Consider the following 72,089-nt stretch of genomic DNA (forward strand, 5'->3'; position numbering starts at 1 on the left):
GGAATGTTACTCAGCCATTAAAAGGAACGAAATTGAGTCATTAGTTGAGACGTGGATGGTTCTAGAGACGGTCACACAGAGTGAACTTAGCGAGAAAGAGAAAAACAAATGTCGTACCTTAATGCATGTATGTGGCACCTAGAGAAATGGTACAGACGAACGGGTTTGCAGGGCAGAAGTTGAGACAGAGATGTAGAGGACCAACGGATAGACACCAAAGGGGGGAGAACGACAGTGGGGTGGGGATGGTGGTGTGCTGAATTGGGCAATGGGTTTGATAGTTATACACTGATGTGTCTAAAACTGATGACTGCTTTTAAGAAATTAAAACTAAAAATAAAATGAAAGTTAAGAATATAGAGAAATGAAAACAATATGGAAGAAATGGATATGTTACACTTTGCTGGAGGGAATGTAGAATATGGCAAAGAGTTTGCAAAACCTCTTATCTTTCCTTCAACATTTACAGAGGTAGTTACCTCACGACCCCATAATTCCACTAGTGGGTATAACACAAGTGTTTTCATCTGGGTTCCACGGAGAAACAGAACCCACTAGCTGCCTGGGGGTGGGAGGGGAGGGAAGGGAGCAAGAGAGAGAGAGAGAGAGAGAGAGAGAGAGAGAGATTGAGATTGAGAGATTTTCTTGAATTGGCTTAACGTATGGTGAGGACTGGGAAGTCAAAATATTCAGGGCAGTCTGACAGACTGGAGACCGAGGACACCGCTGTTCATGCAGAATAGCGTTTTTCCTTGAAAGAGCAGTCTTTTCTCTTGAGGACTTGCGGACTGATCAAAAGATAAAGCCTCATCCCACATTATGCAGGGCACGTGTATTTGCCAGGGCTGCCAGGAGAAAGTACCTAGGATTACATGTCTTAACAGGAATTAGGACATTGATATATACAGAGAGAGTAACACGACAAACATAGCCATCTACAATCCAAGGACACCATTCGGACTGAATTAGGGCAAGACCTGATGGCCTCATTTTCACTTGATTCCTGTCCTAAAGACCCTATCTCCAAAGACTGTGGCGTATATTTGCAACTTGTTGGTATTGAAGGAACAAAGTTCAGTCCAAATTACTCACTCCTGTGACCGCCCAAAATTCATCCTCTTTTTTGCACGAAAAATGCATTCACTTCATGCAATCCCTTCGTAAACCTCATTCTAGCGGCAACTGTTAAGTCCCAACTTTTATTGAAATAGCTTCTGAAACGGTTAAACTCTGAAGCCAGACAACTTGGTTGCTTTCAAACTACAACGGTGGAAAGAAGAAGTACAGCTGTCACTGTTTTCAGGGGGCACGATGCTATACGTAGAGAATCCTAAAGAGGCTACCAGAAAACTACTAGAGCCAAGCAGTGAATTTGGTAAAGTAGCAGGATACAAAATTAATGCACAGAAATCGCTGGCATTCCTATACGCTAATGATGAAAAATCTGAAAGTGAAATAAAGGAAACACTCCTAGGTACCATTGCAACACAACGAATTAAATGTCTAGGACTCAAAATACCTAAGGCGACAAAAGACCTGTATGCAGAACATTATAAGACACTGATGAACTACATTAGAAATGATACACACAGATGGAGAGGTATATCATGTTCTTCGATTGGAAGAATCACTATTGTGAAAATGACTCTACTCGCCAAAGCCACCTAGAGATTTAATGCGATCCCCATCAAACTACCACTGGCATTTTTTACAGAACTCCAACCAAACATTTCACAGTTTGTATGCAAACACAGAAGACCCCGAATAGCCAAAGCAATCTTGAAAGCGAAAAATGGAGCTGGAGGAATCGGGCTCCCTGACTTCAGACGATACTGCAAAGCTACAGAAATCAAGACAGTATGGTAGTGGCACAAAAACTGACATAAATCCATGGAACAGGCTAGAAACCCAGAGACAAACACACGCACATATGGTCCCCTTATCTTTGATAAAGGAGGCAAGAATATAGAGTGGAGAAAAGCCAGCCTCTTCAGTAAGTGGTGTTGGGAAAACTGGACAGGTACATGTACAAGGATGAAAGGAGAAGACTCCCTAACACCATCCACAAAAATAAACTCCAAATGGGTTAAAGACCCAAATGTAAGGCCAGACACTCCCAAACGCTTAGAGGAAAGCATAAGCAGAACACTCTATGACAGAAATCACAGCAAGATCCTTTTTGACCCACATGCTAGAAAAATGGAAATAAAAACAGAAATAAACAAACAGGACCGAAGGGAACTTAAAATCTTTTGCACGGCAAAGGGAACCAAGACGAAACAAGACGAAAAGACAACCCTTAGAATGGGAGACAATATTTACAAAGGAAGCACCTGACAAAGGAGTCATCTCCAAAACTTACAAGCACCTCATGCAGCTCAATATCAAAAAGACAAACAACCCAACCCAAAACTGGGCAGAAGACCTGGAGAGACAGTCCTCCAAAGAAAAAATCCAGACTGCCCATAAACGCACGAAAGAATGCTCAACCTCATTTACCATTAGAGAAATGCAAATGAAAAGTACAATGTCATATCATCTCACACCAGTCAGAGTGGCCCTCATCAAAGAAGTCTAGAAACAATCAATGCTGGAGCGGGGGTGGAGAAAAGGGAACACTCTTGCGCTGTTGGTGGGAAGGTAAATTGATACAGCCACTATGGAGAACTGTACGGAGGGTCCTTCAAAAACTAAGACTAGAACTGCCATAGGACGCAGGAATCCCACTACAGGGCATATACTCAGAGAACACCGTAATTCCAAAAGACACATGCACCCCAATATTCATTTCAGCACTATTTACAATAGCCAGGTCATGGAAGCAAGCCACGTGCCCATCGACAGACGAATGGATAAAGAAGTTGTGGTACATATATACAATGGAATGTTACTCAGCCATTAAAAGGAACGAAATTGAGTCATTAGTTGAGACGTGGATGGTTTTAGAGACGGTCACACAGAGTGAACTTAGCGAGAAAGAGAAAAACAAATGTCGTACCTTAATGCATGTATGTGGCACCTAGAGAAATGGTACAGACGAACGGGTTTGCAGGGCAGAAGTTGAGACAGAGATGTAGAGGACCAACGGATAGACACCGAAGGGGGGAGAACCACAGTGGGGTGGGGATGGTGGTGTGCTGAATTGGGCAATGGGTTTGATATTTATACACTGATGTGTCTAAAACTGATGACTGCTTTTAAGAAATTAAAACTAAAAATAAAATGAAAGTTAAGAATATAGAGAAATGAAAACAATATGGAAGAAATGGATATGTTACACTTTGCTGGAGGGAATGTAGAATATGGCAAAGAGTTTGCAAAACCTCTTATCTTTCCTTCAACATTTACAGAGGTAGTTACCTCACGACCCCATAATTCCACTAGTGGGTATAACACAAGTGTTTTCATCTGGGTTCCACGGAGAAACAGAACCCACTAGCTGCCTGGGGGTGGGAGGGGAGGGAAGGGAGCAAGAGAGAGAGAGAGAGAGAGAGAGAGAGAGAGAGAGAGAGAGATTGAGATTGAGAGATTTTCTTGAATTGGCTTAACGTATGGTGAGGACTGGGAAGTCAAAATATTCAGGGCAGTCTGACAGACTGGAGACCGAGGACACCGCTGTTCATGCAGAATAGCGTTTTTCCTTGAAAGAGCAGTCTTTTCTCTTGAGGACTTGCGGACTGATCAAAAGATAAAGCCTCATCCCACATTATGCAGGGCGCGTGTTTTTGCCAGGGCTGCCAGGAGAAAGTACCAAGGATTACATGTCTTAACAGGAATTAGGACATTGATATATACAGAGAGAGTAACACGACAAACATAACCATCTACAATCCAAGGACACCATTCGGACTGAATTAGGGCAAGACCTGATGGCCTCATTTTCACTTGATTCCTGTCCTAAAGACCCTATCTCCAAAGACTGTGGAGTATAAATGCAACTTGTTGGTATTGAAGGAACAAAGTTCAGTCCAAATTACTCACTCCTGTAACCGCCCAAAATTCATCCTCTTTTTTGCACGAAAAATGCATTCACTTCATGCAATCCCTTCGTAAACCTCATTCTAGCGGCAACTGTTAAGTCCCAACTTTTATTGAAATAGCTTCTGAAACGGTTAAACTCTGAAGCCAGACAACTTGGTTGCTTTCAAACTACAACGGTGGAAAGAAGAAGTACAGCTGTCACTGTTTTCAGGGGGCACGATGCTATACGTAGAGAATCCTAAAGAGGCTACCAGAAAACTACTAGAGCCAAGCAGTGAATTTGGTAAAGTAGCAGGATACAAAATTAATGCACAGAAATCGCTGGCATTCCTATACGCTAATGATGAAAAATCTGAAAGTGAAATAAAGGAAACACTCCTAGGTACCATTGCAACACAACGAATTAAATGTCTAGGACTCAAAATACCTAAGGCGACAAAAGATCTGTATGCAGAACATTATAAGACACTGATGAACTACATTAGAAATGATACACACAGATGGAGAGGTATATCATGTTCTTCGATTGGAAGAATCACTATTGTGAAAATGACTCTACTCGCCAAAGCCACCTAGAGATTTAATGCGATCCCCATCAAACTACCACTGGCATTTTTTACAGAACTCCAACCAAACATTTCACAATTTGTATGCAAACACAGAAGACCCCGAATAGCCAAAGCAATCTTGAAAGCGAAAAATGGAGCTGGAGGAATCGGGCTCCCTGACTTCAGACGATACTGCAAAGCTACAGAAATCAAGACAGTATGGTAGTGGCACAAAAACTGACATAAATCCATGGAACAGGCTAGAAACCCAGAGACAAACACACGCACATATGGTCCCCTTATCTTTGATAAAGGAGGCAAGAATATAGAGTGGAGAAAAGCCAGCCTCTTCAGTAAGTGGTGTTGGGAAAACTGGACAGGTACATGTACAAGGATGAAAGGAGAAGACCCCCTAACACCATCCACAAAAATAAACTCCAAATGGGTTAAAGACCCAAATGTAAGGCCAGACACTCCCAAACGCTTAGAGGAAAGCATAAGCAGAACACTCTATGACAGAAATCACAGCAAGATCCTTTTTGACCCACATGCTAGAAAAATGGAAATAAAAACAGAAATAAACAAACAGGACGGAAGGGAACTTAAAATCTTTTGCACGGCAAAGGGAACCAAGACGAAACAAGACGAAAAGACAACCCTTAGAATGGGAGACAATATTTACAAAGGAAGCAGCTGACAAAGGAGTCATCTCCAAAACTTACAAGCACCTCATGCAGCTCAATATCAAAAAGACAAACAACCCAACCCAAAACTGGGCAGAAGACCTGGAGAGACAGTCCTCCAAAGAAAAAATCCAGACTGCCCATAAACGCACGAAAGAATGCTCAACCTCATTTACCATTAGAGAAATGCAAATGAAAAGTACAATGACATATCATCTCACACCGGTCAGAGTGGCCCTCATCAAAGAAGTCTAGAAACAATCAATGCTGGAGCGGGGGTGGAGAAAAGGGAACACTCTTGCGCTGTTGGTGGGAAGGTAAATTGATACAGCCACTATGGAGAACTGTACGGAGGGTCCTTCAAAAACTAAGACTAGAACTGCCATAGGACGCAGGAATCCCACTACAGGGCATATACCCAGAGAACACCGTAATTCCAAAAGACACATGCACCCCAATATTCATTTCAGCACTATTTACAATAGCCAGGTCATGGAAGCAAGCCACGTGCCCATCGACAGACGAATGGATAAAGAAGTTGTGGTACATATATACAATGGAATGTTACTCAGCCATTAAAAGGAACGAAATTGAGTCATTAGTTGAGACGTGGATGGTTCTAGAGACGGTCACACAGAGTGAACTTAGCGAGAAAGAGAAAAACAAATGTCGTACCTTAATGCATGTATGTGGCACCTAGAGAAATGGTACAGACGAACTGGTTTGCAGGGCAGAAGTTGAGACAGAGATGTAGAGGACCAACGGATAGACACCGAGGGGGGAGAACCACAGTGGGGTGGGGATGGTGGTGTGCTGAATTGGGCAATGGGTTTGATATTTATACACTGATGTGTCTAAAACTGATGACTGCTTTTAAGAAATTAAAACTAAAAATAAAATGAAAGTTAAGAATATAGAGAAATGAAAACAATATGGAAGAAATGGATATGTTACACTTTGCTGGAGGGAATGTAGAATATGGCAAAGAGTTTGCAAAACCTCTTATCTTTCCTTCAACATTTACAGAGGTAGTTACCTCACGACCCCATAATTCCACTAGTGGGTATAACACAAGTGTTTTCATCTGGGTTCCACGGAGAAACAGAACCCACTAGCTGCCTGGGGGTGGGAGGGGAGGGAAGGGAGCAAGAGAGAGAGAGAGAGAGAGAGAGAGAGAGAGATTGAGATTGAGAGATTTTCTTGAATTGGCTTAACGTATGGTGAGGACTGGGAAGTCAAAATATTCAGGGCAGTCTGACAGACTGGAGACCGAGGACACCGCTGTTCATGCAGAATCGCGTTTTTCCTTGAAAGAGCAGTCTTTTCTCTTGAGGACTTGCGGACTGACCAAAAGATAAAGCCTCATCCCACATTATGCAGGGTGCATGTATTTGCCAGGGCTGCCAGGAGAAAGTACCAAGGATTACATGTCTTAACAGGAATTAGGACATTGATATATACAGAGAGAGTAACACGACAAACATAGCCATGTACAATCCAAGGACACCATTCGGACTGAATTAGGGCAAGACCTGATGGCCTCATTTTCACTTGATTCCTGTCCGAAAGACCCTATCTCCAAAGACTGTGGAGTATATTGGCAACTTTTTGGTATTGAAGGAACAAAGTTCAGTCCAAATTACTCACTCCTGTAACCGCCCAAAATTCATCCTCTTTTTTGCACGAAAAATGCATTCACTTCATGCAATCCCTTCGTAAACCTCATTCTAGCGGCAACTGTTAAGTCCCAACTTTTATTGAAATAGCTTCTGAAACGGTTAAACTCTGAAGCCAGACAACTTGGTTGCTTTCAAACTACAACGGTGGAAAGAAGAAGTACAGCTGTCACTGTTTTCAGGGGGCACGATGCTATACGTAGAGAATCCTAAAGAGGCTACCAGAAAACTACTAGAGCCAAGCAGTGAATTTGGTAAAGTAGCAGGATACAAAATTAATGCACAGAAATCGCTGGCATTCCTATACGCTAATGATGAAAAATCTGAAAGTGAAATAAAGGAAACACTCCTAGGTACCATTGCAACACAACGAATTAAATGTCTAGGACTCAAAATACCTAAGGCGACAAAAGACCTGTATGCAGAACTTTATAAGACACTGATGAACTACATTAGAAATGATACACACAGATGGAGAGGTATATCATGTTCTTCGATTGGAAGAATCACTATTGTGAAAATGACTCTACTCGCCAAAGCCACCTAGAGATTTAATGCGATCCCCATCAAACTACCACTGGCATTTTTTACAGAACTCCAACCAAACATTTCACAATTTGTGTGCAAACACAGAAGACCCCGAATAGCCAAAGCAATCTTGAAAGCGAAAAATGGAGCTGGAGGAATCGGGCTCCCTGACTTCAGACGATACTGCAAAGCTACAGAAATCAAGACAGTATGGTAGTGGCACAAAAACTGACATAAATCCATGGAACAGGCTAGAAACCCAGAGACAAACACACGCACATATGGTCCCCTTATCTTTGATAAAGGAGGCAAGAATATAGAGTGGAGAAAAGTCAGCCTCTTCAGTAAGTGGTGTTGGGAAAACTGGACAGGTACATGTACAAGGATGAAAGGAGAAGACCCCCTAACACCATCCACAAAAATAAACTCCAAATGGGTTAAAGACCCAAATGTAAGGCCAGACACTCCCAAACGCTTAGAGGAAAGCATAAGCAGAACACTCTATGACAGAAATCACAGCAAGATCCTTTTTGACCCACATGCTAGAAAAATGGAAATAAAAACAGAAATAAACAAACAGGACGGAAGGGAACTTAAAATCTTTTGCACGGCAAAGGCAACCAAGAAGAAACAAGACGAAAAGACAACCCTTAGAATGGGAGACAATATTTACAAAGGAAGCAGCTGACAAAGGATTCATCTCCAAAACTTACAAGCACCTCATGCAGCTCAATATCAAAAAGACAAACAACCCAACCCAAAACTGGGCAGAAGACCTGGAGAGACAGTCCTCCAAAGAAAAAATCCAGACTGCCCATAAACGCACGAAAGAATGCTCAACCTCATTTACCATTAGAGAAATGCAAATGAAAAGTACAATGACATATCATCTCACACCGGTCAGAGTGGCCCTCATCAAAGAAGTCTAGAAACAATCAATGCTGGAGCGGGGGTGGAGAAAAGGGAACACTCTTGCGCTGTTGGTGGGAAGGTAAATTGATACAGCCACTATGGAGAACTGTACGGAGGGTCCTTCAAAAACTAAGACTAGAACTGCCATAGGACGCAGGAATCCCACTACAGGGCATATACCCAGAGAACACCGTAATTCCAAAAGACACATGCACCCCAATATTCATTTCAGCACTATTTACAATAGCCAGGTCATGGAAGCAAGCCACGTGCCCATCGACAGACGAATGGATAAAGAAGTTGTGGTACATATATACAATGGAATGTTACTCAGCCATTAAAAGGAACGAAATTGAGTCATTAGTTGAGACGTGGATGGTTCTAGAGACGGTCACACAGAGTGAACTTAGCGAGAAAGAGAAAAACAAATGTCGTACCTTAATGCATGTATGTGGCACCTAGAGAAATGGTACAGACGAACGGGTTTGCAGGGCAGAAGTTGAGACAGAGATGTAGAGGACCAATGGATAGACACCGAGGGGGGAGAACCACAGTGGGGTGGGGATGGTGGTGTGCTGAATTGGGCAATGGGTTTGATATTTATACACTGATGTGTCTAAAACTGATGACTGCTTTTAAGAAATTAAAACTAAAAATAAAATGAAAGTTAAGAATATAGAGAAATGAAAACAATATGGAAGAAATGGATATGTTACACTTTGCTGGAGGGAATGTAGAATATGGCAAAGAGTTTGCAAAGCCTCTTATCTTTCCTTCAACATTTACAGAGGTAGTTACCTCACGACCCCATAATTCCACTAGTGGGTATAACACAAGTGTTTTCATCTGGGTTCCACGGAGAAACAGAACCCACTAGCTGCCTGGGGGTGGGAGGGGAGGGAAGGGAGCAAGAGAGAGAGAGAGAGAGAGAGAGAGAGAGATTGAGATTGAGAGATTTTCTTGAATTGGCTTAACGTATGGTGAGGACTGGGAAGTCAAAATATTCAGGGCAGTCTGACAGACTGGAGACCGAGGACACCGCTGTTCATGCAGAATCGCGTTTTTCCTTGAAAGAGCAGTCTTTTCTCTTGAGGACTTGCGGACTGACCAAAAGATAAAGCCTCATCCCACATTATGCAGGGTGCATGTATTTGCCAGGGCTGCCAGGAGAAAGTACCAAGGATTACATGTCTTAACAGGAATTAGGACATTGATATATACAGAGAGAGTAACACGACAAACATAGCCATGTACAATCCAAGGACACCATTCGGACTGAATTAGGGCAAGACCTGATGGCCTCATTTTCACTTGATTCCTGTCCTAAAGACCCTATCTCCAAAGACTGTGGAGTATATTTGCAACTTGTTGGTATTGAAGGAACAAAGTTCAGTCCAAATTACTCACTCCTGTAACCGCCCAAAATTCATCCTCTGTTTTGCACGAAAAATGCATTCACTTCATGCAATCCCTTCGTAAACCTCATTCTAGCGGCAACTGTTAAGTCCCAACTTTTATTGAAATAGCTTCTGAAATGGTTAAACTCTGAAGCCAGACAACTTGGTTGCTTTCAAACTACAACGGTGGAAAGAAGAAGTACAGCTGTCACTGTTTTCAGGGGGCACGATGCTATACGTAGAGAATCCTAAAGAGGCTACCAGAAAACTACTAGAGCCAAGCAGTGAATTTGGTAAAGTAGCAGGATACAAAATTAATGCACAGAAATCGCTGGCATTCCTATACGCTAATGATGAAAAATCTGAAAGTGAAATAAAGGAAACACTCCTAGGTACCATTGCAACACAACGAATTAAATGTCTAGGACTCAAAATACCTAAGGCGACAAAAGACCTGTATGCAGAACATTATAAGACACTGATGAACTACATTAGAAATGATACACACAGATGGAGAGGTATATCATGTTCTTCGATTGGAAGAATCACTATTGTGAAAATGACTCTACTCGCCAAAGCCACCTAGAGATTTAATGCGATCCCCATCAAACTACCACTGGCATTTTTTACAGAACTCCAACCAAACATTTCACAATTTGTATGCAAACACAGAAGACCCCGAATAGCCAAAGCAATCTTGAAAGCGAAAAATGGAGCTGGAGGAATCGGGCTCCCTGACTTCAGACGATACTGCAAAGCTACAGAAATCAAGACAGTATGGTAGTGGCACAAAAACTGACATAAATCCATGGAACAGGCTAGAAACCCAGAGACAAACACACGCACATATGGTCCCCTTATCTTTGATAAAGGAGGCAAGAATATAGAGTGGAGAAAAGTCAGCCTCTTCAGTAAGTGGTGTTGGGAAAACTGGACAGGTACATGTACAAGGATGAAAGGAGAAGACTCCCTAACACCATCCACAAAAATAAACTCCAAATGGGTTAAAGACCCAAATGTAAGGCCAGACACTCCCAAACGCTTAGAGGAAAGCATAAGCAGAACACTCTATGACAGAAATCACAGCAAGATCCTTTTTGACCCACATGCTAGAAAAATGGAAATAAAAACAGAAATAAACAAACAGGACGGAAGGGAACTTAAAATCTTTTGCACGGCAAAGGGAACCAAGACGAAACAAGACGAAAAGACAACCCTTAGAATGGGAGACAATATTTACAAAGGAAGCACCTGACAAAGGAGTCATCTCCAAAACTTACAAGCACCTCATGCAGCTCAATATCAAAAAGACAAACAACCCAACCCAAAACTGGGCAGAAGACCTGGAGAGACAGTCCTCCAAAGAAAAAATCCAGACTGCCCATAAACGCACGAAAGAATGCTCAACCTCATTTACCATTAGAGAAATGCAAATGAAAAGTACAATGACATATCATCTCACACCGGTCAGAGTGGCCCTCATCAAAGAAGTCTAGAAACAATCAATGCTGGAGCGGGGGTGGAGAAAAGGGAACACTCTTGCGCTGTTGGTGGGAAGGTAAATTGATACAGCCACTATGGAGAACTGTACGGAGGGTCCTTCAAAAACTAAGACTAGAACTGCCATAGGACGCAGGAATCCCACTACAGGGCATATACCCAGAGAACACCGTAATTCCAAAAGACACATGCACCCCAATATTCATTTCAGCACTATTTACAATAGCCAGGTCATGGAAGCAAGCCACGTGCCCATCGACAGACGAATGGATAAAGAAGTTGTGGTACATATATACAATGGAATGTTACTCAGCCATTAAAAGGAACGAAATTGAGTCATTAGTTGAGACGTGGATGGTTCTAGAGACGGTCACACAGAGTGAACTTAGCGAGAAAGAGAAAAACAAATGTCGTACCTTAATGCATGTATGTGGCACCTAGAGAAATGGTACAGACGAACTGGTTTGCAGGGCAGAAGTTGAGACAGAGATGTAGAGGACCAACGGATAGACACCGAGGGGGGAGAACCACAGTGGGGTGGGGATGGTGGTGTGCTGAATTGGGCAATGGGTTTGATATTTATACACTGATGTGTCTAAAACTGATGACTGCTTTTAAGAAATTAAAACTAAAAATAAAATGAAAGTTAAGAATATAGAGAAATGAAAACAATATGGAAGAAATGGATATGTTACACTTTGCTGGAGGGAATGTAGAATATGGCAAAGAGTTTGCAAAGCCTCTTATCTTTCCTTCAACATTTACAGAGGTAGTTACCTCACGACCCCATAATTCCACTAGTGGGTATAACACAAGTGTTTTCATCTGGGTTCCACGGAGAAACAGAACCCACTAGCTGCCTGGGGGTGGGAGGGGAGGGAAGGGAGCAAGAGAGAGAGAGAGAGAGAGAGAGAGAGATTGAGATTGAGAGATTTTCTTGAATTGGCTTAACGTATGGTGAGGACTGGGAAGTCAAAATATTCAGGGCAGTCTGACAGACTGGAGACCGAGGACACCGCTGTTCATGCAGAATCGCGTTTTTCCTTGAAAGAGCAGTCTTTTCTCTTGAGGACTTGCGGACTGACCAAAAGATAAAGCCTCATCCCACATTATGCAGGGTGCATGTATTTGCCAGGGCTGCCAGGAGAAAGTACCAAGGATTACATGTCTTAACAGGAATTAGGACATTGATATATACAGAGAGAGTAACACGACAAACATAGCCATCTACAATCCAAGGACACCATTCGGACTGAATTAGGGCAAGACCTGATGGCCTCATTTTCACTTGATTCCTGTCCTAAAGACCCTATCTCCAAAGACTGTGGAGTATATTTGCAACTTGTTGGTATTGAAGGAACAAAGTTCAGTCCAAATTACTCATTCCTGTAACCGCCCAAAATTCATCCTCTTTTTTGCACGAAAAATGCATTCACTTCATGCAATCCCTTCGTAAACCTCATTCTAGCGGCAACTGTTAAGTCCCAACATTTATTGAAATAGCTTCTGAAACGGTTAAACTCTGAAGCCAGACAACTTGGTTGCTTTCAAACTACAACGGTGGAAAGAAGAAGTACAGCTGTCACTGTTTTCAGGGGGCACGATGCTATACGTAGAGAATCCTAAAGAGGCTACCAGAAAACTACTAGAGCCAAGCAGCGAATTTGGTAAAGTAGCAGGATACAAAATTAATGCACAGAAATCGCTGGCATTCCTATACGCTAATGATGAAAAATCTGAAAGTGAAATAAAGGAAACACTCCTAGGTACCATTGCAACACAACGAATTAAATGTCTAGGACTCAAAATACCTAAGGTGACAAAAGACCTGTATGCAGAACATTATAAGACACTGATGAACTACATTAGAAATGATACACACAGATGGAGAGGTATATCATGTTCTTCGATTGGAAGAATCACTGTTGTGAAAATGACTCTACTCGCCAAAGACACCTAGAGATTTAATGCGATCCCCATCAAACTACCACTGGCATTTTTTACAGAACTCCAACCAAACATTTCACAATTTGTATGCAAACACAGAAGACCCCGAATAGCCAAAGCAATCTTGAAAGCGAAAAATGGAGCTGGAGGAATCGGGCTCCTTGACTTCAGACGATACTGCAAAGCTACAGAAATCAAGACAGTATGGTAGTGGCACAAAAACTGACATAAATCCATGGAACAGGCTAGAAACCCAGAGACAAACACACGCACATATGGTCCCCTTATCTTTGATAAAGGAGGCAAGAATATAGAGTGGAGAAAAGTCAGCCTCTTCAGTAAGTGGTGTTGGGAAAACTGGACAGGTACATGTACAAGGATGAAAGGAGAAGACCCCCTAACACCATCCACAAAAATAAACTCCAAATGGGTTAAAGACCCAAATGTAAGGCCAGACACTCCCAAACGCTTAGAGGAAAGCATAAGCAGAACACTCTATGACAGAAATCACAGCAAGATCCTTTTTGACCCACATGCTAGAAAAATGGAAATAAAAACAGAAATAAACAAACAGGACGGAAGGGAACTTAAAATCTTTTGCACGGCAAAGGGAACCAAGATGAAACAAGACGAAAAGACAACCCTTAGAATGGGAGACAATATTTACAAAGGAAGCAGCTGACAAAGGAGTCATCTCCAAAACTTACAAGCACCTCATGCAGCTCAATATCAAAAAGACAAACAACCCAACCCAAAACTGGGCAGAAGACCTGGAGAGACAGTCCTCCAAAGAAAAAATCCAGACTGCCCATAAATGCACGAAAGAATGCTCAACCTCATTTACCATTAGAGAAATGCAAATGAAAAGTACAATGACATATCATCTCACACCGGTCAGAGTGGCCCTCATCAAAGAAGTCTAGAAACAATCAATGCTGGAGCGGGGTGGAGAAAAGGGAACACTCTTGCGCTGTTGGTGGGAAGGTAAATTGATACAGCCACTATGGAGAACTGTACGGAGGGTCCTTCAAAAACTAAGACTAGAACTGCCATAGGACGCAGGAATCCCACTACAGGGCATATACCCAGAGAACACCGTAATTCCAAAAGACACATGCACCCCAATATTCATTTCAGCACTATTTACAATAGCCAGGTCATGGAAGCAAGCCACGTGCCCATCGACAGACGAATGGATAAAGAAGTTGTGGTACATATATACAATGGAATGTTACTCAGCCATTAAAAGGAACGAAATTGAGTCATTAGTTGAGACGTGGATGGTTCTAGAGACGGTCACACAGAGTGAACTTAGCGAGAAAGAGAAAAACAAATGTCGTACCTTAATGCATGTATGTGGCACCTAGAGAAATGGTACAGACGAACGGGTTTGCAGGGCAGAAGTTGAGACAGAGATGTAGAGGACCAACGGATAGACACCGAAGGGGGGAGAACCACAGTGGGGTGGGGATGGTGGTGTGCTGAATTGGGCAATGGGTTTGATATTTATACACTGATGTGTCTAAAACTGATGACTGCTTTTAAGAAATTAAAACTAAAAATAAAATGAAAGTTAAGAATATAGAGAAATGAAAACAATATGGAAGAAATGGATATGTTACACTTTGCTGGAGGGAATGTAGAATATGGCAAAGAGTTTGCAAAACCTCTTATCTTTCCTTCAACATTTACAGAGGTAGTTACCTCACGACCCCATAATTCCACTAGTGGGTATAACACAAGTGTTTTCATCTGGGTTCCACGCAGAAACAGAACCCACTAGCTGCCTGGGGGTGGGAGGGGAGGGAAGGGAGCAAGAGAGAGAGAGAGAGAGAGAGAGAGAGAGAGAGAGAGATTGAGATTGAGAGATTTTCTTGAATTGGCTTAACGTATGGTGAGGACTGGGAAGTCAAAATATTCAGGGCAGTCTGACAGACTGGAGACCGAGGACACCGCTGTTCATGCAGAATCGCGTTTTTCCTTGAAAGAGCAGTCTTTTCTCTTGAGGACTTGCGGACTGATCAAAAGATAAAGCCTCATCCCACATTATGCAGGGCGCGTGTATTTGCCAGGGCTGCCAGGAGAAAGTACCAAGGATTACATGTCTTAACAGGAATTAGGACATTGATATATACAGAGAGAGTAACACGACAAACATAGCCATCTACAATCCAAGGACACCATTCGGACTGAATTAGGGCAAGACCTGATGGCCTCATTTTCACTTGATTCCTGTCCTAAAGACCCTATCTCCAAAGACTGTGGAGTATATTTGCAACTTGTCTGTATTGACGGAACAAAGTTCAGTCCAAATTACTCACTCCTGTGACCGCCCAAAATTCATCCTCTTTTTTGCACGAAAAATGCATTCACTTCATGCAATCCCTTCGTAAACCTCATTCTAGCGGCAACTGTTAAGTCCCAACTTTTATTGAAATAGCTTCTGAAACGGTTAAACTCTGAAGCCAGACAACTTGGTTGCTTTCAAACTACAACGGTGGAAAGAAGAAGTACAGCTGTCACTGTTTTCAGGGGGCACGATGCTATACGTAGAGAATCCTAAAGAGGCTACCAGAAAACTACTAGAGCCAAGCAGTGAATTTGGTAAAGTAGCAGGATACAAAATTAATGCACAGAAATCGCTGGCATTCCTATACGCTAATGATGAAAAATCTGAAAGTGAAATAAAGGAAACACTCCTAGGTACCATTGCAACACAACGAATTAAATGTCTAGGACTCAAAATACCTAAGGCGACAAAAGACCTGTATGCAGAACATTATAAGACACTGATGAACTACATTAGAAATGATACACACAGATGGAGAGGTATATCATGTTCTTCGATTGGAAGAATCACTATTGTGAAAATGACTCTACTCGCCAAAGCCACCTAGAGATTTAATGCGATCCCCATCAAACTACCACTGGCATTTTTTACAGAACTCCAACCAAACATTTCACAATTTGTATGCAAACACAGAAGACCCCGAATAGCCAAAGCAATCTTGAAAGCGAAAAATGGAGCTGGAGGAATCGGGCTCCCTGACTTCAGACGATACTGCAAAGCTACAGAAATCAAGACAGTATGGTAGTGGCACAAAAACTGACATAAATCCATGGAACAGGCTAGAAACCCAGAGACAAACACACGCACATATGGTCCCCTTATCTTTGATAAAGGAGGCAAGAATATAGAGTGGAGAAAAGCCAGCCTCTTCAGTAAGTGGTGTTGGGAAAACTGGACAGGTACATGTACAAGGATGAAAGGAGAAGACCCCCTAACACCATCCACAAAAATAAACTCCAAATGGGTTAAAGACCCAAATGTAAGGCCAGACACTCCCAAACGCTTAGAGGAAAGCATAAGCAGAACACTCTATGACAGAAATCACAGCAAGATCCTTTTTGACCCACATGCTAGAAAAATGGAAATAAAAACAGAAATAAACAAACAGGACCGAAGGGAACTTAAAATCTTTTGCACGGCAAAGGGAACCAAGACGAAACAAGACGAAAAGACAACCCTTAGAATGGGAGACAATATTTACAAAGGAAGCACCTGACAAAGGAGTCATCTCCAAAACTTACAAGCACCTCATGCAGCTCAATATCAAAAAGACAAACAACCCAACCCAAAACTGGGCAGAAGACCTGGAGAGACAGTCCTCCAAAGAAAAAATCCAGACTGCCCATAAACGCACGAAAGAATGCTCAACCTAATTTACCATTAGAGAAATGCAAATGAAAAGTACAATGACATATCATCTCACACCGGTCAGAGTGGCCCTCATCAAAGAAGTCTAGAAACAATCAATGCTGGAGCGGGGGTGGAGAAAAGGGAACACTCTTGCGCTGTTGGTGGGAAGGTAAATTGATACAGCCACTGTGGAGAACTGTACGGAGGGTCCTTCAAAAACTAAGACTAGAACTGCCATAGGACGCAGGAATCCCACTACTGGGCATATACCCAGAGAACACTGTAATTCCAAAAGACACATGCACCCCAATATTCATTTCAGCACTATTTACAATAGCCAGGTCATGGAAGCAAGCCACGTGCCCATCGACAGACGAATGGATAAAGAAGTTGTGGTACATATATACAATGGAATGTTACTCAGCCATTAAAGGAACGAAATTGAGTCATTAGTTGAGACGTGGATGGTTCTAGAGACGGTCACACAGAGTGAACTTAGCGAGAAAGAGAAAAACAAATGTCGTACCTTAATGCATGTATGTGGCACCTAGAGAAATGGTACAGACGAACGGGTTTGCAGGGCAGAAGTTGAGACAGAGATGTAGAGGACCAACGGATAGACACCGAGGGGGGAGAACCACAGTGGGGTGGGGATGGTGGTGTGCTGAATTGGGCAATGGGTTTGATATTTATACACTGATGTGTCTAAAACTGATGACTGCTTTTAAGAAATTAAAACTAAAAATAAAATGAAAGTTAAGAATATAGAGAAATGAAAACAATATGGAAGAAATGGATATGTTACACTTTGCTGGAGGGAATGTAGAATATGGCAAAGAGTTTGCAAAACCTCTTATCTTTCCTTCAACATTTACAGAGGTAGTTACCTCACGACACCATAATTCCACTAGTGGGTATAACACAAGTGTTTTCATCTGGGTTCCACGCAGAAACAGAACCCACTAGCTGCCTGGGGGTGGGAGGGGAGGGAAGGGAGCAAGAGAGAGAGAGAGAGAGAGAGAGATTGAGATTGAGAGATTTTCTTGAATTGGCTTAACGTATGGTGAGGACTGGGAAGTCAAAATATTCAGGGCAGTCTGACAGCCTGGAGACCGAGGACACCGCTGTTCATGCAGAATCGCGTTTTTCCTTGAAAGAGCAGTCTTTTCTCTTGAGGACTTGCGGACTGACCAAAAGATAAAGCCTCATCCCACATTATGCAGGGTGCGTGTATTTGCCAGGGCTGCCAGGAGAAAGTACCAAGGATTACATGTCTTAACAGGAATTAGGACATTGATATATACAGAGAGAGTAACACGACAAACATAGCCATCTACAATCCAAGGACACCATTCGGACTGAATTAGGGCAAGACCTGATGGCCTCATTTTCACTTGATTCCTGTCCTAAAGACCCTATCTCCAAAGACTGTGGAGTATATTTGCAACTTGTTGGTATTGAAGGAACAAAGTTCAGTCCAAATTACTCACTCCTGTAACCGCCCAAAATTCATCCTCTTTTTTGCACGAAAAATGCATTCACTTCATGCAATCCCTTCGTAAACCTCATTCTAGCGGCAACTGTTAAGTCCCAACATTTATTGAAATAGCTTCTGAAACGGTTAAACTCTGAAGCCAGACAACTTGGTTGCTTTCAAACTACAACGGTGGAAAGAAGAAGTACAGCTGTCACTGTTTTCAGGGGGCACGATGCTATACGTAGAGAATCCTAAAGAGGCTACCAGAAAACTACTAGAGCCAAGCAGCGAATTTGGTAAAGTAGCAGGATACAAAATTAATGCACAGAAATCGCTGGCATTCCTATACGCTAATGATGAAAAATCTGAAAGTGAAATAAAGGAAACACTCCTAGGTACCATTGCAACACAACGAATTAAATGTCTAGGACTCAAAATACCTAAGGTGACAAAAGACCTGTATGCAGAACATTATAAGACACTGATGAACTACATTAGAAATGATACACACAGATGGAGAGGTATATCATGTTCTTCGATGGGAAGAATCACTGTTGTGAAAATGACTCTACTCGCCAAAGCCACCTAGAGATTTAATGCGATCCCCATCAAACTACCACTGGCATTTTTTACAGAACTCCAACCAAACATTTCACAATTTGTATGCAAACACAGAAGACCCTGAATAGCCAAAGCAATCTTGAAAGCGAAAAATGGAGCTGGAGGAATCGGGCTCCCTGACTTCAGACGATACTGCAAAGCTACAGAAATCAAGACAGTATGGTAGTGGCACAAAAACTGACATAAATCCATGGAACAGGCTAGAAACCCAGAGACAAACACACGCACATATGGTCCCCTTATCTTTGATAAAGGAGGCAAGAATATAGAGTGGAGAAAAGTCAGCCTCTTCAGTAAGTGGTGTTGGGAAAACTGGACAGGTACATGTACAAGGATGAAAGGAGAAGACCCCCTAACACCATCCACAAAAATAAACTCCAAATGGGTTAAAGACCCAAATGTAAGGCCAGACACTCCCAAACGCTTAGAGGAAAGCATAAGCAGAACACTCTATGACAGAAATCACAGCAAGATCCTTTTTGACCCACATGCTAGAAAAATGGAAATAAAAACAGAAATAAACAAACAGGACGGAAGGGAACTTAAAATCTTTTGCACGGCAAAGGGAACCAAGACGAAACAAGACGAAAAGACAACCCTTAGAATGGGAGACAATATTTACAAAGGAAGCAGCTGACAAAGGAGTCATCTCCAAAACTTACAAGCACCTCATGCAGCTCAATATCAAAAAGACAAACAACCCAACCCAAAACTGGGCAGAAGACCTGGAGAGACAGTCCTCCAAAGAAAAAATCCAGACTGCCCATAAACGCACGAAAGAATGCTCAACCTCATTTACCATTAGAGAAATGCAAATGAAAAGTACAATGACATATCATCTCACACCGGTCAGAGTGGCCCTCATCAAAGAAGTCTAGAAACAATCAATGCTGGAGCGGGGTGGAGAAAAGGGAACACTCTTGCGCTGTTGGTGGGAAGGTAAATTGATACAGCCACTATGGAGAACTGTACGGAGGGTCCTTCAAAAACTAAGACTAGAACTGCCATAGGACGCAGGAATCCCACTACAGGGCATATACCCAGAGAACACCGTAATTCCAAAAGACACATGCACCCCAATATTCATTTCAGCACTATTTACAACAGCCAGGTCATGGAAGCAAGCCACGTGCCCATCGACAGACGAATGGATAAAGAAGTTGTGGTACATATATACAATGGAATGTTACTCAGCCATTAAAAGGAACGAAATTGAGTCATTAGTTGAGACATGGATGGTTCTAGAGACGGTCACACAGAGTGAACTTAGCGAGAAAGAGAAAAACAAATGTCGTACCTTAATGCATGTATGTGGCACCTAGAGAAATGGTACAGACGAACGGGTTTGCAGGGCAGAAGTTGAGACAGAGATGTAGAGGACCAACGGATAGACACCGAAGGGGGGAGAACCACAGTGGGGTGGGGATGGTGGTGTGCTGAATTGGGCAATGGGTTTGATATTTATACACTGATGTGTCTAAAACTGATGACTGCTTTTAAGAAATTAAAACTAAAAATAAAATGAAAGTTAAGAATATAGAGAAATGAAAACAATATGGAAGAAATGGATATGTTACACTTTGCTGGAGGGAATGTAGAATATGGCAAAGAGTTTGCAAAACCTCTTATCTTTCCTTCAACATTTACAGAGGTAGTTACCTCACGACCCCATAATTCCACTAGTGGGTATAACACAAGTGTTTTCATCTGGGTTCCACGGAGAAACAGAACCCACTAGCTGCCTGGGGGTGGGAGGGGAGGGAAGGGAGCAAGAGAGAGAGAGAGAGAGAGAGAGAGAGAGAGAGAGAGATTGAGATTGAGAGATTTTCTTGAATTGGCTTAACGTATGGTGAGGACTGGGAAGTCAAAATATTCAGGGCAGTCTGACAGACTGGAGACCGAGGACACCGCTGTTCATGCAGAATCGCGTTTTTCCTTGAAAGAGCAGTCTTTTCTCTTGAGGACTTGCGGACTGATCAAAAGATAAAGCCTCATCCCACATTATGCAGGGCGCGTGTATTTGCCAGGGCTGCCAGGAGAAAGTACCAAGGATTACATGTCTTAACAGGAATTAGGACATTGATATATACAGAGAGAGTAACACGACAAACATAGCCATCTACAATCCAAGGACACCATTCGGACTGAATTAGGGCAAGACCTGATGGCCTCATTTTCACTTGATTCCTGTCCTAAAGACCCTATCTCCAAAGACTGTGGAGTATATTTGCAACTTGTTTGTATTGAAGGAACAAAGTTCAGTCCAAATTACTCACTCCTGTGACCGCCCAAAATTCATCCTCTTTTTTGCACGAAAAATGCATTCACTTCATGCAATCCCTTCGTAAACCTCATTCTAGTGGCAACTGTTAAGTCCCAACTTTTATTGAAATAGCTTCTGAAACGGTTAAACTCTGAAGCCAGACAACTTGGTTGCTTTCAAACTACAACGGTGGAAAGAAGAAATACAGCTGGCACTGTTTTCAGGGGGCACGATGCTATACGTAGAGAATCCGAAAGAGGCTACCAGAAAACTACTAGAGCCAAGCAGTGAATTTGGTAAAGTAGCAGGATACAAAATTAATGCACAGAAATCGCTGGCATTCCTATACGCTAATGATGAAAAATCTGAAAGTGAAATAAAGGAAACACTCCTAGGTACCATTGCAACACAACGAATTAAATGTCTAGGACTCAAAATACCTAAGGCGACAAAAGACCTGTATGCAGAACATTATAAGACACTGATGAACTACATTAGAAATGATACACACAGATGGAGAGGTATATCATGTTCTTCGATTGGAAGAATCACTATTGTGAAAATGACTCTACTCGCCAAAGCCACCTAGAGATTTAATGCGATCCCCATCAAACTACCACTGGCATTTTTTACAGAACTCCAACCAAACATTTCACAATTTGTATGCAAACACAGAAGACCCCGAATAGCCAAAGCAATCTTGAAAGCGAAAAATGGAGCTGGAGGAATCGGGCTCCCTGACTTCAGACGATACTGCAAAGCTACAGAAATCAAGACAGTATGGTAGTGGCACAAAAACTGACATAAATCCATGGAACAGGCTAGAAACCCAGAGACAAACACACGCACATATGGTCCCCTTATCTTTGATAAAGGAGGCAAGAATATAGAGTGGAGAAAAGCCAGCCTCTTCAGTAAGTGGTGTTGGGAAAACTGGACAGGTACATGTACAAGGATGAAAGGAGAAGACCCCCTAACACCATCCACAAAAATAAACTCCAAATGGGTTAAAGACCCAAATGTAAGGCCAGACACTCCCAAACGCTTAGAGGAAAGCATAAGCAGAACACTCTATGACAGAAATCACAGCAAGATCCTTTTTGACCCACATGCTAGAAAAATGGAAATAAAAACAGAAATAAACAAACAGGACCGAAGGGAACTTAAAATCTTTTGCACGGCAAAGGGAACCAAGACGAAACAAGACGAAAAGACAACCCTTAGAATGGGAGACAATATTTACAAAGGAAGCACCTGACAAAGGAGTCATCTCCAAAACTTACAAGCACCTCATGCAGCTCAATATCAAAAAGACAAACAACCCAACCCAAAACTGGGCAGAAGACCTGGAGAGACAGTCCTCCAAAGAAAAAATCCAGACTGCCCATAAACGCACGAAAGAATGCTCAACCTAATTTACCATTAGAGAAATGCAAATGAAAAGTACAATGACATATCATCTCACACCGGTCAGAGTGGCCCTCATCAAAGAAGTCTAGAAACAATCAATGCTGGAGCGGGGGTGGAGAAAAGGGAACACTCTTGCGCTGTTGGTGGGAAGGTAAATTGATACAGCCACTGTGGAGAACTGTACGGAGGGTCCTTCAAAAACTAAGACTAGAACTGCCATAGGACGCAGGAATCCCACTACTGGGCATATACCCAGAGAACACTGTAATTCCAAAAGACACATGCACCCCAATATTCATTTCAGCACTATTTACAATAGCCAGGTCATGGAAGCAAGCCACGTGCCCATCGACAGACGAATGGATAAAGAAGTTGTGGTACATATATACAATGGAATGTTACTCAGCCATTAAAGGAACGAAATTGAGTCATTAGTTGAGACGTGGATGGTTCTAGAGACGGTCACACAGAGTGAACTTAGCGAGAAAGAGAAAAACAAATGTCGTACCTTAATGCATGTATGTGGCACCTAGAGAAATGGTACAGACGAACGGGTTTGCAGGGCAGAAGTTGAGACAGAGATGTAGAGGACCAACGGATAGACACCGAGGGGGGAGAACCACAGTGGGGTGGGGATGGTGGTGTGCTGAATTGGGCAATGGGTTTGATATTTATACACTGATGTGTCTAAAACTGATGACTGCTTTTAAGAAATTAAAACTAAAAATAAAATGAAAGTTAAGAATATAGAGAAATGAAAACAATATGGAAGAAATGGATATGTTACACTTTGCTGGAGGGAATGTAGAATATGGCAAAGAGTTTGCAAAACCTCTTATCTTTCCTTCAACATTTACAGAGGTAGTTACCTCACGACACCATAATTCCACTAGTGGGTATAACACAAGTGTTTTCATCTGGGTTCCACGCAGAAACAGAACCCACTAGCTGCCTGGGGGTGGGAGGGGAGGGAAGGGAGCAAGAGAGAGAGAGAGAGAGAGAGAGATTGAGATTGAGAGATTTTCTTGAATTGGCTTAACGTATGGTGAGGACTGGGAAGTCAAAATATTCAGGGCAGTCTGACAGCCTGGAGACCGAGGACACCGCTGTTCATGCAGAATCGCGTTTTTCCTTGAAAGAGCAGTCTTTTCTCTTGAGGACTTGCGGACTGACCAAAAGATAAAGCCTCATCCCACATTATGCAGGGTGCGTGTATTTGCCAGGGCTGCCAGGAGAAAGTACCAAGGATTACATGTCTTAACAGGAATTAGGACATTGATATATACAGAGAGAGTAACACGACAAACATAGCCATCTACAATCCAAGGACACCATTCGGACTGAATTAGGGCAAGACCTGATGGCCTCATTTTCACTTGATTCCTGTCCTAAAGACCCTATCTCCAAAGACTGTGGAGTATATTTGCAACTTGTTGGTATTGAAGGAACAAAGTTCAGTCCAAATTACTCACTCCTGTAACCGCCCAAAATTCATCCTCTTTTTTGCACGAAAAATGCATTCACTTCATGCAATCCCTTCGTAAACCTCATTCTAGCGGCAACTGTTAAGTCCCAACATTTATTGAAATAGCTTCTGAAACGGTTAAACTCTGAAGCCAGACAACTTGGTTGCTTTCAAACTACAACGGTGGAAAGAAGAAGTACAGCTGTCACTGTTTTCAGGGGGCACGATGCTATACGTAGAGAATCCTAAAGAGGCTACCAGAAAACTACTAGAGCCAAGCAGCGAATTTGGTAAAGTAGCAGGATACAAAATTAATGCACAGAAATCGCTGGCATTCCTATACGCTAATGATGAAAAATCTGAAAGTGAAATAAAGGAAACACTCCTAGGTACCATTGCAACACAACGAATTAAATGTCTAGGACTCAAAATACCTAAGGTGACAAAAGACCTGTATGCAGAACATTATAAGACACTGATGAACTACATTAGAAATGATACACACAGATGGAGAGGTATATCATGTTCTTCGATGGGAAGAATCACTGTTGTGAAAATGACTCTACTCGCCAAAGCCACCTAGAGATTTAATGCGATCCCCATCAAACTACCACTGGCATTTTTTACAGAACTCCAACCAAACATTTCACAATTTGTATGCAAACACAGAAGACCCCGAATAGCCAAAGCAATCTTGAAAGCGAAAAATGGAGCTGGAGGAATCGGGCTCCCTGACTTCAGACGATACTGCAAAGCTACAGAAATCAAGACAGTATGGTAGTGGCACAAAAACTGACATAAATCCATGGAACAGGCTAGAAACCCAGAGACAAACACACGCACATATGGTCCCCTTATCTTTGATAAAGGAGGCAAGAATATAGAGTGGAGAAAAGTCAGCCTCTTCAGTAAGTGGTGTTGGGAAAACTGGACAGGTACATGTACAAGGATGAAAGGAGAAGACCCCCTAACACCATCCACAAAAATAAACTCCAAATGGGTTAAAGACCCAAATGTAAGGCCAGACACTCCCAAACGCTTAGAGGAAAGCATAAGCAGAACACTCTATGACAGAAATCACAGCAAGATCCTTTTTGACCCACATGCTAGAAAAATGGAAATAAAAACAGAAATAAACAAACAGGACGGAAGGGAACTTAAAATCTTTTGCACGGCAAAGGGAACCAAGACGAAACAAGACGAAAAGACAACCCTTAGAATGGGAGACAATATTTACAAAGGAAGCAGCTGACAAAGGAGTCATCTCCAAAACTTACAAGCACCTCATGCAGCTCAATATCAAAAAGACAAACAACCCAACCCAAAACTGGGCAGAAGACCTGGAGAGACAGTCCTCCAAAGAAAAAATCCAGACTGCCCATAAACGCACGAAAGAATGCTCAACCTCATTTACCATTAGAGAAATGCAAATGAAAAGTACAATGACATATCATCTCACACCGGTCAGAGTGGCCCTCATCAAAGAAGTCTAGAAACAATCAATGCTGGAGCGGGGTGGAGAAAAGGGAACACTCTTGCGCTGTTGGTGGGAAGGTAAATTGATACAGCCACTATGGAGAACTGTACGGAGGGTCCTTCAAAAACTAAGACTAGAACTGCCATAGGACGCAGGAATCCCACTACAGGGCATATACCCAGAGAACACCGTAATTCCAAAAGACACATGCACCCCAATATTCATTTCAGCACTATTTACAACAGCCAGGTCATGGAAGCAAGCCACGTGCCCATCGACAGACGAATGGATAAAGAAGTTGTGGTACATATATACAATGGAATGTTACTCAGCCATTAAAAGGAACGAAATTGAGTCATTAGTTGAGACGTGGATGGTTCTAGAGACGGTCACACAGAGTGAACTTAGCGAGAAAGAGAAAAACAAATGTCGTACCTTAATGCATGTATGTGGCACCTAGAGAAATGGTACAGACGAACGGGTTTGCAGGGCAGAAGTTGAGACAGAGATGTAGAGGACCAACGGATAGACACCGAAGGGGGGAGAACCACAGTGGGGTGGGGATGGTGGTGTGCTGAATTGGGCAATGGGTTTGATATTTATACACTGATGTGTCTAAAACTGATGACTGCTTTTAAGAAATTAAAACTAAAAATAAAATGAAAGTTAAGAATATAGAGAAATGAAAACAATATGGAAGAAATGGATATGTTACACTTTGCTGGAGGGAATGTAGAATATGGCAAAGAGTTTGCAAAACCTCTTATCTTTCCTTCAACATTTACAGAGGTAGTTACCTCACGACCCCATAATTCCACTAGTGGGTATAACACAAGTGTTTTCATCTGGGTTCCACGGAGAAACAGAACCCACTAGCTGCCTGGGGGTGGGAGGGGAGGGAAGGGAGCAAGAGAGAGAGAGAGAGAGAGAGAGAGAGAGATTGAGATTGAGAGATTTTCTTGAATTGGCTTAACGTATGGTGAGGACTGGGAAGTCAAAATATTCAGGGCAGTCTGACAGACTGGAGACCGAGGACACCGCTGTTCATGCAGAATCGCGTTTTTCCTTGAAAGAGCAGTCTTTTCTCTTGAGGACTTGCGGACTGATCAAAAGATAAAGCCTCATCCCACATTATGCAGGGCGCGTGTATTTGCCAGGGCTGCCAGGAGAAAGTACCAAGGATTACATGTCTTAACAGGAATTAGGACATTGATATATACAGAGAGAGTAACACGACAAACATAGCCATCTACAATCCAAGGACACCATTCGGACTGAATTAGGGCAAGACCTGATGGCCTCATTTTCACTTGATTCCTGTCCTAAAGACCCTATCTCCAAAGACTGTGGAGTATATTTGCAACTTGTTTGTATTGAAGGAACAAAGTTCAGTCCAAATTACTCACTCCTGTGACCGCCCAAAATTCATCCTCTTTTTTGCACGAAAAATGCATTCACTTCATGCAATCCCTTCGTAAACCTCATTCTAGTGGCAACTGTTAAGTCCCAACTTTTATTGAAATAGCTTCTGAAACGGTTAAACTCTGAAGCCAGACAACTTGGTTGCTTTCAAACTACAACGGTGGAAAGAAGAAATACAGCTGGCACTGTTTTCAGGGGGCACGATGCTATACGTAGAGAATCCTAAAGAGGCTACCAGAAAACTACTAGAGCCAAGCAGTGAATTTGGTAAAGTAGCAGGATACAAAATTAATGCACAGAAATCGCTGGCATTCCTATACGCTAATGATGAAAAATCTGAAAGTGAAATAAAGGAAACACTCCTAGGTACCATTGCAACACAACGAATTAAATGTCTAGGACTCAAAATACCTAAGGCGACAAAAGACCTGTATGCAGAACATTATAAGACACTGATGAACTACATTAGAAATGATACACACAGATGGAGAGGTATATCATGTTCTTCGATTGGAAGAATCACTATTGTGAAAATGACTCTACTCGCCAAAGCCACCTAGAGATTTAATGCGATCCCCATCAAACTACCACTGGCATTTTTTACAGAACTCCAACCAAACATTTCACAATTTGTATGCAAACACAGAAGACCCCGAATAGCCAAAGCAATCTTGAAAGCGAAAAATGGAGCTGGAGGAATCGGGCTCCCTGACTTCAGACGATACTGCAAAGCTACAGAAATCAAGACAGTATGGTAGTGGCACAAAAACTGACATAAATCCATGGAACAGGCTAGAAACCCAGAGACAAACACACGCACATATGGTCCCCTTATCTTTGATAAAGGAGGCAAGAATATAGAGTGGAGAAAAGCCAGCCTCTTCAGTAAGTGGTGTTGGGAAAACTGGACAGGTACATGTACAAGGATGAAAGGAGAAGACCCCCTAACACCATCCACAAAAATAAACTCCAAATGGGTTAAAGACCCAAATGTAAGGCCAGACACTCCCAAACGCTTAGAGGAAAGCATAAGCAGAACACTCTATGACAGAAATCACAGCAAGATCCTTTTTGACCCACATGCTAGAAAAATGGAAATAAAAACAGAAATAAACAAACAGGACGGAAGGGAACTTAAAATCTTTTGCACGGCAAAGGGAACCAAGACGAAACAAGACGAAAAGACAACCCTTAGAATGGGAGACAATATTTACAAAGGAAGCACCTGACAAAGGAGTCATCTCCAAAACTTACAAGCACCTCATGCAGCTCAATATCAAAAAGACAAACAACCCAACCCAAAACTGGGCAGAAGACCTGGAGAGACAGTCCTCCAAAGAAAAAATCCAGACTGCCCATAAACGCACGAAAGAATGCTCAACCTCATTTACCATTAGAGAAATGCAAATGAAAAGTACAATGACATATCATCTCACACCGGTCAGAGTGGCCCTCATCAAAGAAGTCTAGAAACAATCAATGCTGGAGCGGGGGTGGAGAAAAGGGAACACTCTTGCGCTGTTGGTGGGAAGGTAAATTGATACAGCCACTGTGGAGAACTGTACGGAGGGTCCTTCAAAAACTAAGACTAGAACTGCCATAGGACGCAGGAATCCCACTACTGGGCATATACCCAGAGAACACTGTAATTCCAAAAGACACATGCACCCCAATATTCATTTCAGCACTATTTACAATAGCGAGGTCATGGAAGCAAGCCACGTGCCCATCGACAGACGAATGGATAAAGAAGTTGTGGTACATATATACAATGGAATGTTACTCAGCCATTAAAGGAACGAAATTGAGTCATTAGTTGAGACGTGGATGGTTCTAGAGACGGTCACACAGAGTGAACTTAGCGAGAAAGAGAAAAACAAATGTCGTACCTTAATGCATGTATGTGGCACCTAGAGAAATGGTACAGACGAACGGGTTTGCAGGGCAGAAGTTGAGACAGAGATGTAGAGGACCAACGGATAGACACCGAGGGGGGAGAACCACAGTGGGGTGGGGATGGTGGTGTGCTGAATTGGGCAATGGGTTTGATATTTATACACTGATGTGTCTAAAACTGATGACTGCTTTTAAGAAATTAAAACTAAAAATAAAATGAAAGTTAAGAATATAGAGAAATGAAAACAATATGGAAGAAATGGATATGTTACACTTTGCTGGAGGGAATGTAGAATATGGCAAAGAGTTTGCAAAACCTCTTATCTTTCCTTCAACATTTACAGAGGTAGTTACCTCACGACACCATAATTCCACTAGTGGGTATAACACAAGTGTTTTCATCTGGGTTCCACGCAGAAACAGAACCCACTAGCTGCCTGGGGGTGGGAGGGGAGGGAAGGGAGCAAGAGAGAGAGAGAGAGAGAGAGAGATTGAGATTGAGAGATTTTCTTGAATTGGCTTAACGTATGGTGAGGACTGGGAAGTCAAAATATTCAGGGCAGTCTGACAGCCTGCAGACCGAGGACACCGCTGTTCATGCAGAATCGCGTTTTTCCTTGAAAGAGCAGTCTTTTCTCTTGAGGACTTGCGGACTGATCAAAAGATAAAGCCTCATCCCACATTATGCAGGGTGCGTGTATTTGCCAGGGCTGCCAGGAGAAAGTACCAAGGATTACATGTCTTAACAGGAATTAGGACATTGATATATACAGAGAGAGTAACACGACAAACATAGCCATCTACAATCCAAGGACACCATTCGGACTGAATTAGGGCAAGACCTGATGGCCTCATTTTCACTTGATTCCTGTCCTAAAGACCCTATCTCCAAAGACTGTGGAGTATATTTGCAACTTGTTGGTATTGAAGGAACAAAGTTCAGTACAAATTACTCACTCCTGTAACCGCCCAAAATTCATCCTCTTTTTTGCACGAAAAATGCATTCACTTCATGCAATCCCTTCGTAAACCTCATTCTAGCGGCAACTGTTAAGTCCCAACTTTTATTGAAATAGCTTCTGAAACGGTTAAACTCTGAAGCCAGACAACTTGGTTGCTTTCAAACTACAACGGTGGAAAGAAGAAGTACAGCTGTCACTGTTTTCAGGGGGCACGATGCTATACGTAGAGAATCCTAAAGAGGCTACCAGAAAACTACTAGAGCCAAGCAGTGAATTTGGTAAAGTAGCAGGATACAAAATTAATGCACAGAAATCGCTGGCATTCCTATACGCTAATGATGAAAAATCTGAAAGTGAAATAAAGGAAACACTCCTAGGTACCATTGCAACACAACGAATTAAATGTCTAGGACTCAAAATACCTAAGGCGACAAAAGACCTGTATGCAGAACATTATAACACACTGATGAACTACATTAGAAATGATACACACAGATGGAGAGGTATATCATGTTCTTCGATTGGAAGAATCACTATTGTGAAAATGACTCTACTCGCCAAAGCCACCTAGAGATTTAATGCGATCCCCATCAAACTACCACTGGCATTTTTTACAGAACTCCAACCAAACATTTCACAATTTGTATGCAAACACAGAAGACCCCGAATAGCCAAAGCAATCTTGAAAGCGAAAAATGGAGCTGGAGGAATCGGGCTCCCTGACTTCAGACGATACTGCAAAGCTACAGAAATCAAGACAGTATGGTAGTGGCACAAAAACTGACATAAATCCATGGAACAGGCTAGAAACCCAGAGACAAACACACGCACATATGGTCCCCTTATCTTTGATAAAGGAGGCAAGAATATAGAGTGGAGAAAAGTCAGCCTCTTCAGTAAGTGGTGTTGGGAAAACTGGACAGGTACATGTACAAGGATGAAAGGAGAAGACCCCCTAACACCATCCACAAAAATAAACTCCAAATGGGTTAAAGACCCAAATGTAAGGCCAGACACTCCCAAACGCTTAGAGGAAAGCATAAGCAGAACACTCTATGACAGAAATCACAGCAAGATCCTTTTTGACCCACATGCTAGAAAAATGGAAATAAAAACAGAAATAAACAAACAGGACGGAAGGGAACTTAAAATCTTTTGCACGGCAAAGGGAACCAAGACGAAACAAGACGAAAAGACAACCCTTAGAATGGGAGACAATATTTACAAAGGAAGCAGCTGACAAAGGAGTCATCTCCAAAACTTACAAGCACCTCATGCAGCTCAATATCAAAAAGACAAACAACCCAACCCAAAACTGGGCAGAAGACCTGGAGAGACAGTCCTCCAAAGAAAAAATCCAGACTGCCCATAAACGCACGAAAGAATGCTCAACCTCATTTACCATTAGAGAAATGCAAATGAAAAGTACAATGACATATCATCTCACACCGGTCAGAGTGGCCCTCATCAAAGAAGTCTAGAAACAATCAATGCTGGAGCGGGGGTGGAGAAAAGGGAACACTCTTGCGCTGTTGGTGGGAAGGTAAATTGATACAGCCACTATGGAGAACTGTATGGAGGGTCCTTCAAAAACTAAGACTAGAACTGCCATAGGACGCAGGAATCCCACTACAGGGCATATACCCAGAGAACACCGTAATTCCAAAAGACACATGCACCCCAATATTCATTTCAGCACTATTTACAATAGCCAGGTCATGGAAGCAAGCCACGTGCCCATCGACAGACGAATGGATAAAGAAGTTGTGGTACATATATACAATGGAATGTTACTCAGCCATTAAAAGGAACGAAATTGAGTCATTAGTTGAGACGTGGATGGTTCTAGAGACGGTCACACAGAGTGAACTTAGCGAGAAAGAGAAAAACAAATGTCGTACCTTAATGCATGTATGTGGCACCTAGAGAAATGGTACAGACGAACGGGTTTGCAGGGCAGAAGTTGAGACAGAGATGTAGAGGACCAACGGATAGACACCGAAGGGGGGAGAACCACAGTGGGGTGGGGATGGTGGTGTGCTGAATTGGGCAATGGGTTTGATATTTATACACTGATGTGTCTAAAACTGATGACTGCTTTTAAGAAATTAAAACTAAAAATAAAATGAAAGTTAAGAATATAGAGAAATGAAAACAATATGGAAGAAATGGATATGTTACACTTTGCTGGAGGGAATGTAGAATATGGCAAAGAGTTTGCAAAATCTCTTATCTTTCCTTCAACATTTACAGAGGTAGTTACCTCACGACCCCATAATTCCACAAGTGGGTATAACACAAGTGTTTTCATCTGGGTTCCACGCAGAAACAGAACCCACTAGCTGCCTGGGGGTGGGAGGGGAGGGAAGGGAGCAAGAGAGAGAGAGAGAGAGAGAGAGAGAGAGATTGAGATTGAGAGATTTTCTTGAATTGGCTTAACGTATGGTGAGGACTGGGAAGTCAAAATATTCAGGGCAGTCTGACAGACTGGAGACCGAGGACACCGCTGTTCATGCAGAATCGCGTTTTTCCTTGAAAGAGCAGTCTTTTCTCTTGAGGACTTGCGGACTGATCAAAAGATAAAGCCTCATCCCACATTATGCAGGGCGCGTGTATTTGCCAGGGCTGCCAGGAGAAAGTACCAAGGATTACATGTCTTAACAGGAATTAGGACATTGATATATACAGAGAGAGTAACACGACAAACATAGCCATCTACAATCCAAGGACACCATTCGGACTGAATTAGGGCAAGACCTGATGGCCTCATTTTCACTTGATTCCTGTCCTAAAGACCCTATCTCCAAAGACTGTGGAGTATATTTGCAACTTGTCTGTATTGAAGGAACAAAGTTCAGTCCAAATTACTCACTCCTGTGACCGCCCAAAATTCATCCTCTTTTTTGCACGAAAAATGCATTCACTTCATGCAATCCCTTCGTAAACCTCATTCTAGCGGCAACTGTTAAGTCCCAACTTTTATTGAAATAGCTTCTGAAACGGTTAAACTCTGAAGCCAGACAACTTGGTTGCTTTCAAACTACAACGGTGGAAAGAAGAAGTACAGCTGTCACTGTTTTCAGGGGGCACGATGCTATACGTAGAGAATCCTAAAGAGGCTACCAGAAAACTACTAGAGCCAAGCAGTGAATTTGGTAAAGTAGCAGGATACAAAATTAATGCACAGAAATCGCTGGCATTCCTATACGCTAATGATGAAAAATCTGAAAGTGAAATAAAGGAAACACTCCTAGGTACCATTGCAACACAACGAATTAAATGTCTAGGACTCAAAATACCTAAGGCGACAAAAGACCTGTATGCAGAACATTATAAGACACTGATGAACTACATTAGAAAGGATACACACAGATGGAGAGGTATATCATGTTCTTCGATTGGAAGAATCACTGTTGTGAAAATGACTCTACTCGCCAAAGCCACCTAGAGATTTAATGCGATCCCCATCAAACTACCACTGGCATTTTTTACAGAACTCCAACCAAACATTTCACAATTTGTATGCAAACACAGAAGACCCCGAATAGCCAAAGCAATCTTGAAAGCGAAAAATGGAGCTGGAGGAATCGGGCTCCCTGACTTCAGACGATACTGCAAAGCTACAGAAATCAAGACAGTATGGTAGTGGCACAAAAACTGACATAAATCCATGGAACAGGCTAGAAACCCAGAGACAAACACACGCACATATGGTCCCCTTATCTTTGATAAAGGAGGCAAGAATATAGAGTGGAGAAAAGCCAGCCTCTTCAGTAAGTGGTGTTGGGAAAACTGGACAGGTACATGTACAAGGATGAAAGGAGAAGACTCCCTAACACCATCCACAAAAATAAACTCCAAATGGGTTAAAGACCCAAATGTAAGGCCAGACACTCCCAAACGCTTAGAGGAAAGCATAAGCAGAACACTCTATGACAGAAATCACAGCAAGATCCTTTTTGACCCACATGCTAGAAAAATGGAAATAAAAACAGAAATAAACAAACAGGACCGAAGGGAACTTAAAATCTTTTGCACGGCAAAGGGAACCAAGACGAAACAAGACGAAAAGACAACCCTTAGAATGGGAGACAATATTTACAAAGGAAGCACCTGACAAAGGAGTCATCTCCAAAACTTACAAGCACCTCATGCAGCTCAATATCAAAAAGACAAACAACCCAACCCAAAACTGGGCAGAAGACCTGGAGAGACAGTCCTCCAAAGAAAAAATCCAGACTGCCCATAAACGCACGAAAGAATGCTCAACCTCATTTACCATTAGAGAAATGCAAATGAAAAGTACAATGACATATCATCTCACACCGGTCAGAGTGGCCTTCATCAAAGAAGTCTAGAAACAATCAATGCTGGAGCGGGGGTGGAGAAAAGGGAACACTCTTGCGCTGTTGGTGGGAAGGTAAATTGATACAGCCACTGTGGAGAACTGTACGGAGGGTCCTTCAAAAACTAAGACTAGAACTGCCATAGGACGCAGGAATCCCACTACTGAGCATATACCCAGAGAACACCGTAATTCCAAAAGACACATGCACCCCAATATTCATTTCAGCACTATTTACAATAGCCAGGTCATGGAAGCAAGCCACGTGCCCATCGACAGACGAATGGATAAAGAAGTTGTGGTACATATATACAATGGAATGTTACTCAGCCATTAAAAGGAACGAAATTGAGTCATTAGTTGAGACGTGGATGGTTCTAGAGACGGTCACACAGAGTGAACTTAGCGAGAAAGAGAAAAACAAATGTCGTACCTTAATGCATGTATGTGGCACCTAGAGAAATGGTACAGACGAACGGGTTTGCAGGGCAGAAGTTGAGACTGAGATGTAGAGGACCAACGGATAGACACCGAAGGGGGGAGAACCACAGTGGGGTGGGGATGGTGGTGTGCTGAATTGGGCAATGGGTTTGATATTTATACACTGATGTGTCTAAAACTGATGACTGCTTTTAAGAAATTAAAACTAAAAATAAAATGAAAGTTAAGAATATAGAGAAATGAAAACAATATGGAAGAAATGGATATGTTACACTTTGCTGGAGGGAATGTAGAATATGGCAAAGAGTTTGCAAAACCTCTTATCTTTCCTTCAACATTTACAGAGGTAGTTACCTCACGACCCCATAATTCCACTAGTGGGTATAACACAAGTGTTTTCATCTGGGTTCCACGGAGAAACAGAACCCACTAGCTGCCTGGGGGTGGGAGGGGAGGGAAGGGAGCAAGAGAGAGAGAGAGAGAGAGAGAGAGAGAGAGAGAGATTGAGATTGAGAGATTTTCTTGAATTGGCTTAACGTATGGTGAGGACTGGGAAGTCAAAATATTCAGGGCAGTCTGACAGACTGGAGACCGAGGACACCGCTGTTCATGCAGAATCGCGTTTTTCCTTGAAAGAGCAGTCTTTTCTCTTGAGGACTTGCGGACTGATCAAAAGATAAAGCCTCATCCCACATTATGCAGGGCGCGTGTATTTGCCAGGGCTGCTAGGAGAAAGTACCAAGGATTACATGTCTTAACAGGAATTAGGACATTGATATATACAGAGAGAGTAACACGACAAACATAGCCATCTACAATCCAAGGACACCATTCGGACTGAATTAGGGCAAGACCTGATGGCCTCACTTTCACTTGATTCCTGTCCTAAAGACCCTATCTCCAAAGACTGTGGAGTATATTTGCAACTTGTTTGCATTGAAGGAACAAAGTTCAGTCCAAATTACTCACTCCTGTGACCGCCCAAAATTCATCCTCTTTTTTGCACGAAAAATGCATTCACTTCATGCAATCCCTTCGTAAACCTCATTCTAGCGGCAACTGTTAAGTCCCAACTTTTATTGAAATAGCTTCTGAAACGGTTAAACTCTGAAGCCAGACAACTTGGTTGCTTTCAAACTACAACAGTGGAAAGAAGAAGTACAGCTGTCACTGTTTTCAGGGGGCACGATGCTATACGTAGAGAATCCTAAAGAGGCTACCAGAAAACTACTAGAGCCAAGCAGTGAATTTGGTAAAGTAGCAGGATACAAAATTAATGCACAGAAATCGCTGGCATTCCTATACGCTAATGATGAAAAATCTGAAAGTGAAATAAAGGAAACACTCCTAAGTACCATTGCAACACAACGAATTAAATGTCTAGGACTCAAAATACCTAAGGCGAGAAAAGACCTGTATGCAGAACATTATAAGACACTGATGAACTACATTAGAAAGGATACACACAGATGGAGAGGTATATCATGTTCTTCGATTGGAAGAATCACTATTGTGAAAATGACTCTACTCGCCAAAGCCACCTAGAGATTTAATGCAATCCCCATGAAACTACCACTGGCATTTTTTACAGAACTCCAACCAAACATTTCACAATTTGTATGCAAACACAGAAGACCCCGAATAGCCAAAGCAATCTTGAAAGCGAAAAATGGAGCTGGAGGAATCGGGCTCCCTGACTTCAGACGATACTGCAAAGCTACAGAAATCAAGACAGTATGGTAGTGGCACAAAAACTGACATAAATCCATGGAACAGGCTAGAAACCCAGAGACAAACACACGCACATATGGTCCCCTTATCTTTGATAAAGGAGGCAAGAATATAGAGTGGAGAAAAGTCAGCCTCTTCAGTAAGTGGTGTTGGGAAAACTGGACAGGTACATGTACAAGGATGAAAGGAGAAGACCCCCTAACACCATCCACAAAAATAAACTCCAAATGGGTTAAAGACCCAAATGTAAGGCCAGACACTCCCAAACGCTTAGAGGAAAGCATAAGCAGAACACTCTATGACAGAAATCACAGCAAGATCCTTTTTGACCCACATGCTAGAAAAATGGAAATAAAAACAGAAATAAACAAACAGGACCGAAGGGAACTTAAAATCTTTTGCACGGCAAAGGGAACCAAGACGAAACAAGACAAAAAGACAACCCTTAGAATGGGAGACAATATTTACAAAGGAAGCAGCTGACAAAGGAGTCATCTCCAAAACTTACAAGCACCTCATGCAGCTCAATATCAAAAAGACAAACAACCCAACCCAAAACTGGGCAGAAGACCTGGAGAGACAGTCCTCCAAAGAAAAAATCCAGACTGCCCATAAACGCACGAAAGAATGCTCAACCTCATTTACCATTAGAGAAATGCAAATGAAAAGTACAATGACATATCATCTCACACCGGTCAGAGTGGCCCTCATCAAAGAAGTCTAGAAACAATCAATGCTGGAGCGGGGGTGGAGAAAAGGGAACACTCTTGCGCTGTTGGTGGGAAGGTAAATTGATACAGCCACTGTGGAGAACTGTACGGAGGGTCCTTCAAAAACTAAGACTAGAACTGCCATAGGACGCAGGAATCCCACTACTGGGCATATACCCAGAGAACACTGTAATTCCAAAAGACACATGCACCCCAATATTCATTTCAGCACTATTTACAATAGCCAGGTCATGGAAGCAAGCCACGTGCCCATCGACAGACGAATGGATAAAGAAGTTGTGGTACATATATACAATGGAATGTTACTCAGCCATTAAAGGAACGAAATTGAGTCATTAGTTGAGACGTGGATGGTTCTAGAGACGGTCACACAGAGTGAACTTAGCGAGAAAGAGAAAAACAAATGTCGTACCTTAATGCATGTATGTGGCACCTAGAGAAATGGTACAGACGAACGGGTTTGCAGGGCAGAAGTTGAGACAGAGATGTAGAGGACCAACGGATAGACACCGAGGGGGGAGAACCACAGTGGGGTGGGGATGGTGGTGTACTGAATTGGGCAATGGGTTTGATATTTATACACTGATGTGTCTAAAACTGATGACTGCTTTTAAGAAATTAAAACTAAAAATAAAATGAAAGTTAAGAATATAGAGAAACGAAAACAATATGGAAGAAATGGATATGTTACACTTTGCTGGAGGGAATGTAGAATATGGCAAAGAGTTTGCAAAACCTCTTATCTTTCCTTCAACATTTACAGAGGTAGTTACCTCACGACACCATAATTCCACTAGTGGGTATAACACAAGTGTTTTCATCTGGGTTCCACGGAGAAACAGAACCCACTAGCTGCCTGGGGGTGGGAGGGGAGGGAAGGGAGCAAGAGAGAGAGAGAGAGAGAGAGAGATTGAGATTGAGAGATTTTCTTGAATTGGCTTAACGTATGGTGAGGACTGGGAAGTCAAAATATTCAGGGCAGTCTGACAGCCTGGAGACCGAGGACACCGCTGTTCATGCAGAATCGCGTTTTTCCTTGAAAGAGCAGTCTTTTCTCTTGAGGACTTGCGGACTGATCAAAAGATAAAGCCTCATCCCACATTATGCAGGGCGCGTGTATTTGCCAGGGCTGCCAGGAGAAAGTACCAAGGATTACATGTCTTAACAGGAATTAGGACATTGATATATACAGAGAGAGTAACACGACAAACATAGCCATCTACAATCCAAGGACACCATTCGGACTGAATTAGGGCAAGACCTGATGGCCTCATTTTCACTTGATTCCTGTCCTAAAGACCCTATCTCCAAAGACTGTGGAGTATATTTGCAACTTGTCTGTATTGAAGGAACAAAGTTCAGTCCAAATTACTCACTCCTGTGACCGCCCAAAATTCATCCTCTTTTTTGCACGAAAAATGCATTCACTTCATGCAATCCCTTCGTAAACCTCATTCTAGCGGCAACTGTTAAGTCCCAACTTTTATTGAAATAGCTTCTGAAACGGTTAAACTCTGAAGCCAGACAACTTGGTTGCTTTCAAACTACAACGGTGGAAAGAAGAAGTACAGCTGTCACTGTTTTCAGGGGGCACGATGCTATACGTAGAGAATCCTAAAGAGGCTACCAGAAAACTACTAGAGCCAAGCAGTGAATTTGGTAAAGTAGCAGGATACAAAATTAATGCACAGAAATCGCTGGCATTCCTATACGCTAATGATGAAAAATCTGAAAGTGAAATAAAGGAAACACTCCTAGGTACCATTGCAACACAACGAATTAAATGTCTAGGACTCAAAATACCTAAGGCGACAAAAGACCTGTATGCAGAACATTATAAGACACTGATGAACTACATTAGAAAGGATACACACAGATGGAGAGGTATATCATGTTCTTCGATTGGAAGAATCACTGTTGTGAAAATGACTCTACTCGCCAAAGCCACCTAGAGATTTAATGCGATCCCCATCAAACTACCACTGGCATTTTTTACAGAACTCCAACCAAACATTTCACAATTTGTATGCAAACACAGAAGACCCCGAATAGCCAAAGCAATCTTGAAAGCGAAAAATGGAGCTGGAGGAATCGGGCTCCCTGACTTCAGACGATACTGCAAAGCTACAGAAATCAAGACAGTATGGTAGTGGCACAAAAACTGACATAAATCCATGGAACAGGCTAGAAACCCAGAGACAAACACACGCACATATGGTCCCCTTATCTTTGATAAAGGAGGCAAGAATATAGAGTGGAGAAAAGCCAGCCTCTTCAGTAAGTGGTGTTGGGAAAACTGGACAGGTACATGTACAAGGATGAAAGGAGAAGACTCCCTAACACCATCCACAAAAATAAACTCCAAATGGGTTAAAGACCCAAATGTAAGGCCAGACACTCCCAAACGCTTAGAGGAAAGCATAAGCAGAACACTCTATGACAGAAATCACAGCAAGATCCTTTTTGACCCACATGCTAGAAAAATGGAAATAAAAACAGAAATAAACAAACAGGACCGAAGGGAACTTAAAATCTTTTGCATGGCAAAGGGAACCAAGACGAAACAAGACGAAAAGACAACCCTTAGAATGGGAGACAATATTTACAAAGGAAGCACCTGACAAAGGAGTCATCTCCAAAACTTACAAGCACCTCATGCAGCTCAATATCAAAAAGACAAACAACCCAACCCAAAACTGGGCAGAAGACCTGGAGAGACAGTCCTCCAAAGAAAAAATCCAGACTGCCCATAAACGCACGAAAGAATGCTCAACCTCATTTACCATTAGAGAAATGCAAATGAAAAGTACAATGACATATCATCTCACACCGGTCAGAGTGGCCCTCATCAAAGAAGTCTAGAAAGAATCAATGCTGGAGCGGGGGTGGAGAAAAGGGAACACTCTTGCGCTGTTGGTGGGAAGGTAAATTGATACAGCCACTGTGGAGAACTGTACGGAGGGTCCTTCAAAAACTAAGACTAGAACTGCCATAGGACGCAGGAATCCCACTACTGGGCATATACCCAGAGAACACCGTAATTCCAAAAGACACATGCACCCCAATATTCATTTCAGCACTATTTACAATAGCCAGGTCATGGAAGCAAGCCACGTGCCCATCGACAGACGAATGGATAAAGAAGTTGTGGTACATATATACAATGGAATGTTACTCAGCCATTAAAAGGAACGAAATTGAGTCATTAGTTGAGACGTGGATGGTTCTAGAGACGGTCACACAGAGTGAACTTAGCGAGAAAGAGAAAAACAAATGTCGTACCTTAATGCATGTATGTGGCACCTAGAGAAATGGTACAGACGAACGGGTTTGCAGGGCAGAAGTTTGAGACTTAGATGTAGAGGACCAACGGATAGACACCGAAGGGGGGAGAACCACAGTGGGGTGGGGATGGTGGTGTGCTGAATTGGGCAATGGGTTTGATATTTATACACTGATGTGTCTAAAACTGATGACTGCTTTTAAGAAATTAAAACTAAAAATAAAATGAAAGTTAAGAATATAGAGAAATGAAAACAATATGGAAGAAATGGATATGTTACACTTTGCTGGAGGGAATGTAGAATATGGCAAAGAGTTTGCAAAACCTCTTATCTTTCCTTCAACATTTACAGAGGTAGTTACCTCACGACCCCATAATTCCACTAGTGGGTATAACACAAGTGTTTTCATCTGGGTTCCACGCAGAAACAGAACCCACTAGCTGCCTGGGGGTGGGAGGGGAGGGAAGGGAGCAAGAGAGAGAGAGAGAGAGAGAGAGAGAGAGAGAGAGAGAGATTGAGATTGAGAGATTTTCTTGAATTGGCTTAACGTATGGTGAGGACTGGGAAGTCAAAATATTCAGGGCAGTCTGACAGACTGGAGACCGAGGACACCGCTGTTCATGCAGAATCGCGTTTTTCCTTGAAAGAGCAGTCTTTTCTCTTGAGGACTTGCGGACTGATCAAAAGATAAAGCCTCATCCCACATTATGCAGGGCGCGTGTATTTGCCAGGGCTGCCAGGAGAAAGTACCAAGGATTACATGTCTTAACAGGAATTAGGACATTGATATATACAGAGAGAGTAACACGACAAACATAGCCATCTACAATCCAAGGACACCATTCGGACTGAATTAGGGCAAGACCTGATGGCCTCACTTTCACTTGATTCCTGTCCTAAAGACCCTATCTCCAAAGACTGTGGAGTATATTTGCAACTTGTTTGTATTGAAGGAACAAAGTTCAGTCCAAATTACTCACTCCTGTGACCGCCCAAAATTCATCCTCTTTTTTGCACGAAAAATGCATTCACTTCATGCAATCCCTTCGTAAACCTCATTCTAGCGGCAACTGTTAAGTCCCAACTTTTATTGAAATAGCTTCTGAAACGGTTAAACTCTGAAGCCAGACAACTTGGTTGCTTTCAAACTACAACAGTGGAAAGAAGAAGTACAGCTGTCACTGTTTTCAGGGGGCACGATGCTATACGTAGAGAATCCTAAAGAGGCTACCAGAAAACTACTAGAGCCAAGCAGTGAATTTGGTAAAGTAGCAGGATACAAAATTAATGCACAGAAATCGCTGGCATTCCTATACGCTAATGATGAAAAATCTGAAAGTGAAATAAAGGAAACACTCCTAAGTACCATTGCAACACAACGAATTAAATGTCTAGGACTCAAAATACCTAAGGCGACAAAAGACCTGTATGCAGAACATTATAAGACACTGATGAACTACATTAGAAAGGATACACACAGATGGAGAGGTATATCATGTTCTTCGATTGGAAGAATCACTATTGTGAAAATGACTCTACTCGCCAAAGCCACCTAGAGATTTAATGCGATCCCCATGAAACTACCACTGGCATTTTTTACAGAACTCCAACCAAACATTTCACAATTTGTATGCAAACACAGAAGACCCCGAATAGCCAAAGCAATCTTGAAAGCGAAAAATGGAGCTGGAGGAATCGGGCTCCCTGACTTCAGACGATACTGCAAAGCTACAGAAATCAAGACAGTATGGTAGTGGCACAAAAACTGACATAAATCCATGGAACAGGCTAGAAACCCAGAGAAAAACACACGCACATATGGTCCCCTTATCTTTGATAAAGGAGGCAAGAATATAGAGTGGAGAAAAGTCAGCCTCTTCAGTAAGTGGTGTTGGGAAAACTGGACAGGTACATGTACAAGGATGAAAGGAGAAGACCCCCTAACACCATCCACAAAAATAAACTCCAAATGGGTTAAAGACCCAAATGTAAGGCCAGACACTCCCAAACGCTTAGAGGAAAGCATAAGCAGAACACTCTATGACAGAAATCACAGCAAGATCCTTTTTGACCCACATGCTAGAAAAATGGAAATAAAAACAGAAATAAACAAACAGGACCGAAGGGAACTTAAAATCTTTTGCACGGCAAAGGGAACCAAGACGAAACAAGACGAAAAGACAACCCTTAGAATGGGAGACAATATTTCCAAAGGAAGCAGCTGACAAAGGAGTCATCTCCAAAACTTACAAGCACCTCATGCAGCTCAATATCAAAAAGACAAACAACCCAACCCAAAACTGGGCAGAAGACCTGGAGAGACAGTCCTCCAAAGAAAAAATCCAGACTGCCCATAAACGCACGAAAGAATGCTCAACCTCATTTACCATTAGAGAAATGCAAATGAAAAGTACAATGACATATCATCTCACACCGGTCAGAGTGGCCCTCATCAAAGAAGTCTAGAAAGAATCAATGCTGGAGCGGGGGTGGAGAAAAGGGAACACTCTTGCGCTGTTGGTGGGAAGGTAAATTGATACAGCCACTGTGGAGAACTGTACGGAGGGTCCTTCAAAAACTAAGACTAGAACTGCCATAGGACGCAGGAATCCCACTACTGGGCATATACCCAGAGAACACTGTAATTCCAAAAGACACATGCACCCCAATATTCATTTCAGCACTATTTACAATAGCCAGGTCATGGAAGCAAGCCACGTGCCCATCGACAGACGAATGGATAAAGAAGTTGTGGTACATATATACAATGGAATGTTACTCAGCCATTAAAGGAACGAAATTGAGTCATTAGTTGAGACGTGGATGGTTCTAGAGACGGTCACACAGAGTGAACTTAGCGAGAAAGAGAAAAACAAATGTCGTACCTTAATGCATGTATGTGGCACCTAGAGAAATGGTACAGACGAACGGGTTTGCAGGGCAGAAGTTGAGACAGAGATGTAGAGGACCAACGGATAGACACCGAGGGGGGAGAACCACAGTGGGGTGGGGATGGTGGTGTGCTGAATTGGGCAATGGGTTTGATATTTATACACTGATGTGTCTAAAACTGATGACTGCTTTTAAGAAATTAAAACTAAAAATAAAATGAAAGTTAAGAATATAGAGAAATGAAAACAATATGGAAGAAATGGATATGTTACACTTTGCTGGAGGGAATGTAGAATATGGCAAAGAGTTTGCAAAACCTCTTATCTTTCCTTCAACATTTACAGAGGTAGTTACCTCACGACACCATAATTCCACTAGTGGGTATAACACAAGTGTTTTCATCTGGGTTCCACGGAGAAACAGAACCCACTAGCTGCCTGGGGGTGGGAGGGGAGGGAAGGGAGCAAGAGAGAGAGAGAGAGAGAGAGAGATTGAGATTGAGAGATTTTCTTGAATTGGCTTAACGTATGGTGAGGACTGGGAAGTCAAAATATTCAGGGCAGTCTGACAGACTGGAGACCGAGGACACCGCTGTTCATGCAGAATCGCGTTTTTCCTTGAAAGAGCAGTCTTTTCTCTTGAGGACTTGCGGACTGATCAAAAGATAAAGCCTCATCCCACATTATGCAGGGCGCGTGTATTTGCCAGGGCTGCCAGGAGAAAGTACCAAGGATTACATGTCTTAACAGGAATTAGGACATTGATATATACAGAGAGAGTAACACGACAAACATAGCCATCTACAATCCAAGGACACCATTCGGACTGAATTAGGGCAAGACCTGATGGCCTCACTTTCACTTGATTCCTGTCCTAAAGACCCTATCTCCAAAGACTGTGGAGTATATTTGCAACTTGTTGGTATTGAAGGAACAAAGTTCAGTCCAAATTACTCACTCCTGTGACCGCCCAAAATTCATCCTCTTTTTTGCACGAAAAATGCATTCACTTCATGCAATCCCTTCGTAAACCTCATTCTAGCGGCAACTGTTAAGTCCCAACTTTTATTGAAATAGCTTCTGAAACGGTTAAACTCTGAAGCCAGACAACTTGGTTGCTTTCAAACTACAACGGTGGAAAGAAGAAGTACAGCTGTCACTGTTTTCAGGGGGCACGATGCTATACGTAGAGAATCCTAAAGAGGCTACCAGAAAACTACTAGAGCCAAGCAGTGAATTTGGTAAAGTAGCAGGATACAAAATTAATGCACAGAAATCTCTGGCATTCCTATACGCTAATGATGAAAAATCTGAAAGTGAAATAAAGGAAACACTCCTAGGTACCATTGCAACACAACGAATTAAATGTCTAGGACTCAAAATACCTAAGGCGACAAAAGACCTGTATGCAGAACATTATAAGACACTGATGAACTACATTAGAAATGATACACACAGATGGAGAGGTATATCATGTTCTTCGATTGGAAGAATCACTATTGTGAAAATGACTCTACTCGCCAAAGCCACCTAGAGATTTAATGCGATCCCCATCAAACTACCACTGGCATTTTTTACAGAACTCCAACCAAACATTTCACAATTTGTATGCAAACACAGAAGACCCCGAATAGCCAAAGCAATCTTGAAAGCGAAAAATGGAGCTGGAGGAATCGGGCTCCCTGACTTCAGACGATACTGCAAAGCTACAGAAATCAAGACAGTATGGTAGTGGCACAAAAACTGACATAAATCCATGGAACAGGCTAGAAACCCAGAGACAAACACACGCACATATGGTCCCCTTATCTTTGATAAAGGAGGCAAGAATATAGAGTGGAGAAAAGCCAGCCTCTTCAGTAAGTGGTGTTGGGAAAACTGGACAGGTACATGTACAAGGATGAAAGGAGAAGACCCCCTAACACCATCCACAAAAATAAACTCCAAATGGGTTAAAGACCCAAATGTAAGGCCAGACACTCCCAAACGCTTAGAGGAAAGCATAAGCAGAACACTCTATGACAGAAATCACAGCAAGATCCTTTTTGACCCACATGCTAGAAAAATGGAAATAAAAACAGAAATAAACAAACAGGACCGAAGGGAACTTAAAATCTTTTGCACGGCAAAGGGAACCAAGACGAAACAAGACGAAAAGACAACCCTTAGAATGGGAGACAATATTTACAAAGGAAGCACCTGACAAAGGAGTCATCTCCAAAACTTACAAGCACCTCATGCAGCTCAATATCAAAAAGACAAACAACCCAACCCAAAACTGGGCAGAAGACCTGGAGAGACAGTCCTCCAAAGAAAAAATCCAGACTGCCCATAAACGCACGAAAGAATGCTCAACCTCATTTACCATTAGAGAAATGCAAATGAAAAGTACAATGACATATCATCTCACACCCGTCAGAGTGGCCCTCATCAAAGAAGTCTAGAAAGAATCAATGCTGGAGCGGGGGTGGAGAAAAGGGAACACTCTTGCGCTGTTGGTGGGAAGGTAAATTGATACAGCCACTGTGGAGAACTGTACGGAGGGTCCTTCAAAAACTAAGACTAGAACTGCCATAGGACGCAGGAATCCCACTACTGGGCATATACCCAGAGAACACCGTAATTCCAAAAGACACATGCACCCCAATATTCATTTCAGCACTATTTACAATAGCCAGGTCATGGAAGCAAGCCACGTGCCCATCGACAGACGAATGGATAAAGAAGTTGTGGTACATATATACAATGGAATGTTACTCAGCCATTAAAAGGAACGAAATTGAGTCATTAGTTGAGACGTGGATGGTTCTAGAGACGGTCACACAGAGTGAACTTAGCGAGAAAGAGAAAAACAAATGTCGTACCTTAATGCATGTATGTGGCACCTAGAGAAATGGTACAGACGAACGGGTTTGCAGGGCAGAAGTTGAGACTGAGATGTAGAGGACCAACGGATAGACACCGAAGGGGGGAGAACCACAGTGGGGTGGGGATGGTGGTGTGCTGAATTGGGCAATGGGTTTGATATTTATACACTGATGTGTCTAAAACTGATGACTGCTTTTAAGAAATTAAAACTAAAAATAAAATGAAAGTTAAGAATATAGAGAAATGAAAACAATATGGAAGAAATGGATATGTTACACTTTGCTGGAGGGAATGTAGAATATGGCAAAGAGTTTGCAAAACCTCTTATCTTTCCTTCAACATTTACAGAGGTAGTTACCTCACGACCCCATAATTTCACTAGTGGGTATAACACAAGTGTTTTCATCTGGGTTCCACGCAGAAACAGAACCCACTAGCTGCCTGGGGGTGGGAGGGGAGGGAAGGGAGCAAGAGAGAGAGAGAGAGAGAGAGAGAGAGAGAGAGAGAGAGAGATTGAGATTGAGAGATTTTCTTGAATTGGCTTAACGTATGGTGAGGACTGGGAAGTCAAAATATTCAGGGCAGTCTGACAGACTGGAGACCGAGGACACCGCTGTTCATGCAGAATCGCGTTTTTCCTTGAAAGAGCAGTCTTTTCTCTTGAGGACTTGCGGACTGATCAAAAGATAAAGCCTCATCCCACATTATGCAGGGCGCGTGTATTTGCCAGGGCTGCCAGGAGAAAGTACCAAGGATTACATGTCTTAACAGGAATTAGGACATTGATATATACAGAGAGAGTAACACGACAAACATAGCCATCTACAATCCAAGGACACCATTCGGACTGAATTAGGGCAAGACCTGATGGCCTCACTTTCACTTGATTCCTGTCCTAAAGACCCTATCTCCAAAGACTGTGGAGTATATTTGCAACTTGTTGGTATTGAAGGAACAAAGTTCAGTCCAAATTACTCACTCCTGTGACCGCCCAAAATTCATCCTCTTTTTTGCACGAAAAATGCATTCACTTCATGCAATCCCTTCGTAAACCTCATTCTAGCGGCAACTGTTAAGTCCCAACTTTTATTGAAATAGCTTCTGAAACGGTTAAACTCTGAAGCCAGACAACTTGGTTGCTTTCAAACTACAACGGTGGAAAGAAGAAGTACAGCTGTCACTGTTTTCAGGGGGCACGATGCTATACGTAGAGAATCCTAAAGAGGCTACCAGAAAACTACTAGAGCCAAGCAGTGAATTTGGTAAAGTAGCAGGATACAAAATTAATGCACAGAAATCGCTGGCATTCCTATACGCTAATGATGAAAAATCTGAAAGTGAAATAAAGGAAACACTCCTAGGTACCATTGCAACACAACGAATTAAATGTCTAGGACTCAAAATACCTAAGGCGACAAAAGACCTGTATGCAGAACATTATAAGACACTGATGAACTACATTAGAAAGGATACACACAGATGGAGAGGTATATCATGTTCTTCGATTGGAAGAATCACTGTTGTGAAAATGACTCTACTCGCCAAAGCCACCTAGAGATTTAATGCGATCCCCATCAAACTACCACTGGCATTTTTTACAGAACTCCAACCAAACATTTCACAATTTGTATGCAAACACAGAAGACCCCGAATAGCCAAAGCAATCTTGAAAGCGAAAAATGGAGCTGGAGGAATCGGGCTCCCTGACTTCAGACGATACTGCAAAGCTACAGAAATCAAGACAGTATGGTAGTGGCACAAAAACTGACATAAATCCATGGAACAGGCTAGAAACCCAGAGACAAACACACGCACATATGGTCCCCTTATCTTTGATAAAGGAGGCAAGAATATAGAGTGGAGAAAAGCCAGCCTCTTCAGTAAGTGGTGTTGGGAAAACTGGACAGGTACATGTACAAGGATGAAAGGAGAAGACCCCCTAACACCATCCACAAAAATAAACTCCAAATGGGTTAAAGACCCAAATGTAAGGCCAGACACTCCCAAACGCTTAGAGGAAAGCATAAGCAGAACACTCTATGACAGAAATCACAGCAAGATCCTTTTTGACCCACATGCTAGAAAAATGGAAATAAAAACAGAAATAAACAAACAGGACCGAAGGGAACTTAAAATCTTTTGCACGGCAAAGGGAACCAAGACGAAACAAGACGAAAAGACAACCCTTAGAATGGGAGACAATATTTACAAAGGAAGCACCTGACAAAGGAGTCATCTCCAAAACTTACAAGCACCTCATGCAGCTCAATATCAAAAAGACAAACAACCCAACCCAAAACTGGGCAGAAGACCTGGAGAGACAGTCCTCCAAAGAAAAAATCCAGACTGCCCATAAACGCACGAAAGAATGCTCAACCTCATTTACCATTAGAGAAATGCAAATGAAAAGTACAATGACATATCATCTCACACCCGTCAGAGTGGCCCTCATCAAAGAAGTCTAGAAAGAATCAATGCTGGAGCGGGGGTGGAGAAAAGGGAACACTCTTGCGCTGTTGGTGGGAAGGTAAATTGATACAGCCACTGTGGAGAACTGTACGGAGGGTCCTTCAAAAACTAAGACTAGAACTGCCATAGGACGCAGGAATCCCACTACTGGGCATATACCCAGAGAACACCGTAATTCCAAAAGACACATGCACCCCAATATTCATTTCAGCACTATTTACAATAGCCAGGTCATGGAAGCAAGCCACGTGCCCATCGACAGACGAATGGATAAAGAAGTTGTGGTACATATATACAATGGAATGTTACTCAGCCATTAAAAGGAACGAAATTGAGTCATTAGTTGAGACGTGGATGGTTCTAGAGACGGTCACACAGAGTGAACTTAGCGAGAAAGAGAAAAACAAATGTCGTACCTTAATGCATGTATGTGGCACCTAGAGAAATGGTACAGACGAACGGGTTTGCAGGGCAGAAGTTGAGACTGAGATGTAGAGGACCAACGGATAGACACCGAAGGGGGGAGAACCACAGTGGGGTGGGGATGGTGGTGTGCTGAATTGGGCAATGGGTTTGATATTTATACACTGATGTGTCTAAAACTGATGACTGCTTTTAAGAAATTAAAACTAAAAATAAAATGAAAGTTAAGAATATAGAGAAATGAAAACAATATGGAAGAAATGGATATGTTACACTTTGCTGGAGGGAATGTAGAATATGGCAAAGAGTTTGCAAAACCTCTTATCTTTCCTTCAACATTTACAGAGGTAGTTACCTCACGACCCCATAATTTCACTAGTGGGTATAACACAAGTGTTTTCATCTGGGTTCCACGCAGAAACAGAACCCACTAGCTGCCTGGGGGTGGGAGGGGAGGGAAGGGAGCAAGAGAGAGAGAGAGAGAGAGAGAGAGAGAGAGAGAGAGAGATTGAGATTGAGAGATTTTCTTGAATTGGCTTAACGTATGGTGAGGACTGGGAAGTCAAAATATTCAGGGCAGTCTGACAGACTGGAGACCGAGGACACCGCTGTTCATGCAGAATCGCGTTTTTCCTTGAAAGAGCAGTCTTTTCTCTTGAGGACTTGCGGACTGATCAAAAGATAAAGCCTCATCCCACATTATGCAGGGCGCGTGTATTTGCCAGGGCTGCCAGGAGAAAGTACCAAGGATTACATGTCTTAACAGGAATTAGGACATTGATATATACAGAGAGAGTAACACGACAAACATAGCCATCTACAATCCAAGGACACCATTCGGACTGAATTAGGGCAAGACCTGATGACCTCATTTTCACTTGATTCCTGTCCTAAAGACCCTATCTCCAAAGACTGTGGAGTATATTTGCAACTTGTTGGTATTGAAGGAACAAAGTTCAGTCCAAATTACTCACTCCTGTGACCGCCCAAAATTCATCCTCTTTTTTGCACGAAAAATGCATTCACTTCATGCAATCCCTTCGTAAACCTCATTCTAGCGGCAACTGTTAAGTCCCAACTTTTATTGAAATAGCTTCTGAAACGGTTAAACTCTGAAGCCAGACAACTTGGTTGCTTTCAAACTACAACGGTGGAAAGAAGAAGTACAGCTGTCACTGTTTTCAGGGGGCACGATGCTATACGTAGAGAATCCTAAAGAGGCTACCAGAAAACTACTAGAGCCAAGCAGTGAATTTGGTAAAGTAGCAGGATACAAAATTAATGCACAGAAATCGCTGGCATTCCTATACGCTAATGATGAAAAATCTGAAAGTGAAATAAAGGAAACACTCCTAGGTACCATTGCAACACAACGAATTAAATGTCTAGGACTCAAAATACCTAAGGCGACAAAAGACCTGTATGCAGAACATTATAAGACACTGATGAACTACATTAGAAAGGATACACACAGATGGAGAGGTATATCATGTTCTTCGATTGGAAGAATCACTGTTGTGAAAATGACTCTACTCGCCAAAGCCACCTAGAGATTTAATGCGATCCCCATCAAACTACCACTGGCATTTTTTACAGAACTCCAACCAAACATTTCACAATTTGTATGCAAACACAGAAGACCCCGAATAGCCAAAGCAATCTTGAAAGCGAAAAATGGAGCTGGAGGAATCGGGCTCCCTGACTTCAGACGATACTGCAAAGCTACAGAAATCAAGACAGTATGGTAGTGGCACAAAAACTGACATAAATCCATGGAACAGGCTAGAAACCCAGAGACAAACACACGCACATATGGTCCCCTTATCTTTGATAAAGGAGGCAAGAATATAGAGTGGAGAAAAGTCAGCCTCTTCAGTAAGTGGTGTTGGGAAAACTGGACAGGTACATGTACAAGGATGAAAGGAGAAGACCCCCTAACACCATCCACAAAAATAAACTCCAAATGGGTTAAAGACCCAAATGTAAGGCCAGACACTCCCAAACGCTTAGAGGAAAGCATAAGCAGAACACTCTATGACAGAAATCACAGCAAGATCCTTTTTGACCCACATGCTAGAAAAATGGAAATAAAAACAGAAATAAACAAACAGGACCGAAGGGAACTTAAAATCTTTTGCACGGCAAAGGGAACCAAGACGAAACAAGACGAAAAGACAACCCTTAGAATGGGAGACAATATTTACAAAGGAAGCAGCTGACAAAGGAGTCATCTCCAAAACTTACAAGCACCTCATGCAGCTCAATATCAAAAAGACAAACAACCCAACCCAAAACTGGGCAGAAGACCTGGAGAGACAGTCCTCCAAAGAAAAAATCCAGACTGCCCATAAACGCACGAAAGAATGCTCAACCTCATTTACCATTAGAGAAATGCAAATGAAAAGTACAATGACATATCATCTCACACCGGTCAGAGTGGCCCTCATCAAAGAAGTCTAGAAACAATCAATGCTGGAGCGGGGGTGGAGAAAAGGGAACACTCTTGCGCTGTTGGTGGGAAGGTAAATTGATACAGCCACTATGGAGAACTGTACGGAGGGTCCTTCAAAAACTAAGACTAGAACTGCCATAGGACGCAGGAATCCCACTACAGGGCATATACCCAGAGAACACCGTAATTCCAAAAGACACATGCACCCCAATATTCATTTCAGCACTATTTACAATAGCCAGGTCATGGAAGCAAGCCACGTGCCCATCGACAGACGAATGGATAAAGAAGTTGTGGTACATATATACAATGGAATGTTACTCAGCCATTAAAAGGAACGAAATTGAGTCATTAGTTGAGACGTGGATGGTTCTAGAGACGGTCACACAGAGTGAACTTAGCGAGAAAGAGAAAAACAAATGTCGTACCTTAATGCATGTATGTGGCACCTAGAGAAATGGTACAGACGAACGGGTTTGCAGGGCAGAAGTTGAGACAGAGATGTAGAGGACCAACGGATAGACACCGAAGGGGGGAGAACCAGAGTGGGGTGGGGATGCTGGTGTGCTGAATTGGGCAATGGGTTTGATATTTATACACTGATGTGTCTAAAACTGATGACTGCTTTTAAGAAATTAAAACTAAAAATAAAATGAAAGTTAAGAATATAGAGAAATGAAAACAATATGGAAGAAATGGATATGTTACACTTTGCTGGAGGGAATGTAGAATATGGCAAAGAGTTTGCAAAACCTCTTATCTTTCCTTCAACATTTACAGAGGTAGTTACCTCACGACCCCATAATTCCACTAGTGGGTATAACACAAGTGTTTTCATCTGGGTTCCACGCAGAAACAGAACCCACTAGCTGCCTGGGGGTGGGAGGGGAGGGAAGGGAGCAAGAGAGAGAGAGAGAGAGAGAGAGAGAGAGAGAGAGAGAGAGAGAGAGATTGAGATTGAGAGATTTTCTTGAATTGGCTTAACGTATGGTGAGGACTGGGAAGTCAAAATATTCAGGGCAGTCTGACAGACTGGAGACCGAGGACACCGCTGTTCATGCAGAATCGCGTTTTTCCTTGAAAGAGCAGTCTTTTCTCTTGAGGACTTGCGGACTGATCAAAAGATAAAGCCTCATCCCACATTATGCAGGGCGCGTGTATTTGCCAGGGCTGCCAGGAGAAAGTACCAAGGATTACATGTCTTAACAGGAATTAGGACATTGATATATACAGAGAGAGTAACACGACAAACATAGCCATCTACAATCCAAGGACACCATTCGGACTGAATTAGGGCAAGACCTGATGACCTCATTTTCACTTGATTCCTGTCCTAAAGACCCTATCTCCAAAGACTGTGGAGTATATTTGCAACTTGTTGGTATTGAAGGAACAAAGTTCAGTCCAAATTACTCACTCCTGTGACCGCCCAAAATTCATCCTCTTTTTTGCACGAAAAATGCATTCACTTCATGCAATCCCTTCGTAAACCTCATTCTAGCGGCAACTGTTAAGTCCCAACTTTTATTGAAATAGCTTCTGAAACGGTTAAACTCTGAAGCCAGACAACTTGGTTGCTTTCAAACTACAACGGTGGAAAGAAGAAGTACAGCTGTCACTGTTTTCAGGGGGCACGATGCTATACGTAGAGAATCCTAAAGAGGCTACCAGAAAACTACTAGAGCCAAGCAGTGAATTTGGTAAAGTAGCAGGATACAAAATTAATGCACAGAAATCGCTGGCATTCCTATACGCTAATGATGAAAAATCTGAAAGTGAAATAAAGGAAACACTCCTAGGTACCATTGCAACACAACGAATTAAATGTCTAGGACTCAAAATACCTAAGGCGACAAAAGACCTGTATGCAGAACATTATAAGACACTGATGAACTACATTAGAAAGGATACACACAGATGGAGAGGTATATCATGTTCTTCGATTGGAAGAATCACTGTTGTGAAAATGACTCTACTCGCCAAAGCCACCTAGAGATTTAATGCGATCCCCATCAAACTACCACTGGCATTTTTTACAGAACTCCAACCAAACATTTCACAATTTGTATGCAAACACAGAAGACCCCGAATAGCCAAAGCAATCTTGAAAGCGAAAAATGGAGCTGGAGGAATCGGGCTCCCTGACTTCAGACGATACTGCAAAGCTACAGAAATCAAGACAGTATGGTAGTGGCACAAAAACTGACATAAATCCATGGAACAGGCTAGAAACCCAGAGACAAACACACGCACATATGGTCCCCTTATCTTTGATAAAGGAGGCAAGAATATAGAGTGGAGAAAAGTCAGCCTCTTCAGTAAGTGGTGTTGGGAAAACTGGACAGGTACATGTACAAGGATGAAAGGAGAAGACCCCCTAACACCATCCACAAAAATAAACTCCAAATGGGTTAAAGACCCAAATGTAAGGCCAGACACTCCCAAACGCTTAGAGGAAAGCATAAGCAGAACACTCTATGACAGAAATCACAGCAAGATCCTTTTTGACCCACATGCTAGAAAAATGGAAATAAAAACAGAAATAAACAAACAGGACCGAAGGGAACTTAAAATCTTTTGCACGGCAAAGGGAACCAAGACGAAACAAGACGAAAAGACAACCCTTAGAATGGGAGACAATATTTACAAAGGAAGCAGCTGACAAAGGAGTCATCTCCAAAACTTACAAGCACCTCATGCAGCTCAATATCAAAAAGACAAACAACCCAACCCAAAACTGGGCAGAAGACCTGGAGAGACAGTCCTCCAAAGAAAAAATCCAGACTGCCCATAAACGCACGAAAGAATGCTCAACCTCATTTACCATTAGAGAAATGCAAATGAAAAGTACAATGACATATCATCTCACACCGGTCAGAGTGGCCCTCATCAAAGAAGTCTAGAAACAATCAATGCTGGAGCGGGGGTGGAGAAAAGGGAACACTCTTGCGCTGTTGGTGGGAAGGTAAATTGATACAGCCACTATGGAGAACTGTACGGAGGGTCCTTCAAAAACTAAGACTAGAACTGCCATAGGACGCAGGAATCCCACTACAGGGCATATACCCAGAGAACACCGTAATTCCAAAAGACACATGCACCCCAATATTCATTTCAGCACTATTTACAATAGCCAGGTCATGGAAGCAAGCCACGTGCCCATCGACAGACGAATGGATAAAGAAGTTGTGGTACATATATACAATGGAATGTTACTCAGCCATTAAAAGGAACGAAATTGAGTCATTAGTTGAGACGTGGATGGTTCTAGAGACGGTCACACAGAGTGAACTTAGCGAGAAAGAGAAAAACAAATGTCGTACCTTAATGCATGTATGTGGCACCTAGAGAAATGGTACAGACGAACGGGTTTGCAGGGCAGAAGTTGAGACAGAGATGTAGAGGACCAACGGATAGACACCGAAGGGGGGAGAACCAGAGTGGGGTGGGGATGCTGGTGTGCTGAATTGGGCAATGGGTTTGATATTTATACACTGATGTGTCTAAAACTGATGACTGCTTTTAAGAAATTAAAACTAAAAATAAAATGAAAGTTAAGAATATAGAGAAATGAAAACAATATGGAAGAAATGGATATGTTACACTTTGCTGGAGGGAATGTAGAATATGGCAAAGAGTTTGCAAAACCTCTTATCTTTCCTTCAACATTTACAGAGGTAGTTACCTCACGACCCCATAATTCCACTAGTGGGTATAACACAAGTGTTTTCATCTGGGTTCCACGCAGAAACAGAACCCACTAGCTGCCTGGGGGTGGGAGGGGAGGGAAGGGAGCAAGAGAGAGAGAGAGAGAGAGAGAGAGAGAGAGAGAGAGAGAGAGAGAGATTGAGATTGAGAGATTTTCTTGAATTGGCTTAACGTATGGTGAGGACTGGGAAGTCAAAATATTCAGGGCAGTCTGACAGACTGGAGACCGAGGACACCGCTGTTCATGCAGAATCGCGTTTTTCCTTGAAAGAGCAGTCTTTTCTCTTGAGGACTTGCGGACTGATCAAAAGATAAAGCCTCATCCCACATTATGCAGGGCGCGTGTATTTGCCAGGGCTGCCAGGAGAAAGTACCAAGGATTACATGTCTTAACAGGAATTAGGACATTGATATATACAGAGAGAGTAACACGACAAACATAGCCATCTACAATCCAAGGACACCATTCGGACTGAATTAGGGCAAGACCTGATGACCTCATTTTCACTTGATTCCTGTCCTAAAGACCCTATCTCCAAAGACTGTGGAGTATATTTGCAACTTGTTGGTATTGAAGGAACAAAGTTCAGTCCAAATTACTCACTCCTGTGACCGCCCAAAATTCATCCTCTTTTTTGCACGAAAAATGCATTCACTTCATGCAATCCCTTCGTAAACCTCATTCTAGCGGCAACTGTTAAGTCCCAACTTTTATTGAAATAGCTTCTGAAACGGTTAAACTCTGAAGCCAGACAACTTGGTTGCTTTCAAACTACAACGGTGGAAAGAAGAAGTACAGCTGTCACTGTTTTCAGGGGGCACGATGCTATACGTAGAGAATCCTAAAGAGGCTACCAGAAAACTACTAGAGCCAAGCAGTGAATTTGGTAAAGTAGCAGGATACAAAATTAATGCACAGAAATCGCTGGCATTCCTATACGCTAATGATGAAAAATCTGAAAGTGAAATAAAGGAAACACTCCTAGGTACCATTGCAACACAACGAATTAAATGTCTAGGACTCAAAATACCTAAGGCGACAAAAGACCTGTATGCAGAACATTATAAGACACTGATGAACTACATTAGAAAGGATACACACAGATGGAGAGGTATATCATGTTCTTCGATTGGAAGAATCACTGTTGTGAAAATGACTCTACTCGCCAAAGCCACCTAGAGATTTAATGCGATCCCCATGAAACTACCACTGGCATTTTTTACAGAACTCCAACCAAACATTTCACAATTTGTATGCAAACACAGAAGACCCCGAATAGCCAAAGCAATCTTGAAAGCGAAAAATGGAGCTGGAGGAATCGGGCTCCCTGACTTCAGACGATACTGCAAAGCTACAGAAATCAAGACAGTATGGTAGTGGCACAAAAACTGACATAAATCCATGGAACAGGCTAGAAACCCAGAGACAAACACACGCACATATGGTCCCCTTATCTTTGATAAAGGAGGCAAGAATATAGAGTGGAGAAAAGCCAGCCTCTTCAGTAAGTGGTGTTGGGAAAACTGGACAGGTACATGTACAAGGATGAAAGGAGAAGACTCCCTAACACCATCCACAAAAATAAACTCCAAATGGGTTAAAGACCCAAATGTAAGGCCAGACACTCCCAAACGCTTAGAGGAAAGCATAAGCAGAACACTCTATGACAGAAATCACAGCAAGATCCTTTTTGACCCACATGCTAGAAAAATGGAAATAAAAACAGAAATAAACAAACAGGACCGAAGGGAACTTAAAATCTTTTGCACGGCAAAGGGAACCAAGACGAAACAAGACGAAAAGACAACCCTTAGAATGGGAGACAATATTTACAAAGGAAGCACCTGACAAAGGAGTCATCTCCAAAACTTACAAGCACCTCATGCAGCTCAATATCAAAAAGACAAACAACCCAACCCAAAACTGGGCAGAAGACCTGGAGAGACAGTCCTCCAAAGAAAAAATCCAGACTGCCCATAAACGCACGAAAGAATGCTCAACCTCATTTACCATTAGAGAAATGCAAATGAAAAGTACAATGACATATCATCTCACACCGGTCAGAGTGGCCCTCATCAAAGAAGTCTAGAAACAATCAATGCTGGAGCGGGGGTGGAGAAAAGGGAACACTCTTGCGCTGTTGGTGGGAAGGTAAATTGATACAGCCACTATGGAGAACTGTACGGAGGGTCCTTCAAAAACTAAGACTAGAACTGCCATAGGACGCAGGAATCCCACTACAGGGCATATACCCAGAGAACACCGTAATTCCAAAAGACACATGCACCCCAATATTCATTTCAGCACTATTTACAATAGCCAGGTCATGGAAGCAAGCCACGTGCCCATCGACAGACGAATGGATAAAGAAGTTGTGGTACATATATACAATGGAATGTTACTCAGCCATTAAAAGGAACGAAATTGAGTCATTAGTTGAGACGTGGATGGTTCTAGAGACGGTCACACAGAGTGAACTTAGCGAGAAAGAGAAAAACAAATGTCGTACCTTAATGCATGTATGTGGCACCTAGAGAAATGGTACAGACGAACGGGTTTGCAGGGCAGAAGTTGAGACAGAGATGTAGAGGACCAACGGATAGACACCGAAGGGGGGAGAACCACAGTGGGGTGGGGATGCTGGTGTGCTGAATTGGGCAATGGGTTTGATATTTATACACTGATGTGTCTAAAACTGATGACTGCTTTTAAGAAATTAAAACTAAAAATAAAATGAAAGTTAAGAATATAGAGAAATGAAAACAATATGGAAGAAATGGATATGTTACACTTTGCTGGAGGGAATGTAGAATATGGCAAAGAGTTTGCAAAACCTCTTATCTTTCCTTCAACATTTACAGAGGTAGTTACCTCACGACCCCATAATTCCACTAGTGGGTATAACACAAGTGTTTTCATCTGGGTTCCACGCAGAAACAGAACCCACTAGCTGCCTGGGGGTGGGAGGGGAGGGAAGGGAGCAAGAGAGAGAGAGAGAGAGAGAGAGAGAGAGAGAGAGAGAGAGAGAGAGATTGAGATTGAGAGATTTTCTTGAATTGGCTTAACGTATGGTGAGGACTGGGAAGTCAAAATATTCAGGGCAGTCTGACAGACTGGAGACCGAGGACACCGCTGTTCATGCAGAATCGCGTTTTTCCTTGAAAGAGCAGTCTTTTCTCTTGAGGACTTGCGGACTGATCAAAAGATAAAGCCTCATCCCACATTATGCAGGGCGCGTGTATTTGCCAGGGCTGCCAGGAGAAAGTACCAAGGATTACATGTCTTAACAGGAATTAGGACATTGATATATACAGAGAGAGTAACACGACAAACATAGCCATCTACAATCCAAGGACACCATTCGGACTGAATTAGGGCAAGACCTGATGACCTCATTTTCACTTGATTCCTGTCCTAAAGACCCTATCTCCAAAGACTGTGGAGTATATTTGCAACTTGTTGGTATTGAAGGAACAAAGTTCAGTCCAAATTACTCACTCCTGTGACCGCCCAAAATTCATCCTCTTTTTTGCACGAAAAATGCATTCACTTCATGCAATCCCTTCGTAAACCTCATTCTAGCGGCAACTGTTAAGTCCCAACTTTTATTGAAATAGCTTCTGAAACGGTTAAACTCTGAAGCCAGACAACTTGGTTGCTTTCAAACTACAACGGTGGAAAGAAGAAGTACAGCTGTCACTGTTTTCAGGGGGCACGATGCTATACGTAGAGAATCCTAAAGAGGCTACCAGAAAACTACTAGAGCCAAGCAGTGAATTTGGTAAAGTAGCAGGATACAAAATTAATGCACAGAAATCGCTGGCATTCCTATACGCTAATGATGAAAAATCTGAAAGTGAAATAAAGGAAACACTCCTAGGTACCATTGCAACACAACGAATTAAATGTCTAGGACTCAAAATACCTAAGGCGACAAAAGACCTGTATGCAGAACATTATAAGACACTGATGAACTACATTAGAAAGGATACACACAGATGGAGAGGTATATCATGTTCTTCGATTGGAAGAATCACTGTTGTGAAAATGACTCTACTCGCCAAAGCCACCTAGAGATTTAATGCGATCCCCATGAAACTACCACTGGCATTTTTTACAGAACTCCAACCAAACATTTCACAATTTGTATGCAAACACAGAAGACCCCGAATAGCCAAAGCAATCTTGAAAGCGAAAAATGGAGCTGGAGGAATCGGGCTCCCTGACTTCAGACGATACTGCAAAGCTACAGAAATCAAGACAGTATGGTAGTGGCACAAAAACTGACATAAATCCATGGAACAGGCTAGAAACCCAGAGACAAACACACGCACATATGGTCCCCTTATCTTTGATAAAGGAGGCAAGAATATAGAGTGGAGAAAAGCCAGCCTCTTCAGTAAGTGGTGTTGGGAAAACTGGACAGGTACATGTACAAGGATGAAAGGAGAAGACTCCCTAACACCATCCACAAAAATAAACTCCAAATGGGTTAAAGACCCAAATGTAAGGCCAGACACTCCCAAACGCTTAGAGGAAAGCATAAGCAGAACACTCTATGACAGAAATCACAGCAAGATCCTTTTTGACCCACATGCTAGAAAAATGGAAATAAAAACAGAAATAAACAAACAGGACCGAAGGGAACTTAAAATCTTTTGCACGGCAAAGGGAACCAAGACGAAACAAGACGAAAAGACAACCCTTAGAATGGGAGACAATATTTACAAAGGAAGCACCTGACAAAGGAGTCATCTCCAAAACTTACAAGCACCTCATGCAGCTCAATATCAAAAAGACAAACAACCCAACCCAAAACTGGGCAGAAGACCTGGAGAGACAGTCCTCCAAAGAAAAAATCCAGACTGCCCATAAACGCACGAAAGAATGCTCAACCTCATTTACCATTAGAGAAATGCAAATGAAAAGTACAATGACATATCATCTCACACCGGTCAGAGTGGCCCTCATCAAAGAAGTCTAGAAACAATCAATGCTGGAGCGGGGGTGGAGAAAAGGGAACACTCTTGCGCTGTTGGTGGGAAGGTAAATTGATACAGCCACTATGGAGAACTGTACGGAGGGTCCTTCAAAAACTAAGACTAGAACTGCCATAGGACGCAGGAATCCCACTACAGGGCATATACCCAGAGAACACCGTAATTCCAAAAGACACATGCACCCCAATATTCATTTCAGCACTATTTACAATAGCCAGGTCATGGAAGCAAGCCACGTGCCCATCGACAGACGAATGGATAAAGAAGTTGTGGTACATATATACAATGGAATGTTACTCAGCCATTAAAAGGAACGAAATTGAGTCATTAGTTGAGACGTGGATGGTTCTAGAGACGGTCACACAGAGTGAACTTAGCGAGAAAGAGAAAAACAAATGTCGTACCTTAATGCATGTATGTGGCACCTAGAGAAATGGTACAGACGAACGGGTTTGCAGGGCAGAAGTTGAGACAGAGATGTAGAGGACCAACGGATAGACACCGAAGGGGGGAGAACCACAGTGGGGTGGGGATGGTGGTGTGCTGAATTGGGCAATGGGTTTGATATTTATACACTGATGTGTCTAAAACTGATGACTGCTTTTAAGAAATTAAAACTAAAAATAAAATGAAAGTTAAGAATATAGAGAAATGAAAACAATATGGAAGAAATGGATATGTTACACTTTGCTGGAGGGAATGTAGAATATGGCAAAGAGTTTGCAAAACCTCTTATCTTTCCTTCAACATTTACAGAGGTAGTTACCTCACGACCCCATAATTCCACTAGTGGGTATAACACAAGTGTTTTCATCTGGGTTCCACGCAGAAACAGAACCCACTAGCTGCCTGGGGGTGGGAGGGGAGGGAAGGGAGCAAGAGAGAGAGAGAGAGAGAGAGAGAGAGATTGAGATTGAGAGATTTTCTTGAATTGGCTTAACGTATGGTGAGGACTGGGAAGTCAAAATATTCAGGGCAGTGTGACAGACTGGAGACCGAGGACACCGCTGTTCATGCAGAATCGCGTTTTTCCTTGAAAGAGCAGTCTTTTCTCTTGAGGACTTGCGGACTGATCAAAAGATAAAGCCTCATCCCACATTATGCAGGGCGCGTGTATTTGCCAGGGCTGCCAGGAGAAAGTACCAAGGATTACATGTCTTAACAGGAATTAGGACATTGATATATACAGAGAGAGTAACACGACAAACATAGCCATCTACAATCCAAGGACACCATTCGGACTGAATTAGGGCAAGACCTGATGGCTTCATTTTCACTTGATTCCTGTCCTAAAGACCCTATCTCCAAAGACTGTGGAGTATATTTGCAACTTGTTTGTATTGAAGGAACAAAGTTCAGTCCAAATTACTCACTCCTGTGACCGCCCAAAATTCATCCTCTTTTTTGCACGAAAAATGCATTCACTTCATGCAATCCCTTCGTAAACCTCATTCTAGCGGCAACTGTTAAGTCCCAACTTTTATTGAAATAGCTTCTGAAACGGTTAAACTCTGAAGCCAGACAACTTGGTTGCTTTCAAACTACAACGGTGGAAAGAAGAAGTACAGCTGTCACTGTTTTCAGGGGGCACGATGCTATACGTAGAGAATCCTAAAGAGGCTACCAGAAAACTACTAGAGCCAAGCAGTGAATTTGGTAAAGTAGCAGGATACAAAATTAATGCACAGAAATCGCTGGCATTCCTATACGCTAATGATGAAAAATCTGAAAGTGAAATAAAGGAAACACTCCTAGGTACCATTGCAACACAACGAATTAAATGTCTAGGACTCAAAATACCTAAGGCGACAAAAGACCTGTATGCAGAACATTATAAGACACTGATGAACTACATTAGAAATGATACACACAGATGGAGAGGTATATCATGTTCTTCGATTGGAAGAATCACTATTGTGAAAATGACTCTACTCGCCAAAGCCACCTAGAGATTTAATGCGATCCCCATCAAACTACCACTGGCATTTTTTACAGAACTCCAACCAAACATTTCACAATTTGTATGCAAACACAGAAGACCCCGAATAGCCAAAGCAATCTTGAAAGCGAAAAATGGAGCTGGAGGAATCGGGCTCCCTGACTTCAGACGATACTGCAAAGCTACAGAAATCAAGACAGTATGGTAGTGGCACAAAAACTGACATAAATCCATGGAACAGGCTAGAAACCCAGAGACAAACACATGCACATATGGTCCCCTTATCTTTGATAAAGGAGGCAAGAATATAGAGTGGAGAAAAGCCAGCCTCTTCAGTAAGTGGTGTTGGGAAAACTGGACAGGTACATGTACAAGGATGAAAGGAGAAGACTCCCTAACACCATCCACAAAAATAAACTCCAAATGGGTTAAAGACCCAAATGTAAGGCCAGACACTCCCAAACGCTTAGAGGAAAGCATAAGCAGAACACTCTATGACAGAAATCACAGCAAGATCCTTTTTGACCCACATGCTAGAAAAATGGAAATAAAAACAGAAATAAACAAACAGGACGGAAGGGAACTTAAAATCTTTTGCACGGCAAAGGGAACCAAGACGAAACAAGACGAAAAGACAACCCTTAGAATGGGAGACAATATTTACAAAGGAAGCACCTGACAAAGGAGTCATCTCCAAAACTTACAAGCACCTCATGCAGCTCAATATCAAAAAGACAAACAACCCAACCCAAAACTGGGCAGAAGACCTGGAGAGACAGTCCTCCAAAGAAAAAATCCAGACTGCCCATAAACGCACGAAAGAATGCTCAACCTCATTTACCATTAGAGAAATGCAAATGAAAAGTACAATGACATATCATCTCACACCGGTCAGAGTGGCCCTCATCAAAGAAGTCTAGAAACAATCAATGCTGGAGCGGGGGTGGAGAAAAGGGAACACTCTTGCGCTGTTGGTGGGAAGGTAAATTGATACAGCCACTATGGAGAACTGTACGGAGGGTCCTTCAAAAACTAAGACTAGAACTGCCATAGGACGCAGGAATCCCACTACAGGGCATATACCCAGAGAACACCGTAATTCCAAAAGACACATGCACCCCAATATTCATTTCAGCACTATTTACAATAGCCAGGTCATGGAAGCAAGCCACGTGCCCATCGACAGACGAATGGATAAAGAAGTTGTGGTACATATATACAATGGAATGTTACTCAGCCATTAAAAGGAACGAAATTGAGTCATTAGTTGAGACGTGGATGGTTCTAGAGACGGTCACACAGAGTGAACTTAGCGAGAAAGAGAAAAACAAATGTCGTACCTTAATGCATGTATGTGGCACCTAGAGAAATGGTACAGACGAACGGGTTTGCAGGGCAGAAGTTGAGACAGAGATGTAGAGGACCAACGGATAGACACCGAAGGGGGGAGAACCACAGTGGGGTGGGGATGGTGGTGTGCTGAATTGGGCAATGGGTTTGATATTTATACACTGATGTGTCTAAAACTGATGACTGCTTTTAAGAAATTAAAACTAAAAATAAAATGAAAGTTAAGAATATAGAGAAATGAAAACAATATGGAAGAAATGGATATGTTACACTTTGCTGGAGGGAATGTAGAATATGGCAAAGAGTTTGCAAAACCTCTTATCTTTCCTTCAACATTTACAGAGGTAGTTACCTCACGACCCCATAATTCCACTAGTGGGTATAACACAAGTGTTTTCATCTGGGTTCCACGCAGAAACAGAACCCACTAGCTGCCTGGGGGTGGGAGGGGAGGGAAGGGAGCAAGAGAGAGAGAGAGAGAGAGAGAGAGAGATTGAGATTGAGAGATTTTCTTGAATTGGCTTAACGTATGGTGAGGACTGGGAAGTCAAAATATTCAGGGCAGTGTGACAGACTGGAGACCGAGGACACCGCTGTTCATGCAGAATCGCGTTTTTCCTTGAAAGAGCAGTCTTTTCTCTTGAGGACTTGCGGACTGATCAAAAGATAAAGCCTCATCCCACATTATGCAGGGCGCGTGTATTTGCCAGGGCTGCCAGGAGAAAGTACCAAGGATTACATGTCTTAACAGGAATTAGGACATTGATATATACAGAGAGAGTAACACGACAAACATAGCCATCTACAATCCAAGGACACCATTCGGACTGAATTAGGGCAAGACCTGATGGCTTCATTTTCACTTGATTCCTGTCCTAAAGACCCTATCTCCAAAGACTGTGGAGTATATTTGCAACTTGTTTGTATTGAAGGAACAAAGTTCAGTCCAAATTACTCACTCCTGTGACCGCCCAAAATTCATCCTCTTTTTTGCACGAAAAATGCATTCACTTCATGCAATCCCTTCGTAAACCTCATTCTAGCGGCAACTGTTAAGTCCCAACTTTTATTGAAATAGCTTCTGAAACGGTTAAACTCTGAAGCCAGACAACTTGGTTGCTTTCAAACTACAACGGTGGAAAGAAGAAGTACAGCTGTCACTGTTTTCAGGGGGCACGATGCTATACGTAGAGAATCCTAAAGAGGCTACCAGAAAACTACTAGAGCCAAGCAGTGAATTTGGTAAAGTAGCAGGATACAAAATTAATGCACAGAAATCGCTGGCATTCCTATACGCTAATGATGAAAAATCTGAAAGTGAAATAAAGGAAACACTCCTAGGTACCATTGCAACACAACGAATTAAATGTCTAGGACTCAAAATACCTAAGGCGACAAAAGACCTGTATGCAGAACATTATAAGACACTGATGAACTACATTAGAAATGATACACACAGATGGAGAGGTATATCATGTTCTTCGATTGGAAGAATCACTATTGTGAAAATGACTCTACTCGCCAAAGCCACCTAGAGATTTAATGCGATCCCCATCAAACTACCACTGGCATTTTTTACAGAACTCCAACCAAACATTTCACAATTTGTATGCAAACACAGAAGACCCCGAATAGCCAAAGCAATCTTGAAAGCGAAAAATGGAGCTGGAGGAATCGGGCTCCCTGACTTCAGACGATACTGCAAAGCTACAGAAATCAAGACAGTATGGTAGTGGCACAAAAACTGACATAAATCCATGGAACAGGCTAGAAACCCAGAGACAAACACACGCACATATGGTCCCCTTATCTTTGATAAAGGAGGCAAGAATATAGAGTGGAGAAAAGCCAGCCTCTTCAGTAAGTGGTGTTGGGAAAACTGGACAGGTACATGTACAAGGATGAAAGGAGAAGACCCCCTAACACCATCCACAAAAATAAACTCCAAATGGGTTAAAGACCCAAATGTAAGGCCAGACACTCCCAAACGCTTAGAGGAAAGCATAAGCAGAACACTCTATGACAGAAATCACAGCAAGATCCTTTTTGACCCACATGCTAGAAAAATGGAAATAAAAACAGAAATAAACAAACAGGACCGAAGGGAACTTAAAATCTTTTGCACGGCAAAGGGAACCAAGACGAAACAAGACGAAAAGACAACCCTTAGAATGGGAGACAATATTTACAAAGGAAGCACCTGACAAAGGAGTCATCTCCAAAACTTACAAGCACCTCATGCAGCTCAATATCAAAAAGACAAACAACCCAACCCAAAACTGGGCAGAAGACCTGGAGAGACAGTCCTCCAAAGAAAAAATCCAGACTGCCCATAAACGCACGAAAGAATGCTCAACCTCATTTACCATTAGAGAAATGCAAATGAAAAGTACAATGACATATCATCTCACACCGGTCAGAGTGGCCCTCATCAAAGAAGTCTAGAAAGAATCAATGCTGGAGCGGGGGTGGAGAAAAGGGAACACTCTTGCGCTGTTGGTGGGAAGGTAAATTGATACAGCCACTGTGGAGAACTGTACGGAGGGTCCTTCAAAAACTAAGACTAGAACTGCCATAGGACGCAGGAATCCCACTACTGGGCATATACCCAGAGAACACCGTAATTCCAAAAGACACATGCACCCCAATATTCATTTCAGCACTATTTACAATAGCCAGGTCATGGAAGCAAGCCACGTGCCCATCGACAGACGAATGGATAAAGAAGTTGTGGTACATATATACAATGGAATGTTACTCAGCCATTAAAAGGAACGAAATTGAGTCATTAGTTGAGACGTGGATGGTTCTAGAGACGGTCACACAGAGTGAACTTAGCGAGAAAGAGAAAAACAAATGTCGTACCTTAATGCATGTATGTGGCACCTAGAGAAATGGTACAGACGAACGGGTTTGCAGGGCAGAAGTTGAGACAGAGATGTAGAGGACCAACGGATAGACACCGAAGGGGGGAGAACCACAGTGGGGTGGGGATGGTGGTGTGCTGAATTGGGCAATGGGTTTGATATTTATACACTGATGTGTCTAAAACTGATGACTGCTTTTAAGAAATTAAAACTAAAAATAAAATGAAAGTTAAGAATATAGAGAAATGAAAACAATATGGAAGAAATGGATATGTTACACTTTGCTGGAGGGAATGTAGAATATGGTAAAGAGTTTGCAAAACCTCTTATCTTTCCTTCAACATTTACAGAGGTAGTTACCTCACGACCCCATAATTCCACTAGTGGGTATAACACAAGTGTTTTCATCTGGATTCCACGGAGAAACAGAACCCACTAGCTGCCTGGGGGTGGGAGGGGAGGGAAGGGAGCAAGAGAGAGAGAGAGAGAGAGAGAGAGAGAGAGAGATTGAGATTGAGAGATTTTCTTGAATTGGCTTAACGTATGGTGAGGACTGGGAAGTCAAAATATTCAGGGCAGTGTGACAGACTGGAGACCGAGGACACCGCTGTTCATGCAGAATCGCGTTTTTCCTTGAAAGAGCAGTCTTTTCTCTTGAGGACTTGCAGACTGATCAAAAGATAAAGCCTCATCCCACATTATGCAGGGCGCGTGTATTTGCCAGGGCTGCCAGGAGAAAGTACCAAGGATTACATGTCTTAACAGGAATTAGGACATTGATATATACAGAGAGAGTAACACGACAAACATAGCCATCTACAATCCAAGGACACCATTCGGACTGAATTAGGGCAAGACCTGATGGCCTCACTTTCACTTGATTCCTGTCCTAAAGACCCTATCTCCAAAGACTGTGGAGTATATTTGCAACTTGTTTGTATTGAAGGAACAAAGTTCAGTCCAAATTACTCACTCCTGTGACCGCCCAAAATTCATCCTCTTTTTTGCACGAAAAATGCATTCACTTCATGCAATCCCTTCGTAAACCTCATTCTAGCGGCAACTGTTAAGTCCCAACTTTTATTGAAATAGCTTCTGAAACGGTTAAACTCTGAAGCCAGACAACTTGGTTGCTTTCAAACTACAACGGTGGAAAGAAGAAGTACAGCTGTCACTGTTTTCAGGGGGCACGATGCTATACGTAGAGAATCCTAAAGAGGCTACCAGAAAACTACTAGAGCCAAGCAGTGAATTTGGTAAAGTAGCAGGATACAAAATTAATGCACAGAAATCGCTGGCATTCCTATACGCTAATGATGAAAAATCTGAAAGTGAAATAAAGGAAACACTCCTAGGTACCATTGCAACACAACGAATTAAATGTCTAGGACTCAAAATACCTAAGGCGACAAAAGACCTGTATGCAGAACATTATAAGACACTGATGAACTACATTAGAAATGATACACACAGATGGAGAGGTATATCATGTTCTTCGATTGGAAGAATCACTATTGTGAAAATGACTCTACTCGCCAAAGCCACCTAGAGATTTAATGCGATCCCCATCAAACTACCACTGGCATTTTTTACAGAACTCCAACCAAACATTTCACAATTTGTATGCAAACACAGAAGACCCCGAATAGCCAAAGCAATCTTGAAAGCGAAAAATGGAGCTGGAGGAATCGGGCTCCCTGACTTCAGACGATACTGCAAAGCTACAGAAATCAAGACAGTATGGTAGTGGCACAAAAACTGACATAAATCCATGGAACAGGCTAGAAACCCAGAGACAAACACACGCACATATGGTCCCCTTATCTTTGATAAAGGAGGCAAGAATATAGAGTGGAGAAAAGCCAGCCTCTTCAGTAAGTGGTGTTGGGAAAACTGGACAGGTACATGTACAAGGATGAAAGGAGAAGACTCCCTAACACCATCCACAAAAATAAACTCCAAATGGGTTAAAGACCCAAATGTAAGGCCAGACACTCCCAAACGCTTAGAGGAAAGCATAAGCAGAACACTCTATGACAGAAATCACAGCAAGATCCTTTTTGACCCACATGCTAGAAAAATGGAAATAAAAACAGAAATAAACAAACAGGACCGAAGGGAACTTAAAATCTTTTGCACGGCAAAGGGAACCAAGACGAAACAAGACGAAAAGACAACCCTTAGAATGGAGACAATATTTACAAAGAAAGCAGCTGACAAAGGAGTCATCTCCAAAACTTACAAGCACCTCATGCAGCTCAATATCAAAAAGACAAACAACCCAACCCAAAACTGGGCAGAAGACCTGGAGACACAGTCCTCTAAAGAAAAAATCCAGACTGCCCATAAACGCACGAAAGAATGCTCAACCTCATTTACCATTAGAGAAATGCAAATGAAAAGTACAATGACATATCATCTCACACCGGTCAGAGTGGCCCTCATCAAAGAAGTCTAGAAACAATCAATGCTGGAGCGGGGGTGGAGAAAAGGGAACACTCTTGTGCTGTTGGTGGGAAGGTAAATTGATACAGCCACTATGGAGAACTGTACGGAGGGTCCTTCAAAAACTAAGACTAGAACTGCCATAGGACGCAGGAATCCCACTACAGGGCATATACCTAGAGAACACCGTAATTCCAAAAGACACATGCACCCCAATATTCATTTCAGCACTATTTACAATAGCCAGGTCATGGAAGCACGCCACGTGCCCATCGACAGACGAATGGATAAAGAAGTTGTGGTACATATATACAATGGAATGTTACTCAGCCATTAAAAGGAACGAAATTGAGTCATTAGTTGAGACGTGGATGGTTCTAGAGACGGTCACACAGAGTGAACTTAGCGAGAAAGAGAAAAACAAATGTCGTACCTTAATGCATGTATGTGGCACCTAGAGAAATGGTACAGACGAACGGGTTTGCAGGGCAGAAGTTGAGACAGAGATGTAGAGGACCAACGGATAGACACCAAAGGGGGGAGAACCACAGTGGGGTGGGGATGGTGGTGTGCTGAATTGGGCAATGGGTTTGATATTTATACACTGATGTGTCTAAAACTGATGACTGCTTTTAAGAAATTAAAACTAAAAATAAAATGAAAGTTAAGAATATAGAGAAATGAAAACAATATGGAAGAAATGGATATGTTACACTTTGCTGGAGGGAATGTAGAATATGGCAAAGAGTTTGCAAAACCTCTTATCTTTCCTTCAACATTTACAGAGGTAGTTACCTCACGACCCCATAATTCCACTAGTGGGTATAACACAAGTGTTTTCATCTGGATTCCACGGAGAAACAGAACCCCCTAGCTGCCTGGGGGTGGGAGGGGAGGGAAGGGAGCAAGAGAGAGAGAGAGAGAGAGAGAGAGAGAGAGAGAGAGATTGAGATTGAGAGATTTTCTTGAATTGGCTTAACGTATGGTGAGGACTGGGAAGTCAAAATATTCAGGGCAGTCTGACAGACTGGAGACCGAGGACACCGCTGTTCATGCAGAATCGCGTTTTTCCTTGAAAGAGCAGTCTTTTCTCTTGAGGACTTGCGGACTGATCAAAAGATAAAGCCCCATCCCACATTATGCAGGTCGCGTGTATTTGCCAGGGCTGCCAGGAGAAAGTACCAAGGATTACATGTCTTAACAGGAATTAGGACATTGATATATACAGAGAGAGTAACACGACAAACATAGCCATCTACAATCCAAGGACACCATTCGGACTGAATTAGGGCAAGACCTGATGGCCTCACTTTCACTTGATTCCTGTCCTAAAGACCCTATCTCCAAAGACTGTGGAGTATATTTGCAACTTGTTTGTATTGAAGGAACAAAGTTCAGTCCAAATTACTCACTCCTGTGACCGCCCAAAATTCATCCTCTTTTTTGCACGAAAAATGCATTCACTTCATGCAATCCCTTCGTAAACCTCATTCTAGCGGCAACTGTTAAGTCCCAACTTTTATTGAAATAGCTTCTGAAACGGTTAAACTCTGAAGCCAGACAACTTGGTTGCTTTCAAACTACAACGGTGGAAAGAAGAAGTACAGCTGTCACTGTTTTCAGGGGGCACGATGCTATACGTAGAGAATCCTAAAGAGGCTACCAGAAAACTACTAGAGCCAAGCAGTGAATTTGGTAAAGTAGCAGGATACAAAATTAATGCACAGAAATCGCTGGCATTCCTATACGCTAATGATGAAAAATCTGAAAGTGAAATAAAGGAAACACTCCTAGGTACCATTGCAACACAACGAATTAAATGTCTAGGACTCAAAATACCTAAGGCGACAAAAGACCTGTATGCAGAACATTATAAGACACTGATGAACTACATTAGAAATGATACACACAGATGGAGAGGTATATCATGTTCTTCGATTGGAAGAATCACTATTGTGAAAATGACTCTACTCGCCAAAGCCACCTAGAGATTTAATGCGATCCCCATCAAACTACCACTGGCATTTTTTACAGAACTCCAACCAAACATTTCACAATTTGTATGCAAACACAGAAGACCCCGAATAGCCAAAGCAATCTTGAAAGCGAAAAATGGAGCTGGAGGAATCGGGCTCCCTGACTTCAGACGATACTGCAAAGCTACAGAAATCAAGACAGTATGGTAGTGGCACAAAAACTGACATAAATCCATGGAACAGGCTAGAAACCCAGAGACAAACACACGCACATATGGTCCCCTTATCTTTGATAAAGGAGGCAAGAATATAGAGTGGAGAAAAGCCAGCCTCTTCAGTAAGTGGTGTTGGGAAAACTGGACAGGTACATGTACAAGGATGAAAGGAGAAGACTCCCTAACACCATCCACAAAAATAAACTCCAAATGGGTTAAAGACCCAAATGTAAGGCCAGACACTCCCAAACGCTTAGAGGAAAGCATAAGCAGAACACTCTATGACAGAAATCACAGCAAGATCCTTTTTGACCCACATGCTAGAAAAATGGAAATAAAAACAGAAATAAACAAACAGGACCGAAGGGAACTTAAAATCTTTTGCACGGCAAAGGGAACCAAGACGAAACAAGACGAAAAGACAACCCTTAGAATGGGAGTCAATATTTACAAAGAAAGCAGCTGACAAAGGAGTCATCTCCAAAACTTACAAGCACCTCATGCAGCTCAATATCAAAAAGACAAACAACCCAACCCAAAACTGGGCAGAAGACCTGGAGAGACAGTCCTCTAAAGAAAAAATCCAGACTGCCCATAAACGCACGAAAGAATGCTCAACCTCATTTACCATTAGAGAAATGCAAATGAAAAGTACAATGACATATCATCTCACACCGGTCAGAGTGGCCCTCATCAAAGAAGTCTAGAAACAATCAATGCTGGAGCGGGGGTGGAGAAAAGGGAACACTCTTGTGCTGTTGGTGGGAAGGTAAATTGATACAGCCACTATGGAGAACTGTACGGAGGGTCCTTCAAAAACTAAGACTAGAACTGCCATAGGACGCAGGAATCCCACTACAGGGCATATACCTAGAGAACACCGTAATTCCAAAAGACACATGCACCCCAATATTCATTTCAGCACTATTTACAATAGCCAGGTCATGGAAGCAAGCCACGTGCCCATCGACAGACGAATGGATAAAGAAGTTGTGGTACATATATACAATGGAATGTTACTCAGCCATTAAAAGGAACGAAATTGAGTCATTAGTTGAGACGTGGATGGTTCTAGAGACGGTCACACA

Source organism: Eubalaena glacialis, unplaced genomic scaffold (assembly GCF_028564815.1).
Source record: "Eubalaena glacialis isolate mEubGla1 unplaced genomic scaffold, mEubGla1.1.hap2.+ XY H_4, whole genome shotgun sequence".
Lineage (NCBI taxonomy): Eukaryota > Metazoa > Chordata > Mammalia > Artiodactyla > Balaenidae > Eubalaena > Eubalaena glacialis.